Raw genomic sequence first — 71732 nt, forward strand, 5'->3', positions numbered from 1 at the left:
CCCTTCGCGCTCGCCCACGCGCTCGACCCATCTGGGCTGGGGCACGCGGCACACTCACTCGTCGGCCTTAGGGACCCCCCGGTCTCGAGACGCCGACAGTTGGCGCGCCAGGTAGGGGCACGCTGCGTGTTGACGAGCAGTTTCCCGTCAAGCTCCAGATGGGTAGTCTCCAACAACCTCTCCAACCCGAGACGGTGCTCCGTTTCGGGAGTCTTGAGTTCATGTCCCTCGACGGCAGCTACGACATGATACTCCTTCCACCGCCGCGCGACGACGACAATGGCGGCCGACAACCCGCCCGCCGGTGGCGGAATCGATGACATCTTCCCCGCATGCTGGAAGAACGACATTCGAGCTCGCCCCGTCCTCTCCCCCGCCAACGGAGGAGGAGGCGGGGCAACCAAGGCCAAGCGGGAGGCCGCGCTTCGTCGGCTGTCGAGCGAATCGACGTCCCCAGCGCCCCAACGGGGGGCGCGTCGGGCGTCGACTTCGCGTTTGAGACGAAGGCGAGAGCCGTCCCCCCGCGACACGCCAATCCCGAGCAAGTGGACGACGCCAGCGCGCTCGCGGAGGGCCTGCAGGACGTCGCCCTCGTACCTAAGACGACGGCGCAATCAGTCCCCGACGTGACTATGTCGCTCCTCGTCGATCAAAAGGTACTGACTGATTCCCATCCTACGTCATTTCGACTCGGCCTCAACCCGCCTAGCGACCTCGCTTTGGCGGGCGCTCTCGTTGAGGCGAGTGCAACCCCTCTGGGGTTTCGTATGCGGTCGCCTTGGGACCGATTGACGGACGTCTCGACCTACGGACCCTCTGGGTCCGAGGAAGATGACGGTCCCATCATCTGTCGGGATTTCTCTGGGTTTGGCAACCCTAGTGCCATGCGGGACTTTATGACCGCATGTGACTACTGCCTCTCCGACTGTTCCGGCGGTAGCCGCAGCCTTGACGACGAGGACTGCGGCCCGAGCCGCGAATGTTTCCACGTCGAGCTAGGGGATCCCTCCAAAGGCAACCACCTCGGCATGCCGGAGGACGGTGATCTCCCTAGGTCGGTGCCTCGCGCCGACATCCCGCGGGAGCTAGCTGTGGTCCCCATTCCGGCGGGGGGTCACGACCCACAGCTCGAGCAAGTCCGCGGGGCGCAGGCCAGGCTCGACGAGGGAGCAGGAGCGCTCGAGTCGATCCGCCGGGACGTCGGGCAGGTATGGGCGGGCCAGCCCCCGGCCGGAGAAATACGTCACCTGCCCCAGGGTTTCCAGCACCGCGTCGCCAACGACGTCAGGGTCAGGCCGCCACCCGCATCCAGCGAGGTCGGTCAGAACCTGGCAGCCGCGGCGATGCTCCTCCGCGCGATGCTGGAGCCGTCAACCACCGAGGGTCGGCGAATCTAGGGAGAGCTCAAGAATCTTCTGGAAGGCGCTGCGGCCCGACGGGCCGAGAGCTCTGCCTCCCGAAGGCAGGGATACCCCTCGGAACCTCATGCCGCGACTTCCCGATTCATGCGGGAAGCCTCGGTCTACACCGGGCGCACGCGCAACACCGCGCCTGCGGCCCCGGGCCACCTCGGCAACGAGCACCATCGTCGCGACCGTCGGGCTCACCTCGACGAAAGGGTGCGCCGAGGCTACCACCCCAGGCGTGGGGGACGCTACGACAGCGGGGAGGATCGGAGTCCCTTGCCCGAACCACCCGGTCCGCAGGCCTTCAGTCGGGCCATCCGACGGGCGCCGTTCCCGGCCCGGTTCCGACCCCGGACTACTATCACGAAGTACTCGGGGGAAACGAGACCGGAACTGTGGCTCGCAGACTACCGCCTGGCCTGCCAACTGGGTGGAACGGACGACGACAACCTCATCATCCGCAACCTCCCCATGTTCCTCTCCAACACTGCTCGCGCCTGGTTGGAGCACCTGCCTCCGGGGCAGATCTCCAACTGGGATGATTTGGTCCAAGCCTTCGCCGGCAATTTCCAGGGCACGTACGTGCGCCCCGGGAATTCCTGGGACCTCCGGAGCTGCCGGCAACAGCCGGGAGAGTCTCTTTGGGACTACATCCGGCGATTCTCGAAGCAGCGCACCGAGCTGCCCAACATCACCGACTCAGATGTCATCGGCGCGTTCCTTGCCGGCACCACCTGCCGCGACCTGGTGAGCAAGTTGGGTCGCAAGACCCCCACCAGGGCGAGCGAGCTGATGGACATCACCACCAAGTTCGCCTCTAGCCAGGAGGCGGTCGAGGCCATCTTCCGAAAGGACAAGCAGCCCCAGGGCCGCCCGTCGGAAGAGGCCCCCGAGGCGTCTACTCCGCGCGGCGCCAAAAAGAAAGGCAAGAAGAAGTCGCAAGCGAAACGCGACGCCGCCGACGCGGACCTTGTCGCCGCCGCCGAGTACAAGAACCCTCGGAAGCCCCCCGGAGGTGCTAACCTCTTCGACAAGATGCTCAAGGAGCCGTGCCCCTACCATCAGGGGCCCGTCAAGCACACCCTCGAGGAGTGCGTCATGCTTCGGCGCCACTTCCACAAGGCCGGGCCACCCGCAGAGGGTGGCAGGGCCCGCGACGACGACAAAAGGGAAGACCACCAAGCAGGAGAGTTCCCTGAGGTCCGCGACTGCTTCATGATCTACGGAGGGCATGCGGCGAATGCCTCGGCTCGGCATCGCAAGCAAGAGCGCCGGGAGGTCTGCTCGGTGAAGGTGGCGGCGCCAGTCTACCTGGACTGGTCCGACAAGCCCATCACCTTCGACCAAGCTGACCACCCCGACCACGTGCCGAGCCCGGGGAAATACCCGCTCGTCGTCGACCCCATCGTCGGCGACGTCAGGCTCACCAAGGTCCTGATGGATGGGGGCAGCTGCCTCAACATCATCTACGCCGAGACCCTCAGGCTCCTGCGCGTCGATCTGTCCTCCGTCCGAGCAGGCGCAGCGCCCTTCCACGGGATCATTCCTGGGAAGCGCGTCCAGCCCCTCGGACGGCTCGACCTTCCCGTCTGCTTCGGAACGCCCTCCAACTTTCGAAGGGAGATTTTGACGTTCGAGGTGGTCGGGTTCCGAGGAACCTACCACGCGGTGCTAGGGAGGCCATGCTACGCGAAGTTCATGGCCGTCCCCAACTACACCTACCTGAAGCTCAAGATGTCGGGCCCCAACAGGGTCATCACCGTCGGCCCCACGTACAAACACGTGTTCGAATGCGACGTGGAGTGCGTGGAGTACGCCGAGGCCCTCGCCGAGTCCGAGGCCCTCATCGCCGACATGGAGAACCTCTCCAAAGAGGTGCCGGACGTGAAGCGACATGCCGGCAACTTCGAGCCAGCGGAGACGGTTAAGGCCGTCCCTCTCGACCCCAGTGGCGACACCTCCAAGCAGATCCGGATCGGTTCTGGGCTCGACCCCAAATAGGAAGCAGTGCTCGTCGACTTTCTCGGCGCAAACGCCGACGTCTTTGCGTGGAGTCCCTCGGACATGCCCGGCATACTGAAGGATGTCGCCGAGCACTCGCTGGATATTCGGGCCGGAGCCCGACCCGTCAGGCAGCCTCTGCGCCGATTCGACGAGGAGAAGCGCAGAGTGATAGGCGAGGAGATCCACAAGCTAATGGCAGCAGGGTTCATCAAAGAGGTATTCCATCCCGAATGGCTTGCCAACCCTGTTCTTGTGAGAAAGAAAGGGGGGAAATGGCGGATGTGTGTAGACTACACTGGTCTCAACAAAGCATGTCCGAAGGTTCCCTACCCTCTACCTCGCATCGATCAAATCGTGGATTCCACTGCTGGGTGCGAAACTCTGTCCTTCCTCGATGCCTACTCAGGGTATCACCAAATCCGGATGAAAGAGTCCGACCAGCTCGCGACTTCTTTCATCACGCCCTTCGGCATGTACTGCTATGTCACCATGCCGTTCGGTTTGAGGAATGCGGGCGCGACGTACCAGCGGTGCATGAACCATGTGTTCGGTGAACACATCGGTCGCACAGTCGAGGCCTACGTCGATGACATCGTAGTCAAGACAAGGAAGGCTTCCAACCTCCTCTCCGACCTTGAAGTGACATTCCAGTGTCTCAAAGCGAAAGGCGTCAAGCTCAATCCCGAGAAGTGTGTCTTCGGGGTGCCCCGAGGCATGCTCTTGGGGTTCATCGTCTCCGAGCGGGGCATCGAAGCCAACCCGGAGAAGATCGCAGCCATCACCAACATGGGGCCCATCAAGGACTTAAAAGGTGTACAGAGGGTCATGGGATGTCTCGCGGCCCTGAGCCGGTTCATCTCACGCCTTGGCGAAAGAGGTCTGCCTCTGTACCGCCTGTTAAGGAAGGCCGAGTGCTTCACTTGGACCCCTGAGGCCGAGGAAGCTCTCGGGGACCTGAAGGCGCTCCTCACCAAGGCGCCTATCTTGGTACCCCCAGCTGATGGAGAAGCCCTCTTGGTCTACGTCACCGCGACCACTTAGGTGGTTAGCGCCGCGATTGTGGTCGAGAGGCAAGAAGAGGGGCATGCATTGCCCGTTCAGAGGCCAGTTTACTTCGTCAGCGAGGTATTGTCCGAAACCAAGATCCGCTACCCACTAGTACAGAAGCTGCTGTACGCAGTGATCCTGACGAGGCGGAAGTTGCGACACTACTTCGAGTCTCACCCGGTAACTGTGGTGTCATCCTTCCCCCTGGGGGAGATCATCCAGTGCCGAGAGGCCTCGGGCAGGATCGCAAAGTGGGCGGTGGAAATCATGGGCGAGACCATCTTGTTCGCGCCCCGGAAGGCCATCAAGTCCCAGGTATTGGCGGACTTCGTAGCCGAATGGGTCGACACCCAGCTGCCGACGGCTCCGATCCAACCGGAGCTCTGGACCATGTTTTTCGACGGGTCGCTGATGAAGACGGGAGCCGGCGCGGGCCTGCTCTTCATCTCGCCCCTCGGGAAACACCTACGCTACGTGCTACGCCTCCATTTCCCGGCGCCCAACAATGTGGCTGAGTACGAAGCTCTGATCAACGGATTGCGAATCGCCATCGAGCTAGGGGTCCGACGCCTCGACGCTTGCGGCGACTCGCAGCTCGTCATCGACCAAGTCATGAAGAACTCCCACTGCCGCGACCCGAAGATGGAGGCCTACTGCGATGAGGTTCGGCGCCTGGAAGACAAGTTCTACGGGCTCGAGCTTAACCACATCGCTCGGCGCTACAACGAGACTGCGGACGAGTTGGCAAAAATAGCCTCGGGGCGAACAGCGGTTCCCCCGGACGTCTTCTCCCGGGATCTGCATCAGCCCTCCGTCAAGATCAACGACACGCCCGAGCCCGAGGCACCCTCGGTCCAGCCTGAGGCATCCTCGGTCCAGCCCGAGGCGTCCTCGGTTCAGCCCGAGGTACCCTCGGCCCCCGAGGGCGAGGCGCTGCACATCGAGGAGGAGCGGAGCGGGGCCACGCCTGATCGAGATTGGCAGACCCCGTACCTGCAATATCTCCGCCAAGGGGAGCTGCCCCTCGACCAAGCCGAAGCTCGGCGGATAGCGCGACGCGCCAAGTCGTTCGTCCTGCTGGGCGATGGGAAGGAGCTCTACCACCTCAGTCCCTCGGGCATCCTCCAGCGATGCATCTCCATCGCCGAAGGTCAGGAACTCCTGCAAGAGATACACTCGGGGGCTTGCGGCCATCACGCAGCGCCCAGAGCCCTCGTCGGGAATGCTTTCCGGCAAGGCTTCTACTGGTCAACGGCGGTGGCCGACGCTACTAGAATTGTCCGCACCTGCGAAGGGTGTCAATTCTATGCGAAGCAGACCCACCTGCCCGCTCAGGCCCTGCAGACGATACCCATCACCTGGCCCTTTGTTGTGTGGGGTCTGGACCTCGTCGGTCCCTTGCAGAAGGCGCTCGGGGGCTACACGCACCTGCTGGTCGCCATCGACAAGTTCTCCAAGTGGATCGAGGTCCGACCCCTGAACAGCATCAGGTCCGAGCAGGCGGTGGCGTTCTTCACCAACATCATCCATCGCTTTGGGGTCCCCAACTCCATCATCACCGACAACGGCACCCAGTTCACCGGTAGAAAATTCTTGGATTTTTGCGAGGATCACCACATCCGGGTGGACTGGGCCGCCATGGCTCATCCCATGTCGAATGGGCAAGTAGAGCGTGCTAACGGCATGATTCTACAAGGGCTCAAGCCTCGGATTTACAACGACCTCAACAAGTTCGGCAAGCGATGGATGAAGGAACTCCCCTCGGTGGTCTGGAGCCTGAGGACAATGCCGAGCCGAGCCACGGGTTTCACGCCGTTCTTCCTGGTCTACGGGGTCGAGGCCGTCTTGCCCACTGACCTGGAATATGGCTCCCCGAGGACGAGGGCCTACGACGATCAAAGCAATCAAGCTAGCCGAGAAGACTCGCTGGACCAGCTGGAAGAGGCTCGGGACAGGGCCTTACTACACTCGGCGCGGTATCAGCAATCCCTACGACGCTACCACGCCCGAGGGGTCCGACCCCGAGACCTCCAAGTGGGCGACCTGGCGCTTCGGCTGCGGCAAGACACCCGAGGGAGGCACAAGCTCACGCCCCCCTGGGAGGGGCCATTCGTCATCGCCAAAGTTCTGAAGCCCGGAACGTACAAGCTGGCCAACAGTCAAGGCGAGGTCTACGGCAACGCTTGGAACATCCAACAACTACGTCGCTTCTACCCTTAAGATGTTTCCAAGTTGTTCATATACCTCGCACCCACGCAAAGTTTAGTCAACAAGGAAGGGTCGGTCTCGCCTCGGCAAAGCCCGACCCTCCCTCGGGGGCTAAAAGGGGGGAAACCCCCTATGCGTCAAATTTTTCCTCGAAAAAAGATCTCTTTTACCAGAATATCTTTCGTGCTTTTTGACTACTTCGAAAAGTGGGTCCTGGAAACGACGGAGTACACGTAAGCAGCCAAGGCTGACCGAGCCGAGGGACTCCTACGCCTCCGGGATACGGATACCTCACTCATCACCTTCTGCGATAAGTAACTCGCGTTCGGATAAAGTGGCTCCGCGAATCGAACAAGTCTTTACGTTCGGAAGCCCTTCTGCCGAAGCGATCCTTCGAGCCTTCTCGACCGAGTCGGTGACAGGGCCTCATGGACGGGTGAAAGTACGCGTAAGCGGCAAGGCCGACCGAGCCGAGGGACTCCCACGCCTCCGGGATACGGATACCTCACTCATCACCTTCCGCGAGAAGCAACTCTCGCTCGCACAAACATCCCTGTTACCGACAAAAAGTCCAGATACTCGAAACAAGAGGAAAAGAGACGCAGCTTTACAACGCAGCGAGGGTGTGTGTTCTGGCCTCGGCGGCCGCACAAGGCACACGCTACAAGACAATCTGATCCTACAGGCTCGGGTCTTGACGCTGGAAGGGGGCAGCAACACCCTCGGCATCGACGACACCTTCGGCGAGGCCCGACCTAGCCTCGGACGGCGACGCGGTCCGAGGATCTCTGCTCCGAAGGACGACGTCATCACCACGCCCGGGCGATCGCTGCCAGGGAATTCTCCGGGAATCCGGCCCGAGCAGGCGGCTCGGCCGGTTACCCCTGGGGCCTCGGCCAACCGTCTTCCAAGGGCGCCAGCCCGGTCCGAGGCCTCGGCTGATCAACTCCGACGTCGGTCCCGCCAATGGACAGCCCGGCTAGGCTCCGGCCAACCAGGTTTCATTTTCGAGCCGACTCCGCCTCTGTTCATACTGATATCGCTACCCCTGGCCTCGGCTCGTCGAAGAGCGGCCGAGGGGTCTCTTTAACTAAGCTAGAGGAGCCTCGGACAGCAAGGCCGACCGAGCCAAGGGACTCGTACGCCTCCGGGATACGGATACCTCACTCGTCACCTTGACACGGGGTGACTCATGCTTGGTGAAGCGATTCAGATAATCAACAGACGAGTCTTAGCGCTCAAAAATGAGGAAAAAACACGGCTCCGTGCCGACGTTACATACATGTTAAGGCCCCGAAAGCCGTGATGAACAAAAAACCCTGGCATTCGGAGTGCCATTACAAACGGAACTCCGGTTCCGTCTCCACGGGTATGGACGACCCCCACGCCGGGGAAGCCCGTGGAGCGACAAGCTCTAGGCGAATCACCAGCAAAACGCGGGTCGCCCCCAAGCGTACCGGCAGATCCTCGCTGTCGTCCTCGCCGCGAATGCAAGGAAGAGGGCGGAATGTTGCATCCTAGCTGGGCAGCAACAGTTCGCCTTCCCGGCATGGCTGGAGGACGTCTCCGTCGTAGGGCTAGAGGGCGATTGCCACCACCAGAAGCTAGAAGAAGAGGTGGTCCGCCGACCCGCGCAGAAGGTGGAGCCCCGGCTCATCTCGCTCCCCGCCCCAGCGAGGGTGACGAACACCCTCAACACTGAGGGCGGGACCGGGATCACAGCCCGGTTTGCCTCTCCCCATCCAGGAGCTGGAGGTCACCGTCTTGGGTGACCACCAGCGGAGAGGGGCAACCGGGCTGAGTGATGAAAATCCTTGAAGCCGAACGATGGCTGAAAGGTACCAACTCCCACGAAGTTGCGTTCCTCCAACGATGAGGCGAAAAGACGGCGGGTTCCCCCCATCCGGGGGCTTGGAAGGTGAAAAGGCGCGGCGCATAAGGGAGCAAGGAGACATGGTCGCCTTACGAAAAGGGTCGCCCTCCTTTTAAAGGCAACTCTCCCTACGTGCGCCCCCAACCGTCACGGGCGGAGTCTTCTCCAACATGCTCCAAAGCCCTCCCCTGCGGCGCGGGGGCTGGATCCCGCATGTCATGCAGACCGGCTCCGAGCAGAAGAAGCCAAACCGCCGCGCGTGGTGCACGCAACCGCCCAGCGGTTACAAGTGACCCTCCACTTTTGCCTAGACCAACGGGCGAAAGGGGCGGGCAGCCATGCAGGCGGCATGCAACCGCGCCAAGTGGACGCACTTCTCCAACTCCCGACACACCAGCATGGAGGCCCAGGCCCACGCGTCGCGCAACCGGCGCGCCGGATGCTGCATGCAAACAACCGCACCGCCTGCACCACCACCGCGCCTCCTCGATTGCAGAACCAATACCGCGACTCGAGGCGACCCAGCGCGCGACCCGGCAGCACCAGCCTGACGCGGCGGCCAACACGGCCAAAAGTGGGCCGGTAGTAATGACGATGGCAGGCGCGCGGGAGCAGCGGTCACGTTGTCAGCCAAGCTCACGTCCCATCCGGGGGCAGCAAGAGAACCCCCTCTCACGGCGTGAAGACAACGCGCTCGTGATCCATTCCTCGAACGGCTCGCGCACGCGCAACGGCTGCCCCGCCAACTACTCGCCCCGTCGCACTAACTCCGCGGCTGGACAGGCGGCGTTTCTGGCAGGAGCAGCGGGCGACGCTTCGCCTTCGCCGTAACAACCGCGCCAAAAAAGGTACGTCGCGTCGTTCGGTTTCGTATCCTTTTCCCTTTTTCCTCTTTTCTCTATCTCTTGCGACAGGGACCGGGAAAGGGGGATACCCCGAAAGGGATCCTTCCCCGTGAAGGAACCAGGCTCCGAGCCTCCTTACTGGTCAGAGGTTCGAAGGCTGGCCCCCCGAAGGGTTCAACAGCCGCCTCAGATCGCGTGGGCCCGACATCCACTACTGGTCAGAGGTTCGAAGGCCGGCCCCCCGAAGGGTTCCACGGCCGCCTCAGGCTACTCGGGCTCCGCGCCCATTACTGATCAGAGGTTCGAAGGCTGGCCCCTGAAGGGTTCACAGTCGCCTCAGACGCCGAGCGAGGGATGACCAGGGGTACGTTCGATACATAACCAAGGCTCGGGCTGCGCTCCCGAGGTACCCTAGGACATTTCCGAGACCAGCGGGAGTGATCTTGTAACGGAATCCCATCGGAGGGAGGCATCGAGCCCTCGGACCCCGTCGCCAGGGGACCGGGTCCGGTAGATCACCCGCAGGTACTTTTGGGCGTGCCTCTGGGCCCCTAGCCGACCCCCAACGAACGGGGCACGGACGTCCACTCGGATTACCCGCTTGCAGCTCACCGGAGACACCATGTTCGGTGCCCATCGAGGGTAACATGGCGCTCTCCCCCCCTCCTCCTTGCGGAAAGGCGACGTAGGGGCGTATGTAAAAAAGCCGAGTCTGTCCCTGATCGCCCTCTCGCCCTGTGCGGAGGCTCGGGGGCTGCTCTCGCAAACCCGGCTCCGGCCAAACCATTGACAGCGTCAACATACCAGCCCGAGAACTTGGGCCCCGACCGTGCACCCGGGCTACGGCCTGCTCGCATGAGGGAACAACCAGACCAGCCGAAGCATTACGCAAGGCATTAAGACCTCGAAGGAGTGAAACCACTCCTCCGAGGCCTCGGGGGCTACACCCGGCGGGTGCGCTCGCGCGCACCCACCGGAACAAAATGCAACCGAGAAAGGCTGGTCCCCTTGCAAAAAAGTGCGACGAAAGTGAAAGGGAAATGTGCCCTTGGGCCATTTCTAAGTATTTTGGTGGTTAAGTGTCAACACAAGTGCTTAAATGTGAATCTATGCCCATGGATGAACAAAGTGCAAATCAAGAGCAAAGGTATGTTTCTAAGTCTTAGTACATTGGTTTTGTGTACTAATATACTTGTCTAAGTGTTAGAAACAGAAAGAAGAAGAAAAGAGAAGAGTTGGCTGTGTACAGCCAAAAGGCTGTTTCGGTCTGGGGCACCGGACTGTCCGGTGGTGCACCGGACAGTGTCCGATGCGCCAGGCTGCCTCGGGCGAAGTGGCCGCTCTCGGGAATTCGCCGACGGCGTACGGCTAAAATTCACCGGACTGTCCGGTGTGCACCGGACTGTCCGGTGAGCCATCGGTCGGCCGAGCCAACGGTCGGCCGCGCGATCTGCGCGGGACACGTGGCCAAGCCAACGGTCGGAAGGGGGCACCGGACTGTCCGGTGTGCACCGGACATGTCCGGTGCGCCAACGGCTCCCGCATCTGCAACGGTCGGCTTCGCCATTTAAGGAAGGAAATCGGGCACCGGACAGTGTCCGGTGTGCACCGGACTGTCCGGTGCGCCAGACGATAGAAGGCAAGGATGGCCTTCTAAATTTGCTCTCAACGGCTCCTAGCTGCCTTGGGGCTATAAAAGGGACCCCTAGGCGCATGGAGGACTACACCAAGCAACCTTAGAGCATTCTTGATCATCCACACTCAGTCTTTGCGCATTCATTTGTCATTTGCAGTGATTCGAGCTCCGTTCTAGTGAGAACTTTGAGATAGTCTTTTGAGCTCGATTCTTGGTCGTGTGTGTGCGCATATTGCTGGGGATTTGTGTGTGTTGCTTCCCTCCCTTACTCCGTATTTCTTTGTGAATCTCAAGTGTAAGGGCGAGAGACTCCAAGTTGTGGAGATTCCTCGCAAAACGGGATATTGAAAGGAAAAACATAACACTGTGGTATTCAAGTTGATCATTGGATCACTTGAGAGGAGTTGAGTGCAACTCTCGTCCGTTGGGACGCCACAACGTGGAGTAGGCAAGTTTTGTACTTGGCCGAACCACGGGATAAACCACTGTGTCTTCTCTGTGTTGATCTTTTGTGGTATTGTGTTCTGTTGAGACTCATCTCTAGCCACTTGGTGATTATTGTGCTAACACTTAACAAGTTTTTGTGGCTATAAGTTTAAGTTTCCCAGGATCACCTATTCACCCCCCCCCCTCTAGGTGCTCTCAATTGGTATCGGAGTCGTTCTCTTCAAGAAAGGGACTAACCGCCCGAAGAGATGGATCCTAAAGGCAAGGGGATGGTGATCAACGACAAGGAGAAGGAGTCCTTCGTCAACGAGCCCAATGATGACAAGCCCACCGACTCAGGCTCGGGCCACAAAAGAAAGGACGGGAGGAAGAAGAAGACAAGGCGCATCAAGGAAATTGTCTACTACGACAGCGACGAATCTTCCTCCTCCCAAAAGGACGACGACGACTACGATAGACGAAAGACGGTTAACTCAAACTTTTCTTTCGATTATTCGCGCATCCCGCATAGTTCACATGCTCAATTGCTCCCCATTCCACTTGGCAAGCCCCCTCACTTTGATGGAGAGGATTACGGATTTTGGAGCCACAAAATGCGTACTCACCTGTTTTCTCTCCATCCAAGCATTTGGGAGATTGTGGAAAGTGGAATGAAATTTGATAGCTCAGATAGCCCTGTGTTTATTAATGAACAGATTCATAAAAATGCACAAGCTACTACTGTGTTGCTAGCTTCTTTGTGCAGGGACGAGTATCACAAGGTGAGCGGCTTGGACAATGCCAAGCAGATCTGGGACACCCTCAAGATCTCTCATGAGGGAAACGACGTCACCTTGCTCACCAAAATGGAGTTGGTGGAAGGCGAGCTTGGACGGTTCGCGATGATAAGGGGCGAGGAGCCGACACAAACATACAACCGGCTCAAGACCCTTATCAACAAAATAAGGAGCTACGGAAGCACGCGATGGACGGACCACGACGTCGTCCGCCTAATGCTAAGGTCATTTACCGTTCTTGATCCTCATTTGGTGAACAATATTCGTGAAAATCCCAGGTACACCAAGATGTCGCCCAAAGAAGTTCTTGGGAAATTCGTTAGCGGGCGAATGATGATCAAGGAGGCAAGATACGTGGACGACGCCTTGAATGGTCCGATCAACGAGCCGCAACCCCTTGCTCTCAAGGCAACACGAAGCAAGGAGGCGCTACCTAGCAAGGTAGCACAGATTGAGGCGGCCGGACTTAATGATGAAGAGATGGCTCTCATCATCAAAAGATTCAAGACGGTGCTTAAAGGTCGCAAGGGACAGCCAAGCAAGACCAAAGCCAAGGGGAAGCGCTCATGCTTCAAATGCGGTAAGCTTGGTCATTTTATTGCTAACTGTCCCGACAATGATAGTGATCAGGATCAAGGGAACAAGAGGGAGAAAAAGAAGAACTATAAGAAGGCAAAGGGCGAGGCTCATCTTGGCAAGGAGTGGGATTCAGACTGCTCTTCGTCCGACTCCGACAATGAAGGACTCGCCGCCACTGCCTTCAACAAGTCATCTCTCTTCCCCAACGAACGTCACACTTGCATCATGGCAAGGGAGAAGAAAGTAAGCACTCATAACACTAGTACTTATGCTTCTTCAAGTGAGGATGAGTCTAGTGATGATGATGAGATAGATTACTCATGCTTATTCAAGGGATTAGATAGAACCAAGGTAGACAAAATTAATGAATTAATTGATGCCTTGAATGATAGGAATATACTCTTAGAAAAGCAAGAGGATTTGTTGTATGAAGAGCATGATAAATTTGTAGAAGCTCAGAAATCTCTTGCTCTAGAAATTAAGAGGAATGAAATGCTCTCTAGTGAATTATCTTCTTGTCATGAAACTATTGCTAAGTTAAAAGGTTTTAATAATGATTTAAATGCTAAACTAGAAGTATCTTGTAAATCTAATTCTTGTGTAGAAATTGTTGAAACTTGCAATAGGTGTAAAGATTTTGACATTGATGCTTGTAGTGAACACCTAGTTTCAATTTCCAAACTTAATGATGAATTGGCTAGTCTTAATGCCCAACTTAAGACTAGCAAAAGCGAATTTGATAAATTAAAATTTGCAAGGGATGCCTACACAATTGGTAGACACCCCTCAATTAAGGATGGACTTGGCTACAAGAGGGAAGCCAAGAACTTGACAAGCCATAAGGCTCCTATCTCCGCCAAGGAGAAAGGGAAGGCTCCTATGGTTAGAAGTGCTAAAAAGAACCATGCTTATATGTATCATGATAGGAGACAAACTAGAAATGCTTGTAGGAGTTATAATGCTTATGATGATTTTGACTCTCATGCCATGTTTGCTTCTAGTTCTTCCTATGTGCATGGTAGAAATATGTCTAGAAGAAATGCTATTCATCATGTGCCTAGAAAGAATATTATTCATGCTCCTAGGAAAGTAGTGAATGAACCTTCTACAATTTACTGTGCTTTAAATGCTTCCTTTGCTATTTGTAGAAAGGATAGGAAAATAGTTGCTAGGAAGTTAGGGGCAAGATGCAAGGGAGACAAAACTTGCATCTGGGTCCCTAAGGATATTTGTGCTAACCTTGCAGGACCCAACATGAGTTGGGTACCTAAGACCCAAGCCTAAATTTGCCTTGCAGGTTTATGCATCCGGGGGTTCAAGCTGGATTATTGACAGCGGATGCACAAACCATATGATGGGGGAGAAGAAGATGTTCACCTCCTACGTCAAGAATAAAGATTCCCAAGATTCAATAATATTCGGTGATGGGAATCAAGGCAAGGTAAAAGGGTTAGGTAAAATTGCAATCTCAAATGAGCACTCTATCTCTAATGTGTTTTTAGTAGAGTCTCTTGGATATAATTTGCTATCTGTTAGTCAATTATGCAATATGGGATATAACTGTTTGTTTACAAATGTAGATGTGTCTGTCTTTAGAAGATGTGATGGTTCACTAGCTTTTAAGGGTATTCTAGACGGCAAGCTTTACTTAGTTGATTTTGCAAAAGAAGAGGCCGGTCTAGATGCATGCTTAATGGCTAAGACTTGCATGGGCTGGCTGTGGCATCGCCGCTTAGCACATGTAGGGATGAAGAACCTCCACAAGCTTCTAAAGGGAGAACACGTGATAGGTCTAACCAATGTTCATTTCGAAAAAGATAGACCTTGTGCAGCTTGTCAAGCAGGAAAACAGGTGGGAGGATCTCATCACACCAAAAATGTGATGACAACATCAAGACCCCTGGAGCTGCTACATATGGACCTCTTCGGACCCGTCGCCTATCTGAGCATAGGAGGAAGTAAGTATGGTCTAGTTATCGTTGATGACTTTTCCCGCTTCACTTGGGTGTTCTTTTTGCAGGATAAGTCTGAAACTCAAGGGACCCTCAAGCGCTTCCTCAGGAGAGCTCAAAATGAGTTTGAGCTCAAGGTGAAGAAGATAAGGAGCGACAACGGGTCCGAGTTCAAGAACCTTCAAGTGGAGGAGTTCCTTGAGGAGGAAGGGATCAAGCACGAGTTCTCCGCTCCCTACACACCACAGCAAAATGGTGTGGTAGAGAGGAAGAACAGGATGCTAATCGATATGGCAAGGACGATGCTTGGAGAATTCAAGACCCCCGAGTGTTTCTGGTCGGAAGCCGTGAACACGGCTTGCCACACCATCAACAGGGTCTACCTTCATCGCCTCCTCAAGAAGACTTCGTATGAGCTACTAACCGGTAACAAACCCAATGTATCTTACTTTCGTGTATTTGGGAGCAAGTGCTACATTCTAGTAAAGAAGGGTAGAAATTCTAAGTTTGCTCCCAAAGCTGTAGAAGGGTTTTTGTTAGGTTATGACTCAAATACAAAGGCGTATAGAGTCTTCAACAAATCATCGGGTTTGGTTGAAGTCTCTAGCGACGTTGTATTTGATGAGACTAATGGCTCTCCAAGAGAGCAAGTTGTTGATTGTGATGATGTAGATGAAGAAGATGTTCTGACGGCCGCTATACGAACCATGGCGATTGGAGAAGTGCGGCCACAGGAACAAGATGAACGAGATCAACCTTCTTCCTCAACAACGGTGCATCCCCCAACTCAAGACGATGAACAGGTTCATCAAAAGGAGGTGTGTGATCAAGGGGGAGCACAAGATGATCATGTGATGGAGGAAGAAGCACAACCGGCACCTCCAACCCAAGTTCGAGCGATGATTCAAAGGGATCATCCCGTCGACCAAATTCTGGGTGATATTAGCAAGGGAGTAACTACTCGATCTCGATTAGTTAATTTTTGTGAGCATTACTCTTTTGTCTCTTCTATTGAGCCTTTCAGGGTAGAAGAGGCCTTGCTAGATCCGGACTGGGTGTTAGCCATGCAGGAGGAACTCAACAACTTCAAGCGCAATGAAGTTTGGACACTGGTGCCTCGTCCCAAGCAAAACGTTGTGGGAACCAAGTGGGTATTCCGCAACAAACAGGACGAGCACGGGGTGGTGACGAGGAACAAGGCTCGACTTGTGGCAAAAGGTTATGCCCAAGTCGCAGGTTTGGACTTTGAGGAGACGTTTGCTCCTGTGGCTAGGCTAGAATCAATTCGTATCTTGCTAGCATATGCCGCTCACCATTCTTTCAGGTTGTTCCAAATGGATGTGAAGAGCGCTTTCCTCAACGGGCCAATCAAGGAGGAGGTGTACGTGGAGCAACCCCCTGGCTTCGAGGATGAACGGTACCCCGACCACGTGTGTAAGCTCTCTAAGGCGCTCTATGGACTTAAGCAAGCCCCAAGAGCATGGTATGAATGCCTTAGAGACTTTCTAATTGTTAATGCTTTCAAGGTTGGGAAAGCCGATCCAACTCTTTTTACTAAGACATGTGATGGTGATTTGTTTGTGTGCCAAATTTATGTCGATGACATAATATTTGGTTCTACTAACCAAAAGTCTTGTGAAGAGTTTAGCAGGGTGATGACGCAGAAATTCGAGATGTCGATGATGGGCGAGTTGAACTACTTCCTTGGGTTCCAAGTGAAGCAACTCAAAGATGGCACCTTCATCTCCCAAACGAAGTACACACAAGATCTGCTAAAGCGGTTTGGGATGAAGGACGCCAAGCCCGCAAAGACTCCGATGGGGACCGACGGACACACCGATCTCAACAAAGGAGGTAAGTCCGTTGATCAAAAAGCATACCGGTCAATGATAGGGTCTCTACTTTATTTATGTGCTAGTAGACCGGATATTATGCTTAGCGTATGCATGTGTGCTAGATTTCAATCCGATCCTAAGGAGTGTCACTTAGTGGCGGTGAAGCGAATTCTTAGATATTTGGTTGCTACGCCCTGCTTCGGGCTCTGGTATCCAAAGGGGTCTACCTTTGACTTGGTTGGATACTCAGATTCCGACTATGCTGGATGTAAGGTCGATAGGAAGAGTACATCAGGGACGTGCCAATTCTTAGGAAGGTCCCTGGTGTCGTGGAACTCTAAGAAACAAACCTCTGTTGCCCTATCCACCGCTGAGGCCGAGTATGTTGCCGCAGGACAGTGTTGCGCGCAGCTACTTTGGATGAGGCAAACCCTTCGGGACTTTGGCTACAATCTGAGCAAAGTCCCACTCCTATGTGACAATGAGAGTGTTATCCGCATGGCGGAAAATCCTGTTGAACACAGCCGCACAAAGCACATAGACATCCGGCATCACTTTTTGAGAGACCACCAACAAAAGGGAGATATCGAAGTGTTTCATGTTAGCACCGAGAACCAGCTAGCCGATATCTTTACCAAGCCTCTAGATGAGAAGACCTTTTGCAGGTTGCGCAGTGAGCTAAATGTCTTAGATTCGCGGAACCTGGATTGATTTATAGCATACATGTGTTTATGCCTTTAATCATGTTCATTCTGCATTGTGTTGCTTATTATGGTGCTCAAGTTGTACAAGCACTCCCCGGACCTCACAAGTCCTTGTGCTAGTAATGCACATATTTAGGGGGAGATGTGTTACAACTTGACCCTTTGAGACTAACCGTTTGTTTGAGTTTGATTGTTTTAGTCTCAAAGAAGGTTTGAAAGGGAAAGGTGGACTTGGACCGTGAAAGACTTCCACTGCACTCCGATGAGAGGGTAACTTATTCCAAGTTCATCTTTAAACTCTTATTGCCTATTTGCTCTTAATTGAAGATTTTGATGAGGCAATGGGGTTAAAGGGGCCAAGATTGATCCCGTTTTGGTGCTTGATGCCAAAGGGGGAGAAATTAAAGGCCAAAGCAATAAATGGATCAGCTACCACTTGAGAAACTTTGAAAACAGTAGGATAGAGCTCTTGGTTTGTCAAAACTCTTGCATTGTCTCTTTTGTCAAAAGATGGCCTCTTGTGGGGAGAAGTGTTGATTATGGGAAAAAGGGGGAGTTTTTGGAATCTTGAATCAATTTTCTTTGGAAAACCTCTCTTTATGTCTCTACAAGTGGATTTGACTTAGAGATAGAATTTTGAGTTTGATTTGCAAAAACAAACCAAGTGGTGGCAAAGGATGATCCATATATGCCAAATTGAATCAAAATAAATTTGAGTTTTTATTTGAAGTGATATTGCACTTGTTCTAGTTGCTTTATGTTGTGTTGGCATAAATCACCAAAAAGGGGGAGATTGAAAGGGAAATGTGCCCTTGGGCCATTTCTAAGTATTTTGGTGATTAAGTGTCAACACAAGTGCTTAAATGTGAATCTATGCCCATGGATGAACAAAGTGCAAATCAAGAGCAAAGGTATGTTTCTAAGTCTTAGTACATTGGTTTTGTGTACTAATATACTTGTCTAAGTGTTAGAAACAGAAAGAAGAAGAAAAGAGAAGAGTTGGCTGTGTACAGCCAAAAGGCTGTTTCGGTCTGGGGCACCGGACTGTCCGGTGGTGCACCGGACAGTGTCCGATGCGCCAGGCTGCCTCGGGCGAAGTGGCCGCTCTCGGGAATTCGCCGACGGCGTACGGCTAAAATTCACCGGACTGTCCGGTGAGCCATCGGTCGGTCGAGCCAACGGTCGGCCGCGCGATCTGCGCGGGACACGTGGCCAAGCCAACGGTCGGAAGGGGGCACCGGACTGTCCGGTGTGCACCGGACATGTCCGGTGCGCCAACGGCTCCCGCATCTGCAACGGTCGGCTTCGCCATTTAAGGAAGGAAATCGGGCACCGGACAGTGTCCGGTGTGCACCGGACTGTCCGGTGCGCCAGACGACAGAAGGCAAGGATGGCCTTCTAAATTTGCTCTCAACGGCTCCTAGCTGCCTTGGGGCTATAAAAGGGACCCCTAGGCGCATGGAGGAGTACACCAAGCAACCTTAGAGCATTCTTGATCATCCACACTCAGTCTTTGCGCATTCATTTGTCATTTGCAGTGATTCGAGCTCCGTTCTAGTGAGAACTTTGAGATAGTCTTTTGAGCTCGATTCTTGGCCGTGTGTGTGCGCATATTGCTGGGGATTTGTGTGTGTTGCTTCCCTCCCTTACTCCGTATTTCTTTGTGAATCTCAAGTGTAAGGGCGAGAGACTCCAAGTTGTGGAGATTCCTCGCAAAACGGGATATTGAAAGGAAAAACATAACACTATGGTATTCAAGTTGATCATTGGATCACTTGAGAGGAGTTGAGTGCAACTCTCGTCCGTTGGGACGCCACAACGTGGAGTAGGCAAGTTTTGTACTTGGCCGAACCACGGGATAAACCACTGTGTCTTCTCTGTGTTGATCTTTTGTGGTATTGTGTTCTGTTGAGACTCATCTCTAACCACTTGGTGATTATTGTGCTAACACTTAACAAGTTTTTGTGGCTATAAGTTTAAGTTTCCCAGGATCACCTATTCACCCCCCCCCTCTAGGTGCTCTCAGAAAGCCTCCAAGCGAGTGCTAACACTCCCTTCGAGGCTCGGGGGCTACTGTCGGGGACCATAATTAGGGGTACCCTCAAGACGCCTAATTCTCAGCTGGTAACCCCCATCAGCATAAAGCTGCAGAGGTCTGATGGGTGCGATTAAGTCAGGGATCAGTCCATACGAGCGACTCGATCACGCCTCGCCCGAGCCTAGCCTCGGGCAAGGGCAGCCGACCCCGAGGGGTTTCCGTCTCGCCCGAGGCCCCCCTTTTTAACGGCGGACACATCTCCGGCTCGCCCGAGGCCTTGCCTTCGCTAAGAAGCAGCCCTGACTAAATCACCGCGCCGACCGACCGAGTCGCAGGAGCATTTAACGCAAAGGTGGTCTGACACCTTTATCCTGACACGCGCCCTCCGGCAGAGCCGAAGTGACCGCCGTCACTTCGCCACTCCACTGACTGGTCTGACAGAAGGACAGCGCCGCCTGCGCCACTCCGACTGCAGTGCCACTTGACAGAGTGAGACTGACAGACAGTCAGGCCTTGTCAAAGGCGCCATAGGAAGCTCCGCCCGACCCAGGGCTCGGACTCGGGCTCAGCCCCGGAAGACGGCGAACTCCGCTCTGCCCGACCCAGGGCTCGGACTCGGGCTAAAGCCCCGGAAGACGGCGAACTCCGCTCCGCCCGACCCAGGGCTCGAACTCGGGCTAAAGCCCCGGAAGACGGCGAACTCCGCTCCGCCCGACCCAGGGCTCGGACTCGGGCTAAGGCCCCGGAAGACGGCGAACTCCGCTCCGCCCGACCCAGGGCTCGGACACAGGCTAAGGCCCCGGAAGATGGTGAACTCCGCTCCGCCCGACCCAGGGCTCGGACTCGGGCTCAGCCCCAGAAGACGACGAACTCCGCTCCGCCCGACCCAGGGCTCGGACTCGGGCTAAAGCCCCGGAAGACGGCGAACTCCGCTCCGCCCGACCCAGGGCTCGGACTCGGGCTAAGGCCCCGGAAGACGGCGAACTCCGCTCCGCCCGACCCAGGGCTCGGACACAGGCTAAGGCCCCGGAAGACGGCGAACTCCGCTCCGCCCGACCCAGGGCTCGGACTCGGGCTCAGCCCCAGAAGACGACGAACTCCACTTCGCCCGACCCCAGGGCTCGGACTCCGCCCTGGCCTCTGCCGAACAACCTCCGCCTCGCCCGACCCAGGAGCTCGGGCTCGGCCTCGACCATGGAAGATAGACTCGACCTCGGCTTCGGAGGAGCCTCCACGTCGCCCGACCTAGGGCACAGGCCCGCCACGTCAACAGGAAGCGCCATCATCACTCTACCCCGAGCCGATTCGGGCCACAGAGAACAAGACCGGTGTCCCATCTGGCTAGCTCCGCCAGATAGGCAATGATGGCGCCCCGCTAGCCCTGTGACGACGGCGGCTCTCAGCTCCCTTATGGAAGCAGGGGGACGTTAGCAAGGACTCAACCGCTCCGACAGCTGTCCCTCCGCTAGGCTCCATTGCTCCTCCGACAGCCACGACATCACACCAGCAGGGTGCCAAGATCTCTCCGGCTGCCACATTGGCATGTACTTAGGGCGCTAGCTCTCCCCCGCTAGACACGTAGCACTCTGCTACACCCCCATTGTACACCTGGATCCTCTCCTTACGCCTATAAAAGGAAGGACCAGGGCCTTCTGAGAGAAGGTTGGCCGCGCGGGGACGAGGACGGGGCAGGCGCTCTCTTGGGGCCGCTCGCTTCCCTCACCCGCGTGGACGCTTGTAACCCCCTACTGCAAGCGCATCCGACCTGGGCGCGGGACGAACACGAAGGCCGCGGGATTTCCACCTCTCTCACGCCCGTCTCCGGCCACCTCGCTTCCCCCCTTCGCGCTCGCCCACGCGCTCGACCCATCTGGGCTGGGGCACGCGGCACACTCACTCGTCGGCCTTAGGGACCCCCGGTCTCGAGACGCCGACAGGTGGCGCCTTGCTCGATGATCTTCTTGGAGCCTTTGATCATCAATTCAAAGCACACAAATTTTCCTATAACTTCCTCGGGAGACATTAGCTTATATCTAGGATCACCACGAATTAATTGTACTTGAGTAGGGTTAAGAAATACAAGTGATCTTAGAATAACCTTGACCATTTCATGGTCATCCCACTTGGAGCTCCCGAGGTTGCGCACTTGGTTCACCAAGGTTTTTAGCCGGTTGTACATGGCTTGCAGGTCTTCTCCTTGGTTGAGCATAAAAAGACCGAGCTCCCCCTCGATCGTTTCCCGCTTGGTGATTTTGGTCACCTCATCTCCTTCGTGCACGGTCTTGAGTACGTCCCAAATCTATTTGGCGCTTTTCAACCCTTGCACCTTATTATACTCCTCTCGACTTAGAGAAGTGAGGAGTATAGTAGTTACTTGAGAGTTGAAGTGCTCGATTTGGGCCACCTCGTCCTCATCATAATCTTCATCCTCTACGGATGGTACCTGTACTCCAAACTCAACAACATCCCATATGCTTTTGTGGAGTGAGGTTAGGTGATATCTCATCATATCACTCCACCTAGAATAATCTTCACCGTCAAATGTCGGTGGTTTGCCTAATGAGACAGAAAGTAATGGAGTATGTCTAGGAATGCGAGGGTAGCGTAGGGGATCTTACTATACTTCTTGCGCTCTTGGCACTTAGAAGTGATGGACGCGGCGTCGGATCCCGATGTAGAGGGCGATGAAGAGTCGGTCTCGTAGTAGACCACTTTCTTCATTTTCTTCTTCTTGCCACTATTGTGCGTCCTAATGTGTGAAGGGGATCCCTCCTCTTCTCTTCTCAATCCAAGCCACGGGAAGGCTCCATCAAGGGAAAATGTTTTGTGCAACGAGGGCATCATAGACCACTGGATTGCGACTAATATATCTTTAGGATGGTAGGGTCGTTAAACTGGAATCTTTGAAAATGTATTGAGATTGTAAGTGATAGCACTTGTTGTTCATTTACTCTATAGACAAGTATTCAAATTGTCGTTGACGATACTTGTGGTTTTATTATGTACAACGCTTACCGCAAGTACGTGGAGGATCCACAATACATCGATCGAAGATCTGACAAAAAGAAGAAGTTCCCCTAAAACACTTAAAGTCAGGCATAACTTCTAGGTACGTTCCAAAGTTCTATATACATGTGTATACTCTCAACACGTTGCAACTAGTGATATGATACCACGTATGACATATATCATGTAGTGATCCAAACAACCTCATGGGTCAGTACTATGCGAATTATATGTCTGCGAGTATCTTAGAGTTTGCGGCAAGTTCAACAACAGCTATAAACAGTTGAAGAAGTCACTAAATTGGTGGGAAAAAGAAAAGATAGCCCATGAGACATCTGTAAGTTTACCATGGACAATTGTGTGCATGAAGGGACGTCGTTCTTCAATAAGGATAGTGAGTTATGGATGGTAGAAGAGTATGAGAAGCACATAAACTGGACCACCATGCTACGCCTTCAAGATTACAAGTGTCCCGACATCTTTTTAGGATTATCATGTCATGGTAGGTGATCGATGATTGATGTGTTGTAAAGCTAACATTTTAACTATTGATTAGCTTGAACATCGGATGTGATGATACAAGTATGCATATGTATATATCTATCTATGATTTGTATTTCTATTTATTGCCTTTCATTGGTGTTTGATTTGCAAGTACAGATCAAGTTGAATTCAAATTTATTATTTTTTAAAAACTGAAAATAGTTAATAGAGACGGGCAATTAACAAATAACCATCTCTGTTAAAAGTATTAACCGAGGCAGTTAGCATAATGCAACCGTCTTGGTTAAAGTATTAACGGAGGCGGTAATGTTAACAATAGCTAAGAGCAGAGCTATTAGCTTAATACGTTAAGATGTTTTTAATTAATCTTAGCAGTTAACTATTAGTTCTAGTACATCCAAACATGGCCTTTATAATCTGACTCCTCCGAAAAGTACGCGGATCAGAAAGCAGAAATGTAAGTTTTTAGAAACCCAACTTGTCCTTGTAACTCTGCTCCTGTCTCCATCAGCCGTGTGGTAAGTCAACTATGGCATGTGAAGGCAGCAAATAAATAAATAAATCAATCTGGTTTATCTTATATCGATTGAATCGCCATCGTTCCGGTGCAACGGAGAAGCGAGCTCCCGTCTTGAGACAAACGAGTTGCATTGGAAGTGTAATGGTGGGCCTGTGTTTATTTGCTCCTGGGTCTTTTGGATGCTTTTTGTTTTTGGTATATACGAAGGCGTAGTGATCAAGATCGTCACCAGATGCATCTAGGCCACTGAAAGACAAGAGGAACCTGCTTCAGTTGAGCTCGTTTCAAACCGGTTGGTTCGTCCGCATGGACTGGAGGATGAAGCGATCCAAGAGTGTTCCTAAGCTGAAGAGCTCGTCGTCTCCCACAAGCCCGACTGATAAAGGTAATAATTTGTCAGTTTGAATAATGGAAGTAATGCTAGCTCAAGAGGCCATGCATGCATCTCTCGTGTGATACTGCTTAGTATATTAATTAGGTTTCAGCCTTCTTTTTTTTATGGTCCTTCATACTGTGATTTAACTACTGATTTGTTAGAAACAACGTCGGCTCCGGATCCGTAAATCTATCGAGTATGTAAAACTACTGCAAAGAATTCTGTTGGAATGTTATCTCTGCACAATCTGCAGGGTCAAAGTAAGCCATCATCACTAATAAATGTTGTTTGGAAGTCGCCCTTAGCTAGACAGCAGATTTCGCCTTCTTATTCAAAACTGAATTGAATCATCTTCGGTTTCATGGCTCCCAAACTAGCTCTAGCTAGCTGTGTTGATCGGCCGGTTGGAGACGCAAACGTAGGGATTCTGAACAGGGAACTCTTGGAATGTCAAAAGGAGTCCTTTTGCTGGGCCACTGCAATAGCATCCGTACGTACGTGCCTTGGGAGGTGTCAATTTTTTCATACCGAATCATGCATGTTTATCCACAGGATAAAATGCATTGGTTACTAGCATAGTAGGGTTAAAGTGAGACCAAATTGCTTTTTTATTCAAAGTAGTATATACATGTTGATTGTCAGCAATTTTTTTTAATTGGACTATCAACATACTATAAACGATCATGTATATTGTCTATGCAAGAAATATTTATGCAGGGGCGGATGCAAAGGAAGGGGGGCTGCAGCCCCGCCCCATCGTGGGTTAAAAGCGTAGGAGTAGCTCTTCAAGCTAGCCTAGATGTTTCGTTCTACAACCCAAAACATGTTAGACAATCTATTTTTTACATCTTTACAATATGGATGACACAAAAATGATATATTAACAATCAGTTGTAAGTGACTAGTAATTTAGTATCATCCATATAGATGGTAAAAGATTAAATGTCTTCATTCGATACACACACATGCATCTAACAGGACAATCTATTTTTTACAACTTTACGAGATAGATGTCAAAAAATGATACATTAACAATCAGTTGTCAGTGACTGCTAATTTAGTATCATCTATATAGATGGTAAAAGATTAAATGTCTTCATTCGATACACGCGCACCATGACACTGGCCTCGTCTCAGTCTGTATCCTGTGTCTTAACCCTAGATGCCTGATGTCTAGCGCTCGCTCTACTCGTTAGTCGTTGGCTTGTTGTTGTCTGTCTGGTCGTTACCCTCTATCTCTTTCATGGCACGTCCACAGTCAACAGACATCCGCACCTACACTAGACTATAAGAGCTAATTTGGTGACAAGGGGATCCCGAAAGGATCGGAGGGGATTGAGGGGGAAATGAACTAATTTCCCCCTCAATCCCCTCCGATCCTCCCGGGATCCCGGATCACCAAATCAACCCTAAATGGGAAATTTACCATGTGACTGTCATTTTTAAACAAAGGTAACGAAATATTGTGAAGACATATTGATGGTCAAAGGTTCAAATAAAACTTGGCCAACAAGAATCTAAAACAACATATAATATAAGTGGAGGGAAAAATAAATACCATTATTCAGTTTCAGCCAGGGCCATTATGCTGTTGGAGTAGCACAGTACAGTGGAAACACAGCCCAACCCAACTGCCCAAGGCTTCCATTCCGTATATACAAATAAACCACCCACCGGTGTGTGCACTGCACCATCGCCTTTCTCTGCTCTTGTCTCCCCTCCATTTCCTCACGCGCCACCGGCAGCGCCAAGAGCCAGTCGTCGAGCTCTGCTCATGCTCATGCCGAGCGACCATCCGGAGCCGCCGGCCCTGGCGCCGTTGGATCTCGAAGCCCACCCGGCGCCGCCCCCGGCCAAGGGTGGCGGGGGCAAGATGCAAAGGCTGCTCAGGTCGGCCTTCAAGCGCGGGGAGGAGACGGACCAGCTGAGCCGGTCGGCTTCCGAGTCGTCGTCTTCGGCGGGGAGCATCGGCCGCACGCCGTCTGGAAGGCGGGCCGGCCGGCGCGGCGGCGACGTCGACGGCGACCGCTCCAGTCGCGAGAGTTTCGAGGCCCAAGGTGAGACGCTCGTGGTTGCTTGTTTTCAGCGGAATTTGCTCGGTTGATTGATCGCATCTGGATTCTCCCCCTTTTTTTCAGCGAAATTTACCGAGCCTTTTAGAAGGCGTATATACTAGATAAAGAAATTAAGCACGTGATGGGCGGCCTTTGTTCATTTCTGCTCTTCCTCTGATATATGTTCATTCGGCGGTCGCAGTTTTCGATCGTTCTCCGACAAATTGATAGGGATTGAAAAAGAAAAGAGAGAGTGCAATTTCGTTCTCATTCTCATAACCGAGTCTGAATCACCCGCATCTCAATTTAGAAAAAAAATATATAGGAGTTCAACTGTGAATCGCACAGATTGAAATACAACCTGTGTCTCGCGGCCATTGGGTTGTCATGGCCTTGTTTGGATGCTGATATTTCCAAGGCTCTTAAATAAACTTAACGATATGCCTTTCCGCAATCATAGATTGGTCACGTACTGTACTGGGATTATATAAATATTGTGGTATGTAACATCGTACTCCTCATTGGTAGTTCAGAAGAAACCAAATAAAGACAGCTAGGACCATCTTCTTGGAAGTTGCATGACCTTGTCAACCTTTCTTGCTACTAGAAGCAGTTTAATCATCCATTCAGAGAGAGAGAGAGAGGGCCTCAACATGTTGCAAATTTTACTGCCTACCGTACCACAGGAGAAAACTGAAACAAACTGTCGCTTCTAATGAAGCTCTTATTGCCCCGTGTGAAACAGTTTGGACATGACAAATACGTCCCTTTCCCTCGTGCTGCTTTCTCAGCTCGTAAAGTCTAACAAGCAGGTACTGGCCATTTATTCTGCCAGCCCTTTTAAGGTTCTAGCTCCTCGGGACCCATGAGTGACACCGAATTGGCGGCTTATAGTGCTTTGGCAGCAGTCCACATCCATTAGTCAGTCCCTTTCTTATGGGGGTCGCGCATATCCCATGAGAAGACAGTGGTGTTTATTTATGTGCTCCTATACTTGCCAGTAGTTATGATAAACAGATTGTCTTATGTTATTTTTTCCCCAAATCGCAGTATAAATGCAGAAACTTATGCACTTTCTAAAGCTTTTTTTAAAGCCAGTTTGGGGAATAGGAATGAGGAGATGATTATGTTGCTAACAACATGGTGGCAAGCTTCTTTCTCTGTGATCTGTGAATGAAAGAGGGCAAACTGGCTTTCGCATCTTTAGAGTTTTAAGTAGTAAATTGCAAGCGTGTTTTGAGGTCTGTGACATTGTGAACGTCGAAGAACCAAGTACCAAGACCACATCTGTTTTTCATGTGGTCAGCTTCTTGTGGTGTGGGTATATATTTTACTACCTGTTGATCCTGGATCCAAGGCTTGCTCCAGCGCTGCATTTTTCAATCTTTGTACAGTTTTCTATTTCCATCATGCATAAACCACGTAGCTATAGGTTGCAAATTGACTCCTACGATACAACAATATAATCTTGGGCATTGCCGCAAAGAGTTGAATACGCAGGATTCCAAAAAGAAACGCTACTGCCCGTACTGCAGTCTGAATTTTTTACATCTAAAAGTAAATTTTTTTTACAAGTGATTAATGAACAATTGCCCTGATCGATATGCTATGAGCCTATGATTTAAGGTTCTAAGAACGGCAAGCTGCTCTCTGCGCTGCGCGACGCCAAGATCGGCCACGCGTACGAGCCGTTCCCGTGGGAGAAGAAGATGAGGGAGCTGCTGCCGGTGCCGGAGGCGAGCAGCTTCCTCTCGCTGCTGCTGCTGCCCAAGGCGACGGACGGGTCCAACACGCGGTACAACGCGCTGGAGGACACCCTGGCGCGCGCGGACGCGTGGCTGCTGTCGTCGCAGGCCTCGGGCGTGCCCGTGGTGTTCATGAACGTGCAGACGGAGGCGCTGCTGACCAAGATCTCCGGCGAGACGGCGGTGTCGACCGTGAACATGGCGTCGCTGTCGGACCTGGCCGGCATGGCGAACGCGAGCCTGTACGGCTTCGAGGACTACCACGGCGTGGACATCGGCGTGGTGCGGGCCGTGCGGCTGTGGTACACGGCGGCGGCGGGCGAGGCGGCGCTGGAGCTGCGGCTGTGCCCGGGAGACACGCGGCTGGGGTTCGCCATCAGCCGCACCGAGGAAGGGTTCATCTACGTCTCGTCGGTGGCGGAGGAGGGCACGCCGGGCGTGGCGTCGGCGCGGTCGGGCCTGCTGGAGCTGCACCGCGCGGCGCGCGGGGCGTCCAAGCTGCTGGTCGTGTCCCGCGTCGGCGGCGAGAAGGTGCTGCCCTGGATGGTGTCCACCGCCGGGAACGTCAAGTGCTTCGACACCGTGTCGCTGAGCCAGAAGCTGTCGCTGCACCGCCACGCGCTCCGCCCCATCACGCTGCATTTCCTCATGTGGGACCGCGACCTGGCCGCGGCGCTGGCTAAGGATGCCGACGTCGAGAAGCCGCCACCTGTGGTCCTGCTTCCATCCGTGGCGGCGGCGGACGAGCTCGACGGCGACAGCAGCGGCGGGCCGGGGCTCGATGGCAAGGACTCGAGGGACTCGTCGTTCAGGTTCCAGAACATCGACCTCCCGGACAGCTGGTTGTGACTTGTGAATTGTGTAACCAACCATTTCCTTACCTTTTTCCCCCTTCTTTTTTTATGATAAGAAGTTGAAGCCTGTTCTTCTTTCTATGCTAAAAAGTTGAGAACGGTTAATTATGTAAGCATGATGGCAGTAATTAAAGGGGTATCATACCAAGGTGTGTTGTTAGCATCTCGTCATGCTTCGTTATGTCATCAAATGTGTTCCGGTCGCGAAAGCACCACAAGAAAGCACCAGCCGTTTGTTACTAATTCAGAATATATATACATCAAAAGCTTCAATCCATATTCAAATACAACCATCCAATGGAACCACCGCTACCATGATTTGGGTCCCATTTGGTACAGTTTTGCAAATATTGTGTGAGCTGTCTTTCGGTAAATGTTTAAAAAACAGATTTATGGGTAAACCCTTTTTTTCCTCTCACGAGAAGATAGAGTAAAATGAAGATAATAAGTAACTTATGTCAGCTTCACGTGATACCTATGGAGTCCATTAAAGCACAAAAACTGACACCTGTGTCCCAAACGTAGAAGCACGAGAACTAAAAAGGCCTACCCGTATGACGGTTAACACGATTAAAAAGCCTATCCATACGCTTCCAATCACAACTCACGAATATCAGTTTCAAACAAACTGGCCAGAGTGCTCACATCAATTTCCTAACCATGAGCAAGAAATCTGACCCAACATCATCTTATCCATCCAGGTATCAATCTTGACCGGCACGGTTTTTACAGTTACAAAAACATCATTTACTAAGAAGATGCAATAGAAAAAAAAAAGAAACATTAAGAACTAGTTTGGGAACTCAAATCTTCTCCAGGAATCTATGGGGTCGAGATTTAAGTTCCCAAACTAGCCCTAAAGAAAAGCTCCAAGCAATATTTTTTGTGTCCAATCACTCTGAACACAACTAGAGATGTCCTGCTAATACTAAGACGTCAAATGCGTCAGTCTCAAGTCCAGTGCCAATATATCATGTACAACAACACATATACCAGATCCACCAATGTCTAGATTAACATAGTACAGACAGAAGAAAGATGATAACGAATCCAAAAATGAACTATCCATCAGAAAGGGAGAAAAAGGACACGATTACAGTAGATGATACAGACAACCAATTCCCGAAGATCATTTTGCATCCCTGAGCAATTCCACCTTGGCACATTATTACCCACCCTAGCTATGTTACAGGCCACGTTCAAATGGGCTAACTAAAGGTCCATCAGAGTCAACCGCCACCATTTATACTGTACAAAATTGTCATCTGAGCAAGCCTCAGGCGAAACTGTCACTGCTACCAAATGTGTATTCCTTCACATCTACACGTTAACAAAGCCAAAGGCCATGCTGAATATGACAGACATCAATGGCCTTGATAGAGCTCATTCCAAGCAAGTTCATGATGCAGTCGAGCCTGCAGAAAGTGGGTCATCTCTTAGCTGTTGTAGACAGAGTTGAAGCTGCTTTTGGATCATCTCTGCAACCATTCGCAGCCTTCCTTGGCCTACCTCTCCAGCTACACCAGACCCATTCACAGTTTCCACAGCTCTTGAAACCTTCTGCTTACATCTTTCCCACTCCTCAAACTGCAACCAGCAGGCTCTCCCACCATGGCTCCCATTCATAGCAAGGAAAGCTATATGATTGTTGTCCCCAAAAGAATAGCGAAGTTTCACAGATACACAATATGGAAGCCAGGCAGCTCCTCCAGCTACATTCATGTGAGGAATAAGAGCATGGTCAAGTACAAATGTCAGGGCAAATTCTACTGAACTGTGGGCTCTATCATGATGAATATTACTCTTGGCTAAACTGCTGTTCTCGGTGTTATCAGACGAAGCTGATCCTGAGTGATTCTCCAAACAAAGCTCGATGCGAGCCCTCTGTGCAGTAGCAATGTCCCCATGAACCGGGGAAAGACCTTTCTTCCATGTAATCAGCTTTAAAAACTCGCGCAGAACCAAAATTGGTAATGTAAGCAAAGTGATAAAAGAAGCAACTCTAGAAGCATCATATGGTTCGGAGGCAACACGTCTGCTAAAGTAGTCACATATTTCATTGATTTCAACTGCTGCTAGCTCTTCCTGAGCATTGCTTTGAGCCTGCTGCTGCTGTTGCTGGTGGTGAAATCTTTTCACACTCAAAACTTGTAGAAGCAGTTGAACCCGATGTACACTTACTGCAAATACATATCCTCTGCAATTATGAAATCAGGTACCAATTTACTAGCAATCCCAAATGAAAATACTCAACTCAGGAAAAACAAGATGAGTCATTTTGAACACCAATTTTTCATCTTATAAGGCTAGCCTAAGCTCAACCAATTATGAGCTGATAGCATCAAATTAAATAAAAGAACACCACTTATATTCAGTAAACAATTAAGTATAGTCTTAAGGAATCAGTAAATATTTGACGCACACTAGTAACATGTAATAGATGAATGAATATATAATCCGAAGAGCAGCAGATATAAACAAAGTACTATTTCCAAAAGAAGGTCAGGGAACTCAATAGCGCTAAGCACCAAAGCTTCCATGCACAATAGAAAATTAAGGATACTTTCATGTAGATCCTCAATCTTAATTGCGCAGCCAAAAAAAAATGAATAGCATTTACTTTAAATATGATGCTAGAAAACAAGGGATACTTGCCAGTTTATATTTTCTTACCCGACATAGAACCGGAGTGCAGGCTGCTCTTGATCCAAATTCAAGAGAGCACCTTCATTGTCCTTTAAGATTGATCCTAGTATTTCTTTCAAAAGTTCAGGCAATTGTGCAAACAACCATAGAACTCCTAGGTACTTTAGGATCCCTCTCAGCACCTTTTTAAGAGCTGCCAAAGGAACCCAGCCACCACCATATCCACCGTCATCCCCCAGTCCTATGAAAGCTGTGTTTAGTTCACCTTTCATGTGAACAGGGAGACCAGCTCCAGCAGTAAGTCGCACAGAAGTTCCACTAATACCAGAAGCAAGAGCCGAAGAAGCCAACATGGCATTTCCTGCTCGACTCAAACTGGCTGCTACATGGTTAGCAACACCAGATGTTGGCCTGACCATAGAAACACCAGGGGTAGCATTTAAACGATTTGCACTAGGAGCAGTTTGTGGAACTCCTGCATTGTTATTTAAGTGTCCACTAGCCTGTGTAGCATTCATGAAGTTGGGTTCAAGAGCATTTAGACCCTGAGCAACATGTTCCATTATGAAAGGCCGGAACTGTGGGCATGGCAACGATCCACCAACTGAAGGTCCACCTTTAGGAGGAGTAGCTGGCTGGAGCCAAACCTGATCCCCAGCAAAGCAGCGCATGTCAACAGAAAATTTCTTGCGATATATAATGCGTATCCAGTATGGCCCACGAAGTACAACCGAAACATCAAAAGGCAGTAATGAACTGGGAACAAGCCCAGGTCCACCGCGTCCAACAGCTGAAAGCATGGCAGCAGCATGAAGGTTATGACTGCCTAAATGGGCAGATGCAGCATTTGAGGGGCCAGGTGCGTGATGTATAGTTGAAGATGAACCATTTACTAAAGGCCCTTGTGTGGGGATGTTCGGCTGTTTTGGCATAGAGCTATATCCAGATGAGACAGCAACAGGCATCCTTGCAGGACGAATTGCACCTCCAAGGGCAAGTAATGGTCCTGCTGTAAGCCGAATGCAATCCAAGAAGGATGCTACCTCTCCACCATTCACGAAATCCTCCAGAAACTGCATTTTTGCAAATATTGATTATGAGATAGCTGGCAAATAAAGGTAAGCTTTATTGCAAAAAGCAAGATGATTGAGCAATCTCACAGAAACTTTCTGCTTAAGCAGAAAGCATAAGCTTTTGTACTCGGTTTCACCTATTTATCAACAGATACTAGTGAATTGATGGAAGCCAATTGGAATGATAATGACCCATCTGCCACTGCCAGCAAAGCAGATCACAGGAATGTACAGTGAAACAACAAAAACGCCAGCACTCATTTATACTTCCAGACTATGAAATATTGATCCATTATTAGAGGATAAATGTATAAGAAAAATGCTTTTTGTGAATGCAAAAGCTGGCAAGTATGCAACTGAACAGTGGCCAGTGGTTACAGGTTAGCCTGCACGATGTCAATTTGTTCGCAGGAAAATGTTCAAGGACATGTTTTCCAATTGAAATTGACAGTCAGGATTAATTTACAGCATGTTGTGGTTCGATGGAACTACAAAGTGGCTAAACACATAAAATTTTTATTATTTCTGATAAAAGCATTGATATGCATTTGAGTAACCTGGTGAACTTTCAATGTCGAAAGTATTCAAATATTGGCTGTAGGTTTGATATTTTAAGATCCAAAGTACACATCCAATGTGATTGGTCTAGAAAAAAAATTGGAAAAGGAAGATATACCTTTGTGTGTGGCCAAAGCTGATCTGGAGAAACGTGCATTGTGCAACCAGCCTTAGCAATCTCCCATTCAACAACTATGTGTACCATAGGCATGGTGCCGTAGCTAAACCATAAGCTCATTAGACCGACAGCTTCAATCCTGAATGTCTTTCTCATTTGCTCAGATAGCTTGTCAGCAGCATCACTGTTACCTTTATTAACAGATTGTGATTTCACCTCCATGGTTAACTGGTTGTCATCTAGCTTGTCTTGAAATTTCACACCAATCAGTCTCCTCATTCCAAGAGCAAAAGAACGAGCATTTGAAAGTCGGCGTAAATCTGACACAAGCTTCTGGACACTATCTGCCTCAACAGTGTTGTAAGTTAAAACAACACCACTGGAATCAAATGAGATATGTGAATCCATTTCTGAGCTATTCGCAATGCGAATGCCAACACCCCATTGTGTTTTGGTGCTTCCTCCATTAAGTTCCCAAAGTTCCCTGAAATGTGGATCATTTATCCTAACATCCCAAGACATGCTTCCAGCCTTACCAAGGCGCAAGCATATATGGTTCCAAGAATCATCCTGTGCAAAAGGTAATCTCAACCAAAGATTAGACGATGGTCTCCGCAGACCAACTTCTTCAACATATGGAATCGCAAGGGAATCCATCTGAGCAGTGAGTTGGGCATGTTTGATGCATAATGAACAGTGTCTTATGACATGTAGTAGCACAGAAGCATATATAGTTGCCGGAACACAATTATTTCTTTCAGCAAGAACATCTCCATAGGTGAGACTGCCTCTTGATTGCAAATTAGAAGAGTGTGCCTGCAAAGGCAGGAGACTCTGCACTGATTCTGTTTTTTTTCTCCGCTTTCTTGGCTCACTAGGTTGCAGTCCTCGTAATGAAGGGATACTTGATAAGAAATCTGAAAGATAGTGTTTCCTAGATGCACCATCAGAACCAGCAGTGATGAGCTTCCCTAATCCTGAAAATTTGCCCAACTAAGATAACATATATTTGAACAATTTATATTTCCAATGACACCATAATTTAGTTCACCATAACGGTTACCAAAAGTTTTACATCTAAATTGTAATCTAGTTCACCATAATGGTTACCAGAAGATTTACATCTGACTCTAATAGATAGAAGAAAAAAATAGTAAAATACCTCCGGTTGTAGTTGAAGATCCAATCAAATGGCCAGGCGTAGCATTCCCAAGATTCCCTGAATGTGAGCTTTGAGCAGGGATTTGATTGCTGTTATCGTTGCTTGAAGGCACAAGCTGAAGTGATTTATTTGCACCTGCAATGTCATAGTCATATGGAGAGCTTAGCGAGCACAGGTCATGATTAGAATTAGAACCTGACAATTTGGTCATAGACATTACAGGGTTTGAAGAAAATGTGTTTGTACCTTGTAAATGTCTAAAGTTACTTGGGAAATAGCTATTCAAACTGACATTAGGATGAACATTCATGTTATTATTAGCTTGGGTATAAGATAAGCATCCATCATGCATTGGTGAGACAACCCTAGCATTTATTCCTTGAATATCAACTGGAAGACAACGATTCTGCGCAGCAGTAGAACCACGTTCATATTCGAAAACCTCATCAACAATAGATGAAAATGATGGTGAACAAGCAGGAAGTAGTGGAAGAGGTTCAATTGCATTTTGGACAGGAAGATCACTCTCCATCATGTCAGCAGAGTCCACTAAACTTTGTAGGGCCTGCAGCTTCACATCAAAAGGGTTCTCATTCATCTCATTTTTAAGTATTTGCATCTGTCCTATATTGATTTTGTTATATCTAATAGCTTCTTTCACATCTCCACTTGCATTAGTATTACCATTTGCATCACACTGTGTCTCAAGCAAATGAAAAACAGGCCTGAAGTCCTTATCAAGTTGCATCAACAGATAATAGGCATTTGCACAATGTGGAAACCCCATGACCATCAAATCTGAGCCATGTAATAAGGTCTTGGGAATCTTCAGAGTGCCCTGAGACTGCTGGTAAACCTATAAAACAAAAACAATGTAGTTTAGCACTTCATGTTTGAACAAGCAGACTTTGGCATACTCCAACAAGTCATCTGATAATAAACCGTACTACCGTAGACTGCCTTATATTCCATATAAGTAACCAAGCAAACATCATTTGTACTGTTTCTCTTCTCAGAGGCTAAAAGAAAATTCACTTCCAGAAAAGCAACAATTAATTTGAACAAGCATTACAACTGCTAAGTCATACTTAAAAGGGTGTCATCTTGTGGTCTCCAATATCAATCTCATTGATTCCACAATAATAATAATCATAAATAATACTACAAAAGTATACTTCAAAGCATCATAATATGGAAGTCAACAAAGCATTTTCATCATTATATGTCACCAATCTAACTATTTGTAAGGATATTACTGATCAAAAGTGCAGTGTGATTGCATGCATCCCATGGTACTTCAAATGATACGCAACAAGCAAAGATGACACCACATCCACTAAACGAAAAGAGCAGACATCTTTGTATATTTGTAAACATATAAACAACCTTAAGGCCAAAAAAACTTCCAGTTGCAGCAAGTAGGTGGAGAATGCTCCTGGTCCTAAGGCTTGAAAAAACCTCGGTAGCTGATGTACTCCCTTTGTTTAGAGCTTCCTCACAGTCCATAAGTGCAGCACGGGGTAATATATTTTCTGGTGATTGGAGGAGAAAGCGGCCACTCCTATTTTGAAGGGACAAGGAAAGAGTCACAAAATTAGGAAGTTGAAAATGCTAAATCAGGAATGAAGACATAAATATATTATTATTTGTCTTCAGGGCAAAAAAGAGTGTTACTCCTACGTGATACTCCCTCCTCCATTCCAAACTATAATTCACTTTGGCTTCATACCAAGTCAAACTTTTTTAACTTTGACCAAGTTTATGGAAAAAATGAACCAACATCTATAGCACCAAATTATTTTAATTAAAATTTCCATTCAATAAGCTCTATCAAATTTTCCATGCAATAAGCTTTGATAGAGGCATAGAGCATTTATTTGTACAATTAGGTGTTAATATATTTTTCTAAAAACTTGGCCAAAGTTAGAGAAGTTTGACTTACGATTTACGAAAAAGTTAAAACTGAACTATAATTTGGAGCAGAGGAAGTATCGAGACTTTAGTGGGTATACATATTATGGGCAAAATATTGGCATAGTATTGTAAAAAGTCTACCCGGGCCCTGAACATTATGATGCATCACCTCTACCCCCATTAGACCACTGAAAATAATCCTCTTGGCTGGTTTTGCCGAGTAGTTTTTCTTTCTGATGGGATGAAGATGATCCAGTAAAGCTCCCCTCCCTTCTCATTCAATGCCTCGAGTAGTGATGAACCTATCTATACTAACTCACTACTTTAAACACACCAAGATCAATCAAGTTAAAATTAACTAAAACTTAGCTTTACTAACATGGACCTTGATTTCCCCCCAATATGGAGATATTAACGACGCCAAAACAACAACCTAAAAACATCAACCTGCCGACAGATAGATACTACAAATCAAATGTTTTTTCCTCAACATCGCTTAATAATTGACATTTATGAAATGGCTCTATCACACAAACTCATTTGAGTGGTACGATTGTGGCTGACGACCTTTTGTTACACATGATAGGGATAATAACTAATAAAGAATCAATAGATGTAGGAGTAAGATACTGGATCAGCAAAATACTGACACACCTGATATTTATTCCAAGACTAACATATGCCTGACCACATGCCCTTACTTGAAGCACTTCATTCCCAAAACAATCTGAGAAACCCTTCTCCGCATTCTGCAAAAATGATAAACATAAACAATGATCAACTCCACAGCACAAAAAAAAAAGTGCATACACAAGTAAGAATCAGATGCAATTGGTGGCTGACAAAATCTACCATTCCATGTATTATGTGCCTCATTGCTTATGCAACAAAAGATGTTATGGATGACAAAACAGACTCACAAACAGATACATATGTAATAACTATTCAGATTTTACACCAGAAATATCACACACAAGCACAGCAACCTCAATTCAGTAGTCTTTCACATCGCTCAAACAATTTAGAGAAGTCCAAAACAACTAAATAAGGGAATGTAAGCATGTAAATTCCAGTTTAGGGGATTCTTTTGAGCCAACAGATACATAAGAAATAAAAAAATAAAAGACAGTTTAGTCAATACTCCCTCCGTCTCTGAATAAATCAGTTTCTAGAGTTGCCATCGGTCAAAAAAATTTAGGTTTGACCGAATTTATAGGCAAGAGCATCAATATTTACGGCACTAAATTAATATCATTAGATACATTATGAGCTATATTTTCTTAATTTGTTCATTTGGTGTCATAAATATTGCTGTATTTTTTCTATAAAGTTGATCAAACTCGAAAAAGATACTTAAGACAATTCAAGGAATTGATTTATTCAGGGACACAGGTAGTAGTAGAGAGGTAAGGCAATGCAAATACAAAAGTTAATTAACTACATATATTCTAGCATTACCATCATTGGGTCCTTCGCTGCTGCAACATCTCGTGTCAAGACAACATCTTTTGGGGACTGAAAAATTTGGACATTTTTGCACAGTTGTCTCTGAATATTAAGAAGGCGTGTGTGCCTATTGCAAGAAACTGCTCTCAAAATAAGTTGCTCAACATCAATGCAACTTAGATCAAGAGAAAGGCTCGCCTCTTTATCTGTAAATGGATCAAGTATAAATGAACTATGCTGACACTTTATCTGCATGTCCAGCCCTGCCTCAATTTTAATAAATGGAGATGAATCAGGTTCTGCTGTGCTAGTGCTTTTCTCATCTAGCCAGTAATTAACTTTCAGGCCAGGTATCTTAAAACCACTTGAATCGAACTCCGCATCTTGAACAAGCTGCATTAGAGGAGTATTTCCCGTTTGTACAGTGGCACTGTCAGAGATGAGTTCAGATCTTATGGCATCTTTCCACCTTCCCTGTCGAAGAACATTAGCTTGCTTAATAATAGTGTCCATAGCAAGAGAGATGCAGAATTCATGAAGTATAGCATATAGCACTGCAAAGGGATTCTCAGAAGCTGCCATTCTTCTTTCTATATCATCACCAAGAGCAAATCTCCTACTTTCATCCAGTTTAATAGGACCCTTCTTCTCACCAACCAGTAACTCCATATGCAATATCCTCCATAAGTCTACATTACCACGGTAACCTAATGTAAGAAGAATTTTAAATTCTCCATCCACACGGAAAACAGCTATCCCATCAGTTACTGAAACATTAGATACTTCTTTAGGTCTTGGTGTCACAAGTACTCTGTACCGCACGCTAGCATCTAATTTTCGCAGAGCGCGCTTTTCTTCATCTGGGGAAAGTTTATGTTGACTTCCTATCTCTTCTATGCATCTTGGAAGCCTCTGATAACCCCCTGTAAGCATGACTTCAATAGCAGAAGGAACATCGAACATAGGAGCCCGAGCCTGCTGCAAGCACTCGTGCATATAAAACAGCGAGTCAGCTGTTTGGGTGAAGCATGTTTCATGGCTGTGGAGAGTTGATCCGAGCTGTTGACAATAATGGACCAAAGGAACCTGCGTAGTTTGAAATTAGATATGTTAATGACAAAATACACTGAAATTAACGTCCTCAAAAAGCTATACTAACAAGAAAATTTTCCCTGAAAAAACTTACTTTATTATGATATCAAAGCCGGTATAAGTGTTAATATATTAATAGAGGCTGTAAAACTAACTTGACTGCATCCCATACTTCATATAGAAAGGGCAAAGAGTGAATGATCTACAACCCAACTTTAGCAAAAATTGACAGATGGAATAGTGTCAGACAAAATCCCTGCACAAAATGTCCGTGATAGCAATTGACATTACAGAGGCAGAGTCTCCACTTGTGGCCTGGAGGTACTGGATTTGAAACCACTGTTATTAAAGCGTCGTTTAAACGACGTTTAAGCGTCGTTTAAGCGGTAGAACGTGATTAGAATCCAAAACGTCCACACGTTTTAATAAAATGGTGTTGGACGTCCGTTTTGGACGTTTAAGCATCGTGTAAACGTCGTGAACGCGCGTTTTGGACGTTTTAAGCGTTCTACGGACGTTCTATGTGTTAGTGGGCCTTAATGGGCCTTTAGTCACTCCCAGACGCGTTCCAGGCTTCCAGCCGCAACACGCGCCCTCAGCCGCCAGCCGCAGAACGTGCGGAGCTCTCCCTGCCGCGCCTGCTACCGCTGTCGGCCGTCCTCAGCCGCCCTCCAGGTACGTCGCCGGCCCCCCTCCTCCCTCCCCCCTCTTCCCTCCACCCACAGGGCAGTGCGCCGCCGCAAGTGTGGCTGCCCAGTGCTCCAGCCGCCGCCGCTCCATTGCTTCAGCCCATTGCTCCAGCCCATTGCTACCTCTGCGCCAGCCGCCAGTGCCCATTGCTTCACAGACCAGCAGCTGAGGGACTAGCCTGTAACCTTTGCGCCAGCCACCAGTGCCTCACCTCTGCGCCAACCGCTCTGCATCACCTCTGCGCCAACTGCCAGTGCCCATTTGCACTTGTAGATGCATACCAAAAAGAGGAATAGGTTAGAGCACAAAAGGTTGAATGACTTGGTATATGTTTCATACAACAGAAAGATGGCTGATAGGTTTCAAAAAATACATGAGGAAGGAAAAAACTTTGATCCTTTGATTTTAGAAGACTTTGATTGGGACAATGAATGGGTTGATCCATTAGCTAATTCTTCTCATGTTAGCAATGCTTTTGGAGATGATTTCAATTTATCATGGGACCAAGTTGATGAAGCTATTGGTGCATCTGCACATCTCAGAGGTCGTAATTTTCCTAGGAGAGCTGGTGGTGGGTGTGTGAGAAGGAATGAAGACCTTGAGGAAGAGGAGACTAATTTAGCAAATGAAGATGATGAGGAATATATTCTTGATGATCTTGATGTGGAAGATGAAATTGAAGGAAGCAATAGTGGAAAAGATGGTGACGATCAAGGCGCTATGCTCATGGTCTTAATATCGATGAGTTCGATGATGGTTACTAATCATGCATAAAAGTTGTAACTTGTGTGGTTGAACTTGTGTTGTTGAACTTGATATGTTTCTTTTTATGCTAATGCTATTTGGTTTGTGAACTCAACTTATGTATGAACTTATTCTATATTTGAAATTCTATGTCAAGTCTGAAAAGACGTTTCAACGTTCGTTTAAACGTTTAAACGTTGAAAAGTTGGTTCATAACGTTTTAACGTTTTACCGCTTTAATAACCATGTTTGAAACAGCCTCCTTGCATAATTATGCGAGGGTGAGGCTGTTGAGAATCCCCTTCTCCAGAACCCACATTGTGTTCAGCTTTCAGCACTAGGTACACAGCTGACAGCCTGACATAACAACAAAATTAAGGTACAGTGGGGCATATTTAAAGGAATCCATTGGCTCAGTGGAATGATGTAAAATGCCATTAAATCAACCTCAGTACTTCTGGATCCGTTGAGGAAGTGCTCTTTGGACTAGTTCAGTGCTATATCTAAGCTTGGTTGGGACAAAGGAAATCTTAAACTTTTCATTGTCCTTGTCAACTTATTTTTTACTAGACAGTCTCATTTTTCTGTCCTACGTTTAATTACATTTGTAGCACAGAAATTATATGTCAAGTTGTCAATTAAATTTAAAAGAAAAGGATTTTATGGATGTGAACCAGATAATGAGCAATCTAATAAAAATCAGAATACTTCATCTTGATTTTGTTACAAAACAAAAGTGGCTTGCACGATTGCACTAGGATTAGCTTGCACCAAATATATGCTAGAAACAAATATTTATGACAGCATAACAACCACATTACCACAGTTCAAACCATATAGTGAAATATTACAATTTGAAATGGAAGCAATATAAATCAATGAGACTCCCGTGATAAAAAAAAACTCGGCCGGGGAGGGAAAGACCGCCCTCCCGGTATTATATTAAGAAGAGACCGAAACAATGGTCCCGGCCGAGAAAATCCCCGAACCCTGGCCCCCAATCACTAACGGGCCGGCGTCAACTGTCCACTCTGCAACGGCCCAACCGGAGGGTGGCGCACAGGACATCGTAACCCAAAAGCGGATGGGACACAGCGAGGGGATTTTTTTAACCAAGCCTGAAAATTCGCTCCCGGGGGGAAATCGAACCCAGGACTTGGAGGTGCTACTCGGAAGTCCTTAACCACTAGGCTAGAGGCCCTTTCGCGACTCCCGTGATATATAATGCATTTTCAATGGTTTAATAGTTTAATTATTAAATTATATTTGTTGATTTTACATTCCCCTGATCTATGTGTGCATGGTGGTTCGCAGTTCGCACTATTTCAAGTACATTGTAAAACGGTCTTATTTCACTCGTCGTTTATGCTAGAGCACACCATGACAGCACCAGAAAAATAATATAAGTTTCTAGTGCGAAACAAATTGAGCTTTTTCATAATACCACTGCACCAAAACAAAATAAACAAATCAATGAGTATGCCAAGATTGAACTGGATTACATTTTGTCCACCAAACAATCATTTGTGTCCTACTAGGAACTGGAGTACAGACCCTACAAAATTAGGGGCAAAAATGCTGGCACAATTCATCAACAATCACCAATCTTCACTATCCCACTACACTGCAATAAGACAACAACTATGAATATCCTTCTTTACATGCCACTCGAGCTAGATAGGTGAGACAATGCCACTAAACCAAACTAAAACAGGATATTAGGCACTCACACCAGTCAGATTGAATTCTTAGCATACCTCAGCAGAATTATGACAAGGAGACAGACAAGCAAGAGAAATAGCAAAGACTGAAATTAGGCATCACCTGCTGACACCACTTGGCAAGGACGTGGAGACGAAGCATGCGCTGGCGTGTGCGTGTGATGAACTTGAGCAAGTCAATCTTCTTCTCGGTGTCGGACCGCTGCCAGCTGCCATTGGCTCCGGCGCCGATGCCCTTCCCCTCGGCCTCCGCCTGCGACTTCTCCACGAGCTCCCGCAGAGCGAGATAAGACTCCTCCGCCGCACGCCGCACCACCGCGCCCAGCTCCACCGTCTGCTGCCCCAGCTCCCCTGCCATCCCCGCACGCACGCCCGTCCCGAACAGCTAGGGTTTCAGCGCCCACCACCTACACATTCTCCAGTTCCTTCTCCTAATTAACTCCGCAAAGCGCCGGAGACGAAACTCTAGCCCTGTATCGCCAACGTGCGCACGCGTGGGCCGGGAGGAATCTCGCAGGATTCGCCGCGCCTCCCCGTGAATAGTGGTGGAAGAGGGAGTGGAACTGAAATTGGAAACCACTCAGTCAAGGGTAAGGCTCAGGGAGGGGACCGAGGGTGGCCGCGAGAGAGGGTGAAAAGGAGAGAGATGGTGGAAGCGAGAGACGGAGGTCGGCGGCGGCGAAGCGGCGGCGTGGGTACGGCCTCCTCTCTCTCTCTCTCTCGCTTCTGCGATCGATGAGTTCAGGACCGGCGGAGGGTGCGAGTGCGCCCTAGTCGACGGGCCCACGCGGAACCGGAGGCCTGGGCTAGTAGCCTAAGGGCATGTACAATGAGTATCTTAAGTTGTGTCTTAGAGTGTGTCTAGGGGGGTGAATGTAAAAAAACTCAAGACATGTATCTTGACGAAGACACAGTGTCTTAGCTCTATGTTCGAGACAGGAGGCTAGCTGATTGGTCACTTTAATTTATTGAATGCTCTGATTGGTACAATGAATATGGTAAGACACACGTTTTAGACACGACCACTGTATTGTGTTGTGTTTTAGCTGTGTCTTATACTTGAAGTACCGTGCAGTCGTATCTGGGTTGTACATGCCCTAAGGGCATGTACAGTGGAGAGACACCAAAACGGTTCTCTAAGCACAGGAGACAACTAAGAGACTCTATTGTACAATGGAGTGTCTCTAAACGTAGTCGGTTAATAAATACAGAATTAAATGTATTTGTATAGCATCAGATCGATAGAACAGACGACAAATTCGTACAGTGGGAAGTGAGGCGTTTGTTGTTACTTGGTTTACGAGCCAGAGGCGTCTCTTCACGGAGAGACGGCTCTAAGATTTTTTTGCAAATAACCCCCTAAAACACCTTAAGAGCCCCCATATTAAACACCACTGTACATGCCCTAAGAAATACAGAGGTTATTGCCGAGGAGGTGACTGTCTTTGGAGCATTAATGCAATAATTGAAAGGTATGATTCACCGACTATATTTGTATGTTATGTATATCAAAAACTTTACATTTATTTATCTATTTACGTTATTGCCTTTATAGTGATGTTTGTTGTTATTTTTATAGATGATTATGCTAAATGATATCACATTTGTACATCTAATAGACGGAGGAGGACTAGCACTCTAACAAGTGTTTGGGTAGCTTTAAAAGCTCTTCCTATCCTTGTGAAGAAACCACACATTGGTGCTAAGGAATTACAAAGTTCACTTCAAGATACCTACAAATGCATAATTGCTCATGACACAGTTTGATATGGAAAAGAGAAAGCCTTGAAAGTGTTGTTTGTAACTTGAGAAGAGAGCTTCCAACTATTGTGCTCTTGGAAGGAGGTAGTGTTGCATAAGTCACCTTATAGTGTCATTTGTTGAATTAATGTGGGTCTGGCCCATATTAATATTCAATAATAGTCAATGCTAAAGGCCCATTTTAATGCTACGGTGTACTAGTACTTTAGTATAATACCAGAAGTTTAAGGGACAATTCAATCAACTTAAATAGGTGGTCCGTTGGTGCATCTATTGAGAAGCTGAGAAAAGGATGAAGGACTGCCACACGTGCGCGCGCCGCCGACCGGGCAGGACCGTGGCCGTGGCTAGGGCTGGGAAAAAAGCTCGAACTCGACGAGTGTTTGGCACTTGTTCTCAAAAGCTTTGAATCAAGAACAAGGCAACACAAATGTTAATGGTTATAGACCTTTGTCCTTCATCACATTATCTCCCTTAGGATATAATGATCTTCGGACGAAGGTTACGAAGGACATACCTTCTTCATTGCAATATACAGAGATATAAACACGATCGTAAGAAACATAGAGAAAGTATGAATAATCATTTTAGAAAGAGTGATGTGCAAGTGATTATAAGTCAGCGTGAACAATACATGGGTACTGTTCATCTATTTATAGGCACAGGACGCAGCTCGGACAAAATTACATTTGTATCCTTCATAGTTATAACCATGACACAAATTATCAGGGACTAAGCGATCTTTTCCTCTCTAAGTCGGTGCTGCCCTTCGTCTCAAGCGTGTCATCATGCCGAAGCTCTTTCAACTGTAGCTTCGGCATATATCTTCATGTTGTGCCTGCTTGCATATCACCTTGCTGAAGGTGTTTTTGCTTAGGGGACCTTCGGCGAAGAAGAAGGCCCCCAACAATAGCCCCTTCGCGGTGTAGATCGTTTTTCGTAATGAGCTCGATCCGCGAAAAAACTCGAAGGCTTCGGAATGCCGAAGGTCCGAAAAACACCTTCCCTGAGCTCGTTGCCGAGAAACGATTATAATATTCCAGGCGTCGAGCGGTCCACCATTCAGCGAGCGCAGGCAGCCTGGCGGTTTGCCTTCCCCCTGCAGCACTATATAAACAGACGGGTTGGTGAAGAGTTACCAAAACATTCATTGTCATTGCACTTCATCGTTTTAAGGTTAACTTCGTCAGACGGGTTAGCTTCGTCAAACTGTAAAAATCTATCAAAATGGCCAGAGTGCAATCAACTGCAAGGGTGTCTCGTGAGAGAGACAAAACCGAAGCTACTGAAACGACACCAATTTCAGAAGTAATGGAACGATCAGGTCTAGTTGTGACAGAGGGAGTTGTTGACGAAGGTGCTCCTGATGCCAAAGCTGAACAAACTGTTGCTGAAGAAGAAAATGCTGATGAGAGTGAAGAAGATTATAGTATTTTGATCCCAACAAAGCCCAGTCAACTTGAATTTGAAAAATCTACCGTGACGGAGGATGACATGCCGATGATGATGAAATTGGGTTATTTTGGTGAAGCTGAAAGCAAACTTGTCCGATTTGCTGTAGAAGAGACTACCCCAGAGCCGAAGAATGATGAAGTAGTGGTTTTCAAGAGCTTCTTCAGAGCGGGGCTTCGGTTTCCCCTGAATGAGATGATTGGGGTAGTCCTAAAGAACTTCGAAATATATCTTCATCAGCTGACTCCTAACGCCATTGTTAGGCTTAGCGTTTTTATCTGGGCCCTCCGAAGCCAAGGGATGAGCCCAGATGCTGAAGCTTTCTGCCGAGTGCACGAGCTGCACTATTAGACGAAGGTCAGGGCAGATGGCCTTCACAAAAATTTTGGTTGTTATAATTTTGCGTATTAAAAAGATACGAAGGCACCAGTCCTCAGCTACCGCACAAAGTGGCCAACCGGCTGGAAAAATTAATGGTTTTACATGAAGGCTGATGAGAAAAAAAGAGAGAAGCTGATGACAATGGTCATGAGTCCGCTGTCTTTGAACTTCGGAATGACCAGACCCCTATGTAACATGCAACTGGGGTCACCATGTCAATTGGCCTAAGTAGAGTTCAGAGTGGTGGCTGAGCAAATCAGTACCAGGAACCTGGTGCAGGAATATCTGGCCAACCGGACGTATCCAATGTCAAGTGGCTGGGGAATGCCGAAGATGAAAGAAACGAAGAAGAAGCATGAACTTGTTCGACTAGCTTATCGTTTCAAGTTTGAAAAACATTTCAAAGAGCCTTGCCAAGAATGGCTAGAGATAATTGAGACCATGTGTAATGAAATACTTGGGAATTTTACCAAGAAAGAAGACCAGCTAATGACCGCGGCCTTTGGTACCCGGTCGAAGCAAAGATTGAACCAGGGAGTGGATGCCCTAAAATTTGAATACCCTGATTATGAGACTTAACACAGGTGCCGAAGGTGTAAAAAAGAATTATCCGAGGCCGAAAAGAAGGAGCTACAGGAATATGGGATATCCTGTGGCTACCAGCCAGGAGCTATGCTCTTTAGTGGAATTGACGAAGGAGCCTTAGGATGCATTCACGACCGTGCCGGGGCAAAGATAATCGGTTTCCCGAAGCTTAAAGCTGATATTAGCGGCTACCGGCGACAACATATCGTCGGCAGTTTGTTCTACTCCAATTTCAAGGTAAAATTTCTTTTGCTAGGTTTCTTTTATTTTTGTGGTGAAGCAAAGTTTTCTGATGTCGGCTTATTTCTACAGAGTATGCTGCTAAGTAAGGCACTGAGAATGCAACAAGACCTCGAAGACAAGAAGAATGAAATTATAATCGATGGCTTGGAAAACAAGATCAAAGATTACGAAGCTTCTCTGGAGAAGAAAGACTTCCTACTTCAAGCAACAGAGGGCTCGCTTACGAAAATCCAAGCTGAAAATGCTAGATTAAGCGAGGAGCTTCTCCAAAGTCAAGCAGCCTTGAAAGAAAAATCAAAGGACTTCGAACAAGAGAGGAAAGATCTGCAAGCTAGATATGAAGCCGAAGCTGACAAAAATACGAAGTTGTAGAAATCTTTGAAAGACCTTTGGGATACGTGCTTGAATTTTGGCAGTCGCTGCATGCAACGATTGAAAAAGGTCTTTAGCTCGGTTGGGGCCAACTCTGAAGATATTACCCCTTCGGTTGAAGACATACCAAATGCCTTCGAACATATTGAAAATGAAATTGATGCACTTGATGAAGTGATAGTCGGGCATGGTGACTTCTGTGCCTTGCTAGCTTCTCGCGGCACAGCTGCCGCATTTTTGAAGGCTGGTTGCACGCACGCGAAGACAGTTAATAGACCAACTTTCAGTCTATCTCCAACAGATTTAGTTGATATACCCAGTGAGCCCGAAACATTGGAAACAAATTCATAACTCAGATTTGGGCTAAGGGTGGACGAGAGTTGGCTGGTGACGAAGCCCGAAACTTGCTTAAATCGGTATCGAACTTATACCTACTGCTTGCCTTGTCTCTTGTAACTACTTTTTACCTTATATCGTTTGTTTGTCTGCAGGATGGTGGTGCTGAAGGTTGATAATCCGAAGCACATTCCAAAGGCTGTTGAAGCTTCTCCTTAGGCCTGCCTGTATAGAGCTTAGGAACATTTGTATTATCTTTGTAAAAAACTGTAATCGAGGATTAAACAATACTGTGTATATATGTCCATACCTTGTAATATATTTTTACCTTTTCATAAATTGCTTTGCTGTGGACGAAACTTGTATCTTTTGAGCCAAAGGCAAAAAACACCTTCCCTTCTTTTCGTACACAACGAAGCATGTCGTTGCATGAAATGTATACGTTTAAAACGAAGCTTCTTCGTGTTCATCGTAGCACTGTCGTCGAAGATGAAGTATTTCTGTTCGTGCTTCATGCTATGATTATGATGATCCTATGAATGTCTTGTTGGGGGTATGCTTCGTTGCCGAAGATCCTAAAGAAAGAGAACACCTTCGGAAGATCCTCTCAGGAGCAAGCGCCGAAGCTATTACCTATAGAGCTTCGGCATAATGACAGATCTCAAGACGAAGGGCCGAACCGACTTAAAGATGGATTGACTTAAAGACCCATGATGTTTTGTGTCATTATTGTAGTTGATTGTAAAGGACATAAATGTAATTTTACACAGGCTGCACCTTGTGCCTATAAATAGGTGAACAGTACCCCGACACTGTTCACGCAATCCTGTAATCGCTAACGCATTACGCTGAAATTATTTTCTGTCAGAGGCGAAGGTATAAACGTACCTAAATATTATGTTTTGACATTTAAGTTCATATTATGAAGGATATGAATAATGTAATTTGTTTTCCTATAATGTTTAATATTTTATATTTCGCATTGATGAATGTTTGACCATGAAGGTATGACCTTCGTGGTATTCTGTCCGTGGCCTTCGTTCGAAGTTCATTAAATCCATGGGGAAATAATGCTTCAGTGAACGAAAGGCATTATTATTTAACATTTTCTGTGTTGCCTTGTTCTTAATTCATAGCATTTGAGAATGAGTCCCCAACATTGGCGCCCACCGTCGGTGAACTCACTTCCACTTTTTTGAGCTGATGGCTTCGTTCAACAACCAAGCTGGAGCTGCTTCGGCTCCAAAGCTGGTACTCCCAATAACAGGTGGTTCATGTTCAGAGCCAGCTAACAAGAAGCAGAAGAAGGAGGCACAGAGAAAGGTACAGCATGTCGGGGTGCAAGGACCCTTCATCAAGTCAAGATGGTCCCACATCCCAATTACCTTCTCTCAAGAGAACCTTCAGCTCAAGGGTTACCCTCACAATGATGCTATGGTTATTTCTTGTGTCATCAAAGGATTTCTGGTCCACAATGTTCTGGTTGACACAGGCAGTGCAGTAGATATTATATTTGCTAAGGCCTTCAGACAGATGCAAGAGCCTGAAGATAAGATCCATGATGCTACACATCCCCTTTGTGGCTTCGGAGGAAGGCAGATTGTAGCACTTGGCAAGATCACGATGCCAGTGACCTTCAGATTTATCAACAATACAAGGACTAAACAAGTTGTGTTTGATATTGTTGACATGGAATACCCTTACAACGCAATCATTGGTCGTGGGACACTCAATGCTTTTGAAGCAATTCTTCACCCAACATATCTTTGCATGAAGATACCTTCGGATCAAGGGCCTATTGCTATTCATGGAAGTCAAGAAGCTGCCAGAAAGGCCGAAGGAAACTGGACAGATTCAAAAACAATCAATAATATAGATGGAGCTGAAGCTTATGAGCAATACAAGTACAGAAGGGAGAAGGCTGCTTCGGCTTATCAGCCGAAGCCCATGCTTTTATGTGAAGATATAGCAGAGCAGAAGGTGTTGTTGGGGTCTCAATTGTCTGAGGAGTAGGAGAAAACCTTGACAAGGTTTTTGTTCAACAATAAAGATGTCTTCACATGGTCGGCCAATGATCTCTGTGGTGTGAACAGGGATGTCATTGAGCACTCGCTCAATGTTGATCCATCCTTCAGACCCAGAAAGCAGAGACTTCGGAAGATGTCTGATGACAAAGCCGAAGGTGCTCGGAACAAAGTGAAAAGACTTCTTAGTGTTGGCGTCATTAGAGAAGTAAAGTACCCAGAATGGTTAGCCAACACTGTTATGGTGAAGAAGGCCAATGGTAAATGGAGAATGTGCATTGACTTTACTGATCTTAATAAGGCTTGTCCGAAGGACGAATTTCCACTACCAAGAATAGATTCTCTAGTAGATGCACCAGCTTCGTCAGAGCTTATGAGTCTACTAGATTGTTATTCAGGCTACCATCAAATCTGGATGAAGAAAGAAGATGAGCCAAAAACCAGCTTCATAACCCCCAGTGGTACATATGGTTATCTTCGGATGCCTGAGGGGCTCAAGAACGCTGGAGGAAGCTTCAGCAGAATAACAGCGAAGGTCCTTCATTCTCAGATAGGCAGAAACGTGCTAACATATGTTGATGATATCATAGTAAAAAGCACGAAGCAAGAAAATCACATTGCTGATCTGCAGGAGACATTCGCTAATTTCAGGCAAGCTGGTCTGAAGCTGAATCCAGAAAAATGTGTCTTCAGAGTAAAGAAGGGGAAATTCCTTGGTTGTTTGGTTTCAACAAAAGGGATCGAAGCTAACCCAAATAAAATCGAAGCTATCCTTCGGATGGAACCGCCAAGCACAAAGAAAGGGGCTCAATGGCTAACAGAAAGACTGGCATCTTTGAATCGATTTATATCCAGATCAGCAGAGAGAACTTTACCATTCTTTGAAGTGCTGAAGTCAGCCGAAGTTTTTCAATGGGGGTCAGCTCAGCAAAAAGCCTTCGAAGAGCTGAAGCAGTATCTGATAGATTTAACAACCTTAACTCCACCAGCGCCAGGGGCTCCTCTGCTGCTGTATGTGGCAGCTTTGCACTCTGCAGTAAGTGCGACGCTTGTCCAGGAGAAGCTTGAAGGACAAATGAAAAAGCAGGCTCCAGTATACTTCGTCTCTGAAGTTCTTAGTTTATCAAAGAAAAACTATACAGAATTGGAGAAGGTGTTGTATGCTGTCTTAATGGCCTCTAGGAAGCTTCGACATTATTTTCAAGCATACCATATAATTGTTCCTTCATCACATCCTTTGAAGGATATTATGAGAAACAAAGAAGCTACCGGAAGGATTGGAAAGTGGGCTGCGGAACTCAACGAGTTCACCATTGATTATGTGCATAGATCTCCGATTCAGTCCCAGGTGCTAGCAGACTTCATCGCTGACTGGACGCCAGGGGCTCAGGAGGAAGAAGCAAGTAAAGATGCCGAAGCTTGGACAGTGTTCTGTGATGGTTCCTGGGGAACCTTCGGGGCAGGTGCAGCTACCGTTTTAATTGCACCTTCCAAAGTCAGAACATGCTACGCAGTGAAACTTGATTTCAGCTGCACAAATAATATTGCTGAATACGAAGCTTTGCTTTTGGGGCTTCAGAAGTTGAAGGCAATGGGGATAAGAAGGGCGGTTCTCAAAACCGATTTCCAAGTTATTTCTTGTCATATTGATAAGAGTTGTAAAGCAAGAGATCCAAAGCTCGAGAAATATTTGGATACAGTTCGAAGGCTTGAAGCTTCCTTCGAAGGGTTTTCTGTCAAGAATATTCCACGAGGAGAAAATGAGCACGCTGATCTGCTAGCCAAGTCAGCGGCACAGGGGCTGCCTTTACCTTCGGAAGTATTTTTTAAAACAATAAAAGCACCTTCAGTCGACCTTCTTGAAAGAGCAGTGCTCAATATATCTCCTGTTTATAGCGAAGATTGGAGAACTGAGATCATGTCTTTTCTCCAGGGCAATTTCTTTTCAGATGACGAAGCTTATAATAAGAGAATAGCGGCAAGAGCCCGTCCATATGTAATAATAGAAGGGGAGTTATACAAGCATGGAGTCTGTTCTCCATTACTTAAATGTTTATCCAGAGCTGAAGGTATAGAGCTGATGAAAGAAATACATGCAGGCCTGTGTGGATCTCACATCGGCTAGGCCCTTGCTGGGTAAAGTTTTTCGTTAAGGATTTTATTGGCCGAAGGCAGCTTCGGATGCAGCAGAATTAGTCCAAAAATGCGAAGGTTGTCAAAAATGTGCAAGAGATCAAAAACAGCCTTCGTCTCTAACTCAATTAATGCAGCCTACTTGGCCGTTGCAAAGATGGGGCCTTGATTTGCTAGGCCAACTTCCACCAGCACAAGGAAATTTAAAATATGTTGTGGTGGCAGTAGAATATTTTTCTAAGTGGATTGAGGCGAAACCTTTAGCCACAATAACTTCGGTCACTGTACAAAAAATTTTCTGGCAAAATATTGTCTGTCGCTTCGGAGTGCCGAAGGCTATTACTGTAGACAATGGAACACCGTTTGATGCCGAAGCTTTCAAAGAGTTTTGTGAGCAAATTGGCACGAAGATCTATTTTGCATCGGTTCGACATCCGGAGTCAAATGGACTTGTCGAAAGAGCTAATGGCATTATAATGATAGGAATAATGAAGTTAATCTTCAACCAGCCCAGGGGGAAGTGGCCAGACGAATTAATCAAAGTGGTGTGGAGCCACAACACGACAATGTCAAGGTCAACAGGTTTTACACCATTCAAATTGCTGTTTGGTGACGAAGCAATAACCCCAGAAGAAGCTAAAGCGGGATCAATAAGAACAGTGGCTTCGGCAGAGGACGAAGCTGATTATTCTGTGGCAAAAGATGCTATAGAAGGGATCAGGCTTCAGGCTGTGGAGAATATCAATAAATATCAAGCCGAAGCAATAAAATGGCGTGACAGAAAAGTTCGGTTAAAAAATATTAAGCCAGGACACTTGGTACTTCGGAGAGTTGCCAACCCAAATACAGTAGGCAAGCTACAGTTGAAGTGGGAAGTACCTTTTCTGGTAGTATCTTCGTCAAGACCCGGTTCCTATAGGTTGAAGGATATGTACGACAACGACATTCCTAGATCTTGGAATGCGGATGAGCTTCGGCGGTATTATGTGTAGCCTGATGTAATCTTTTTTATTCTTTCCTATGGCACCCTTTTCCTTTCCAAAGGGAGAGAAAGGTTTTTAATGGGGCCATAGCATGTAATTTCTCTTTTTCTTATATTAGCTCTACAAGAGCAATATCCCCCGAAGATGTAAATGTAAAAACTGAGCATGCACCATCGAGTGCAAAGAGAAAAGGAAAAACAGGGAGAAGCTCGAAAGACGTCCCTAAGGGGATGCAGAGCACGACAAAGCTACAAAAAGTCGTTCCTAAGGGAGTGCAGCGTAAGTTTTCTGCTCAAAAGTCGTTCCTAAGGGAATGCAGAGCTTACAGCGAAAAGTCAACGCTGATTCCGCCGAAGTATAAGGCGAAGCGCGAAAAGTCAACGCGATACCGCCGAAAGTAAAAGGCGAAGAAGTTCAAAAGACGTTCCTAAGGGAATGTAGAACTTACAGCAAAAAGTCAGCGCTGATACACCGAAAAATAAGCGGTGAAGCGAAAAAATAAACGACAAAGATTTGTTATTCCTAAGAGAATAAGAGTTTTATTGTGGTTTCGTATGTGTCTTTGAACATTCATTTGCACGATACATTACATCATACATTTGCATTCATAAACATTCACTTAGACATACATAGGATCATCATCATCATAACATACACACTTGCTTCGGCTCTAAAAGAGAAGGCTTCGAAAAAAAGGGAAAAGAGGCAATTTTATGCTTCGCTGTGTACGAAAAGAAGGGAAGGTGTTTTTCGCCTTTGGCTCAAAAATATTAATTTCGTCCACACCAAAGCACTTTATACATTGACGGAAAGGTAAGACTATATTACAAGGTATGGATAAAGTCCACGAAGTGAAATTTAATTACATCATACTTTATACAAGTTGTTACATGAGTTTTTTGAGCCATTTCTACAGACTACTTGAGCTTCGTTAGCATTCATGGAGCTTCGTCTTTTTACTCCGTAGCTTCAGCTTTGGCTTCGTCATCCTGTATGTAAGTATTATAAGCAAAATTCAAATTCAAAGGAAAAGGTAAGCATAAGGTACGATTTTGTTACCGGCTTAAGGTGGCTTCGAGCTTCGTCACCAGCTTTGCTCCGTCCACCCTTTGTCCATACTAATTTTATAAATCTATTCGCAATACTTCGGGCAAGGTTGGGAATGTTATCTAAGTCTGCTGGTGACAAGCTGAAGTTGGGTCTATTAATAACCTTTCTGTGTTCACAGCCAGACTTCAGAAAGGTAACAGTTGTGCCCCGAGAAGCTACCAGGGCACAGAAGTCACCATGCCCAGCTATAACTTCATCAAGATCATTAATTTCACCTTCAATATGCTCGAAGGCACCAGGCAGGTCTTCAGCCGAAGGAGTAAACTTCTCACTGCTGGCTCCAACAAAATAGAACACCTGCTTCAGCCGTTGAATGCATCGATTGCTAAACTCCAGACATTTATTCTGAAGGCTTGTCAAAGATTCTTTCAGTTCTGAAGTTTTTTGGACTTCGGCCTCAAGTTTTGCATCAAGCTTCAGCTTTTCTTGTTCGAAGTTTTCTGATTGAGAGAGAAGCTTCGAATTTAATTCTGTTATTTTAGCTTCAACATCCGCTAATAAGCCTTCGGTCGTTTGAAGCTCGAAGTCTTTCTTTTCGATAGCAACTGTTTGCTCTTTTATTTTGTTCTCTAAGTTCTCAATTATAACTTCGTGCTTTTTATCCTCTAAGTCCTGCTGCATTTTTAAAGCCTTGCTCAACAGCATACTCTACGGACAAATGACCTTCGTTAGAAAACATTTATGTTATTACAAATAATAAAAGTTAGACAAAAGTTGTTTACCTTAAAATTGGAATAAAATAAACTACCGACAATCTGCTGTCGTCGGTAGCGGCTGATATCTGTTTCGAGCTTCGAGAAACCAATACTCTTTGATAGAGTACCGATAACCTTCGCGCCGGTCTGATCTCGTACACAACCCAACCTTTCATCATCAATGCCACCGAAGAGAAGCGCTCCCGGCCGGTACCCGCAAGATATATCATATTCTTTTAGTTCTTCTTTTTCAGCTTTTGTCAGCTCTTGGCCAACTAAGTTTTGAAAGTTAAATGCTTCATCTTCCGAAGTATCTTCGGTCATTTCTTCCTTCTCGAGGTTTGCGGCGTAGTCTCTTCGGTAGCTGTGGCAGCCTCTTCTGCGGCAGCTTCTTCCGCGGCCATGTTTAGTAGCATTTTGTCTATACCAGCAACCATGCTTTCTAAATTAATATCTTCGGATTTAGCATCTTCGGCTTTGGCCTCTTTTGCGGCAGCTTCCGAAGGTACAACTTTAGTAGCTGTCATGCTTTCAATAGCCGGCATCTTTGGAGCTGAAGCTCCTGGTGGTGTTGCTTCAATGACTTCTGTCACAGTAACGATTCTTTGCCTTTTTGGCCTAGGTGCCTTCGTTTTTGCGGGCTCCTTTTCCTTCTGAAAATGCTTCGTCAGATGTAGTCCCAGTGGACTTAGTTTGACAGGCAAAGTTTCAGTCATTACCTTTAAGATTTCCTCTACTTCGGTAGCAGAGGATGTTGCAGAAGTCCTTTCTTTTTCATCAATTGATTTTTGCTTTGGAGTCGAAGCATTTCTTTTCTTCGGAGCAACTGTTTTCGCCTCAGACTCTTGTTTTTTCTTCTTCGGTTGATCTTCATCGTCCTTATTCAGAGCACTAGCTACTCTCTTCCTTTTTTGGCCTTCGGCACCCTTGTCCAGCCACTCGTAGTCAGGATATTCAAAACCTATAGCATCCATCACTCGGTTTAGCCTTCATTTCGGATGGGTGCCGAAGGCCGCAATCATCAATTGGTCTTCTTTTTTAGAATAATTTCCAAGTATTTCGTTGCACATTACTTCGATTGTATCTAGCCATTCTTGGCAGGGCACTTTAAAATGTCTCTTGAATTTGTAATGGTAGGGCAGCCGGATAAGTTCTCCTTCCTTCTTTTTTCCTTCAAGCTTCGGCATGGCCCACTCTTTCATAGTTGGAAACACTTTGAAAGCCAAAAATTCCTGCACTAAGTCCCTAGTGTCGATGTGCTCTGCGATAACCCTAAACTCAGCCAACGCAATTTGGGTTGGACCCTCTGGTTTCATATTGCACGGGGGTCTGGTCTCTCCGAAGATCAACTCTAATGGACTCTGAACCAGCTTCTCCTTATCATCGTCAATTTTGACGTAGAACCATTCAGATTTCCAGCCAGCTGGCCACTTGCTTCGGTAACTGATCACTGGAAATTTTGTAGTCTTGCGGTAGGCAAAATTGTAGCAGCCGAAGTTTTCATGTAACCCATCTCCTCTAGCCTTGGTCTGATAATGCAGCTCGTGCACTCGGCAAAAACCTTCGGCAAACGGTTCCACCCCTTGGCTTCGGAGAGCCCAAATGTAAACGCTAAGCCTAATGATAGCGTTAGGAGTTAGCTGATGAAAGTAGATCCCAAACTTCTTCAGCACATCAGCAATCATCTTATTCAAAGGGAATCTCAAACCAGCTTTGAAGAAACTTTTAAAAACTACTACTTCATCTTTTTCCTGGCTTCGGAGTAGTTTCCTCCCCACCAAAGCGAACCAGCTCTTTCTTTTCTTCATTAAAATAGCCCAATTTCAACATCTTAGATAGGTCACCTTCGGAGATGGTGGATTTTCCGAAATCCAGATGGCTGGGTTTGCTCGGCACCGTGCTGCTATAACCATCTTCAGACTCGGTCTCCTCAACATCAGCTTGCTCTGCTTCAGCGGCAGGGACGTCCTTCGATGTTACCAGCCCAGATCGCTTCATTGCTTCGGAAATCGGAACAGTCTCGGTAGCTTCGGTCTCATCTCCCTCACAATCAACCCTAGCAGTGGAGCGAACTCTGGCCATTTGATTATGACTTTCTTGAAATTTTTGTTGTTGACTTTTTTGATTTTCCCGAAGCTCTTTCTCTTGTGACGAAGCAGAATCAAAAGCGAAGTTTCGTCTGAGCATGATGATTAAGCTTCGGCTATGACTAAAATTTTGGCAGCAAAACAGTGCAATAGCAATGAATGCTGTGGTAACTTCACACATACCCGTTTGTTTATATAGTGCCGCAGGTGGGAAGGTGAATCGTCAAGGTCTCCCGCACCGAACAAATAGTCACCCGCACTCGCTGAACGGTGGGCCACAGGGTCCGAGAAGGTGAATCGCTGGGGCGCGCGTAACTGCTGCAAGATGGGGCCACCGCGCGAGCGACGATTATTTTAATCGTTTCTCGCCAACGAGCTCAGGGATGGTGTTTTTCGGATCTTCGGCGTCCCGAAGCTTAGAAGATTTTTTCACGGATCAAGCTCGTTACGAAAAACGATCTAGCACCGCGAAGGGGCTACTGTTGGGGGGTATGCTTCGTTGCCGAAGATCCTAAAGAAAGAGAACACCTTCGAAAGATCCTCTGAGGAGCAAGCGCTGAAGCTATTACCTATAGAGCTTCGGCATAATGACAGATCTCAAGACGAAGGGCCGAACCGACTTAAAGCTGGATTGACTTAAAGACCCATGATGTTTTGTGTCATTATTGTAGTCGATTGTAAAGGACATAAATGTAATTTTACACAGGCTGCACCCTGTGCCTATAAATAGGTGAACAGTACCCCGGCACTGTTCACGCAATCCTGTAATCGCTAACGCATTACGCTGGAATTATTTTCTGTCAGAGGCGAAGGTATAAACGTACCTAAATATTATGTTTTGACATTTAAGTTCATATTATGAAGGATATGAATAATGTAATTTGTTTTCCTATAATGTTTAATATTTTATATTTCGCATTGATGAATGTTTGACCACGAAGGTATGACCTTCGTGGTATTCTGTCCGTGGCCTTCGTTCGAAGTTCATTAAATCCATGGGGAAATAATACTTCAGTGAGCGAAGGGCATTATTATTTAACATTTTCTGTGTTGCCTTGTTCTTAATTCATAGCATTTGAGAACGAGTTCCCAACATGTGTAAATGAATGAATGTATGAATGCAATGAATGAAGTAATGTAATGTGCAAATGAATGTCCCAAACACACACAAAGCCACACCCAGACTCTACATCCCCTTAGAAACGACTTTGGAGTCTTTAAGCTCTGCACCCCTTAGGAACGACTTTGGAGCTTCTTCACCTTCTATTTCGGTGGTATTTAAGCTCCGCATCCCCTTAGGAACGACTTTGGAGCTTCTTCACCTTCTATTTTGGTGACATTTAAGCTCTGCATCCCCTTAGGAATGACTTTGGAGCTTCTTCACCTTATATTTCGGTGGTATTTAGCTCTGCATTCCCTTAGGAACGACTTTTGAGCTTCGGAACTTACGCTATGCTCCCTTAGGAACAACTTTTTGCAGCTTCAAAACTTACGCTGCGCTCCCTTAGGATCGACTTTTTGCAGCTTCGTCATACTCTGCATCCCCTTAGGGACGTCTTTTGAGCTTCTCCCTATTTTCTTTTCGCACTCGATGGTGCAGGCTCTGATTTTACATATTATATCTTTGGGGGATTTTGGCCCTTGTATTGCATAGGCTAAATAAGAATGAAAATTACAAGCTATGGCCCCATTAAAAATCTTTCTCCCCTCCTGAAAGGAAAATGGTGCCATAGAAAAAATGAAAAAAGATTACATCAAATTACACATAATACCGTCGAAGTTCATCCGCATTCCAAGATCTAGGTATGTTGTTGCCGTCCATATTCTTCAATCTGTAAGAACCAGGTATTGACGAAGATACTACCAGAAAAGGACCTTCCCACTTCAGTTGTAATTTGCCCACTGTATCTGGGTTGGCCACTCTCCGAAGCACCAAATGTCCTGGCTTGTTGTTTTTCAATCGAACTTTCCTATCATGCCATATTATTGTTTCGGTCTAATACTTATTGATGTGTTCTATAGCCTGAAGTCTGGTCCCTTCTATAGTGTCTTTTGTTGTTTGATAATCAGCTTCGTCCTCCGCTGAAGTTGTTGTTCTTATTGATCCTATCTTTGCTTCTTCTAGTGTTATTGCTTCGTCACCGAACAGGAGCTTGAAAGGTGTAAAACCTGTTGACCTTGACATAGTTGTGTTGTGGCTCCACACAACTTTAATCAACTCATCTGACCACTTTCCTCTGGGCTGGTTGAAGATTACTTCATTATTTCTGTCATTATAATTCCATTTGCTCTTTCTACTAACCCATTTGATTCTGGATGCCTTACTGATGCAAAATGAATTTTTGTACCAATTCGGTCACAAGAATCTTTGAATGTTTCGGTATCAAATTGTGTTCCATTGTCCATAGTTATTGCCTTCGGCACGCCGAAGCGACAAACAATGTTTTGCCAAAAGAATTTATGTACTGTGGCCGAAGTTATTGTGGCTAAGGGTTTAGCTTTGATCCACTTAGAGAAACATTCCACTGCTACAGCGACATATTTCAAATTTCCTTGTGCAAGTCGAAGTGGGCCTAACAAATCCAGACCCCACCTTTGCAGTGGCCAAGTTGGCTGTATTAACTAGGTTAGAGACGAAGGTTGTTTCTGGTCTTTTGCACATCTTTGAAAATTTTCACACTTTTGAACCAGATCTACTGCATCCGAAGCTGCCTTCGGCCAATAAAATCCTTGTATGAAAACCTTCCCCAGCAAAGGCCTAGACCCAATATGAGATCCACATAAACCTACATGATTTCGTTCATCAGCTCTTGACCTTCGGTTCTAGATAAACACTTGAGTAGTGGAGAGCAGACTCCATGTTTATATAACTCCCCTTCTATGATCACATATGGTCTTGTTCTTGCTTCCATTCTTTTATTATAAACTTCGTCATCCGAAAGACAATTACCTTGGAGGAAAGATATAATTTCAGTCCTCCAATCTTCACTATGTACAGGTGATATTGCAAGCACCGCCCTCTCCATAAGTTCGATGAAGGTGCTTTTATTGTCTCAAAGAACACTTCCGAAGGCAAAGGGATCCCTTGTGCTGCTGATTTGGCTAGCAAATCCGCATGCTCATTTTCCCCTCTTGGAATATTTTTTTACAGAAAATCCTTCAAAAGAAGCCTCCAATCTTCGGAATGCATCCAAATATTTTTCAAGCTTCGGATCTCTTGCCTTGCTGCTTTTGTCTACATGGCCATAAATAACTTGGGAATCAGTTTTAAGAATTGCCCTTCTTATTCCCATTGCCTTTAGCTTCCGAAGCCCTAACAGAAGAGCTTCGTATTCAACAATATTATTTTTACAACTAAAGTCTAGCCTTGCTGCGTAGCATGTCCTGACTTTAGAGGGCGCTATTAGAACAGCAGTCGCTCGTGCGCCGAAGGTTCCCCAAGAACCATCACAGAATATTGTCCAGGCTTTGGCATCTTTTATTGCTTCTTCTTCCTGAGCCTCTGGCGTCCAATCAGCAATGAAATCTGCTAACGCCTGAGACTAAATTGAGGATCTATGTACATAATCAATAGTGAATTTGTTGAGTTCCGCAGACCATTTTCCAATTCTTCCTGTAGCTTCTCTGTTTCTCATTATCTCCTTCAGAGGTTGTGATGAAGGGACTATTATATGATAGGCTTGAAAGTAATGCCGAAGCTTTCTAGAGGCCATTAACACAGCATACAACACCTTCTCCAATTCTGTGTAATTTGTCTTTGATAAACTGAGTACTTGGGAGATGAAGTATACTGGTGCTTGTCTTTTTACTTGGCCATCTTGTTTCTCCTGTACAAGTGCCGCACTGACTGCAGAATGGGAGGCTGCCACATACAGGAGTAACGGAGTCCCTGATGAAGGTGGAGTTAGAGTTGTCAAGTCTATCAAGTATTGCTTTAACTCTTCGAAAGCCTTCTGTTGAACCGGACCCCATTTAAAAACTTCGGCCGACTTCAGTATTTCAAAGAATGGCAGATTCTTCTCTGTTGATCTTGATATAAATCTATTCAGCGACGCCAGCCTTCCTGCCAATCGTTGAGCCCCCTTCTTTGAATTTGGCGGCTCCATTCGAAGGATAGCTTCGATCTTACTTGGGTTAGCTTCGATTCCCTTCGTTGATACCAGACAACCAAGGAACTTGCCCTTCTTTACTCCAAAAACACACATTTCTGGATTTAACTTGAGACCAGCTTGCCTGAAATTGGCAAACGTCTCTTGCAAGTCAGCAATATGATTCTCTTGTTTCGTGCTTTTTACTATGATGTCATCGACATAAGTCAGCACATTCCTGCCTATTTGAGAGTGAAGAACCTTGGCTGTCATTCTGCTGAAGCTTCCTCTAGCATTCTTGAGCCCCTCGGGCATCCGAAGGTAACAATAAGTACCACTGGGAGTTATGAAGCTTGTCTTTGGCTAATCTTCTTTCTTAATCCAAATTTGGTGATAACCCGAGTAGCAGTCCAATAAGCTCATGAGTTCTGAAGAAGCTGCTGCATCTACAAGGGAGTCTATTCTTGGTAAAGGGAACTCGTCCTTCGGACATGCCTTGTTGAGATCTGTGAAATCAATACACATTCTCCATTTCCCATTAGCCTTCTTCACCATAATAGTGTTGGCTAGCCACTCTGGATATGTTACTTCTCTGATAACACCAGCATTGAGAAGTCTATTTACTTCGTTCCGAGCACCTTCGGCTTTATCCTCAGACATTTTCCAAAGTCTTTGCTTTCTTGGCCTGAAAGATGGATCCACATTGAGTGAATGCTCAATGACATCTCTGTTAACACCACAGAGATCGTTAGCTGTCCAAGCGAAGACATCTTTGTTGTTGAACAAAAATCTTAGCAGGGTCTTTTCTTGTTTATCAGATAATTGAGATCCCAGCAACACCTTTTGGTCTGCTATATCTTCATACAGGAGCATAGGCTTCGGTTGATCTGCCAAAGCAGCCTTCTCTCTTTTGTGCTTATATTGTTGACAAGCTTCGGCTCCATCTATATTATGGATTGCCTTTGAATCTGTCCAACTCCCTTCAGCCCTTATGGCGGCTTCTTGACTCCCATGGACAGCAATGGGCCCTTATTCCGAAGGTATCTTCATGCATAAGTATGCTGGATGAAGTATTGCTTCGAAGGCATTAAGCGTCCCTCGACCAATGATTGCGTTGTATGGGTACTCCATGTCAACAATGTCAAAGACAACTTGCTCAGTTCTTGCGTTGTGGATATAATCGAAGGTAACTAACATCGTTATTTTGCCAAGTGCCACAATCTGTCTTCCTCCGAAGCCACAAAGAGGGTGTGTTGCATCATGAATCTTGTCTTCTGGTTCTTGCATCTGTCTGAAAGCCTTTGCAAATATGATGTCTGCTGCACTGCCTGTGTCAACCAGAACATTGTGGACCAGAATTCCCTTGATGACACAAGATAATCATGACATCATTGTGAGGATAGTCTTTAAGCTGAAGATCCTCCTGGGGAAGGTGATTGGGATGTGAGACCACTTGGATCTGATGAAGGGTCCTTGCACCCCAACATGTTGCACTCTTCTCTGTGCTTCCTTCTTCTACTTCTTGTTAGCTGGCTCTGAGCTTGAACCACCTGTGATTGGGAGCACTGTCTTCGTAACTGAAGGTGCTACAGCTTGGTCATTGTATGAAGCCATTGTCACAACAGTGGAAGTGAGTTTACCAGAGGTGGGCGCCAATGTTGGCACTTGTTCTCAAAAGCTTTGAATCAAGAACAAAGCAACACAAATCTTAATGGTTAAATACCTTCGTCCTTCATCACATTATCTCCCTTAGGATATAATGATCTTCGGACGAAGGTTACAAAGGACATACCTTCTTCATTGCAATATATAGAGATATAAACATGATCGTTATAACACCCCAGGTGTTACCCAAGGCCCTGGCTCAATACATGCATTCATGGCCTATTATCACATGTGTTAAGTAGAGGAGAAGGAGCACCAAAACTTTAGAACCATGGATTAATTAAGGACTGATTATGAAAAAAGAAATACCCAAGATTTTCATACATCTTCACCTTGGAAAAAGTGGCTCAAACCCTAGACCCCCTCTTGGGCCATTAGAACCCCAAGCATGGGATTAGTGGGAAAGCTATGCAAATGACCATATCATGACTTAAACCCTTTACCAAAGTTGAAGTACATTTATATATCTACAAGAAATAGTAAGGAAAGCATTCCAAAAAGGCCCCACAAAATTATCAAATTCAGCCCCCAAGTGAAGAACACCCAAGAACAACCAATTTTTCTCTAAGTCAAAACTAGCCTTCTTCCAAAGATCATAGATGTTCACCTAGTTGCTGGCGCCAAATCCATGGGGTCCAATTGACAAAAGGGATCCAAATTATCTAAGGAACACCCTGGAAAAGTTTGAACCGAAGCCAAGACCGTTTGACATGAGTTGACACCTGTTTTTTCTCGGGATGAACAGTGCCGACAGACCCATCTTGGCGCCCGCATATCTCCCAAGCTAGAGCATATCTTCCATTGGAACTCACATGAACTAGGTAGCCCTAGGTGCAGGGAAGAGATCTCACAAAAGCCTTATGGTAAGATTCGCACGTTTGGCTGCTCAGCAGGGGCTAGAACACGGGCAGAAGGAAATGGCCACGTGTTCGACGCTCCCTGGCAACGTCAGAGCACAACCCGGCGCTCGGCCCCGCGCGCGCCGCGCCGCGCTAAGCAAGACCCCGCACCCACGCCCACGCCCGCGCCCGCGCCTATAAAGCCGACCGAGGCCTTGACCGTACACCCCCGCTTGCTCTCCACCCCGCCGGAGCGCAAGTTCATCGGCGATTGCACTGCGCACGGCGTGCTAGCGGCCGCCCGAGACCCGACCACCGTAGACTGGCCAACCTAGCCATTCCTCGCCCCGTCCAACCCTCGGAATAGCCTCTGCGTGCCTCGGTGAAGCTTCCAGAGCCAGGAATCGAACTCCACCTCGGCGGAGACACCGGATCAACGTCGCCGGACTTCACCCAACCACCGGCGTGCGTAGACCGAGCTCCACGGTGAGTCTTTCTTCGATTCCTTGCACGGGTAGCATCCTTAACACCCCGTGAAGCTCCCTGTGCCCTTGGATTGAACGATGCCGCCGTGAGCAGGCTAGAGCGCTCATCGCCGACGAGCCCGCCCGCCTGCGCACGTGGCCCGATCGATTCCGGCCATCACCGTCGACGAGCCGTACCTCGACGTGACCGCCAGGACCTCCCAGAGCCAACCCTACCCTTCGCCGGACCTCCCTCGCCGCCGGTAAGCCGCGCCACCCTATTTATTCCCACGGTTACTATTTCAAAGGGGGGAGGGAGCTCGGGGAAAAAGAAGAAGAAGCCGGGTTTTTTTTGAATAGTCAGTGACTCATGTGAACAGTCCCGCAGGGGTATAAGTTAAAGACTTGGTTTAGGAAAAGCGCAGGGGTCTCGGTGTAAACTAGTTTTTCATAAAACCTTTTAAACATTATTCATTTAAATGTAAACAGAGCTCATAAAATTCATAACTTCAGTTTTGTCCAACCAAATTTGTTCAAACCAATTTTGCTAGGTTCTAAATAAGGTGAACTACTTAGGAAAAATACCACACACCATAAGTATTGCAGAAGATTTTAAGGTTTAGATTTAAATATTAAACTGACCAAAAGATAAATAAAGAAGGGAAAAATAGCTACACTTTTAGACTGGGGTTAAGAAAAATTAGAGAGGTACTTAACCACTCCCTAGCCTGTTTAAAAATATATAATAAACCCCTCAGTACACCAGATTAAGGAAGGGTTTACCATTTAAACTCACTTTGACTCAAAATTAAAGAAAATAGAAAAGTGAGTTTAAAATAAGAACCAGAGGGCAACCACATTTTTGCTAGCTCACTTATTTAACATAGTTCACTGGAAAATTTTGTTAGACCCTCTGTTAGTACAAAAAAATGCACTACCTTTTATTTCATGAAAACAAGGAGAACTTAGAAAAATCCTAGAAAAATAATCCTGAGAAGAACCCACCCCAACCCTTGAGATAAATAATAATAAGCTAATATGAATCTAAGAAAAATGTAAGTTCTGTTGTTTGACATTTTTCAAATGACAAGTTAGTTATAAGTACCTTTTTGGCAGTAAACTTTAGAAAATCACAACAAAATATCCAGTAGGTCTTTTTCTGTGATTTTTTACCTAGAAACCTATTATCACCTAAGAATCATGGCAAAAATAAAATTTAGTCCAGAAACCTTACCTAAATTAGAGCTATAGTGTAAAGTGTCCTTTTACCCTTACTTTTGTTAATTTTGCACAAGGAGTATCTGAATTATTTTCAACCTCAAATTTATAAGAATGAAACCCAAAGGTCAATGTTTACCCATAATTTTTATAACATTTTTGGAAAATATTAACTTGCTATGATAGTGTAAAGGCACTCACTAAGAAGCATAATGGAAAGTAAAATAAGAAATTTGGAAAGAATAGTGGGGTGCAACCTTAAATCTTCCAAGAGCCAAAACAAACCTCTAAAGGGTGACTGAAATTTTAAGTTTATTCAAGACCCTAAAATGAATGTATAAAACCCTTAAGGCAGCCAAAGGAAACCCTAGAGTACCACTAATTTAGTACTGTTTTACTATGCATAGCATTTACAAATTGCCCTATCATTAATATGCATATATCTTATTCATTGCATTTGATAGACTGTAATCTCGCTGACAGGGAGTACATTCTCGTTCCGGAGCAAGGAGCTGCTCAGGAGGTAGCCCAGGAGCCAGCACCAGAGCCTGCCATCGAGGATCTGCCTGCCCCAGCTTTGGAAGGTAAGCCCCGGTTTTATGCATAACCAATTCTATATGCTTTTTTACTGCACTTAATGATTGTAGGCTTGTACTGTGCACTTAAGTGTAGGAGTTGACTGAAACCCTAGTTGCATGAACTCAGGACTCCTTTTGAGATGGATACTAGTATGCTAGGTCGAGTAGCTGCTTTGCTAATTAGGAACCTCGGTAGAAGTCGAGTGATTTTTCTAGCACTCGCGCGAGGTCAGGAATTGGATGTATCCATTTTTATATCGTAATGATGATGGTCTGTGGACAACGATCCATGGGGATGTGTTGTCTACGAGACGGAAATTGGAATAAGGATTAAGGTGTGGTACCGTGTGTCAAGCGTTTGAACGTACTAAACACATGCTGAGAAATATGGTAAATCGGTAAGCCTAGTACCTAAGTGAACCTGCCCATAGACTTTACCCCTCACGCGACCTGAGACGTGGTCTCCCATTCCGGATGGTGGGTACAAGTGCGGTCACTGCACGACGGCAGTCGTGGTCAGTGAGGCATTGTACGCCAAGGCGGTGAGCCCTGATCTGTTGACGGGGAATCGATGGGGACAGTTGATGTGTGTGGGGACAGAGTGCCTCGCCATGTCGTGTGTTTAGGTTTACCTTGCAAGGATGAAAACTCGATTCAAATCGTCTGCTTCTCGCAGCTAATGAGACTGCTTGATCCATGCTGCTACATTGAGTAACAAGTGGAAATGTGTTGATTGGCAAAAGATGTTGATTGCTAAAATGCTTGATACCATGTATGATTAGCTAGGTACACATGTAGTCTTAAGAGAATCACACTAAAACTTGAAAAGCTAAAACTTTATTTTAGACTCAGCTAGTGCTTTTGGCAAACCAAACCCTTCAGCTAAACAATTGCATGTCTAGAGGTAGAGGAGTAGACTCCTCACACCGGGTAAGTCTAGCTGAGTATTAGTATACTCAGCCTTGCTTGTGGCATAATTTTTTTACAGGTTCTCTGGAGGACATGGTTGCTGGCGTAACTTGGCCGTCCATCTTGCCACCAGGGTGGACAGTCGAGTGGTGTCGGTGTTTTGGGTCCGACCGCACACCCGGGGTTGCCCCTCAAGGTGTTTTAGGAGTAGGACGGTGTTGCCGACTGTAGCTAAATGGTTCGTGCCGGATGCACGAGGAACAATGGACAGTGTTTACAGGGTTGGACCGCTTTGAGATGCGTAATACCCTACGTCCTGGCGAGTATGCTTTATGTAATGGGTTACAAAGGAGCTCTCTAAAGCTAGAACGTAGAGAATTGGGGTGGATGGCTGAGTAGTGGGATTGATCGTTCTGAAGGGGTGCCCCTTAGGCCTTATATATTCGACCGTGAGGCAATACATGCGGATGAGATAACAAACTGCACCTAAGAGATAGTGAACTGATTGAGTCTATCTTCCTATAATAATGCCGACTTATCCTCGCCTAGCTCCATTGTACGGGGCTCCAGCGCGGGAAAGTCGGGTCTTCTGTTGTGGTTTTTTGCTCAGTGTTGTTGGACCATTCGGGCTCGCACCGATCTGACCTTATGTCGATCTGCTTCACTGGTCGTTCCTCCCCAGGCCCATGAAGGAGTGACCTTACGATTTATTGGGCCCTTGGGCCTTTCGTGAGGTCTTTTATCCTTCCAGTGGACCCGGGGGATATCTGTCCCCCACAAGCCCCCGATCTTTGAGTTGATTTTGAGATAATCGGCCCAAAAATCCTAGGTCCAGCTTGCGGTCTTTGTTTATGACAAGAAATGCTTTCCGGGCAGTTTGGTAAAAATGATTTCTTACTGTCTCCTTCTGCTTTGATCACTTGAAAACTAGAGCTTTGTCTCACACTCGTGCCTTGGAGATCGACATTTCGTATTGCAGGACCCTGAACTTCATTGGGTGCATCGGAGGTACACCCAATGGGTGTAGCCCCCGAGCTTCGAGTGGATTTTTGAAAATAATCCACTCGAAGGTCTTCGTCAGAAATCATTTTTATTTTCCGCTTGTACTCTTGTTGAAGGTCAGCCCTGCCTTTAATCTTGCCATATGCTTTAGAAGTTGGCATTGTCTTGACTTGAAATGGTGATTCATGGGGTGCACCGGAGGTGCACCCAATGGGTGTAGCCCCCGAGCTTTGAGTGGATTTTTGAAAATAATCCACTCGAAGGTCTTTATTTCGTGTCCTTTTGCTGAGAGTCATCTCTTTTTTTTGAATGCCTTAGAGGTCAGCATTATGTCATCAATATTATGCTTTAGAGGTCAGCATGTATTTTGTCTTTGAGGCTGAGTTCGTGATTCGCCCATATCTTGCTAGGTGGTGCAATTTATTTGATCTGCGACTGATTGGACGTTTGATGGATGTCCCCTGGCTAGTCTTCACGTCGCTTCTGTCGGTCAGATTTTGTACTTCACCGGCTATATTTGGCTTTCCTTTGATCCTTACTGATATCTCATTTTTGTCTTGAGGTATTCATTGCATGCCCTGCACGGATGTGACAGTTTTGAAAAATATACTGATAATTCCTGGGCGTCCCCCCAATGGGTGTGGGCAAGGGATGGCTTGGTACGCTAAGTGTTTTAGCCGGCTGCTTCTGAGTAGTAATGTGATGTGACGGCGGGTGTAATCATATCGCCCGCGCAGTTGACTGGAGTCCCAATGGGTGTTGCGTTGCGTGAAACGGCGTCAGCCGCCTCACGTATCTTCAGACGGGTTGAGGCGTATATTGAATATTTTGCGACTGTTCAGTGACCGTGGTAGGAGGTGAGCGGTTGCCTTCTTCTTCTATAAATAGTGCCTTTGCCTCTCTGGTTTTTTCACATCTCTTGATGTTCTCCGCTGCTTGCTTTCTTCTTCTCCCTTCCTTTCCACCATGGGTAAGAGTAACAAACGCAAGCGCGAGCCGACTCCTCCATCGGAGGACTTCGGCGACTCGGAATACTCGGAGGAGGAGTTCTCCTCCGAGTCCGAGGGGTCTCCGGCTCCCGTCTCTCCCCCGGCGTCGTCTGACGATTCAGACGACTCCCAGGGGCTTGCCGCGGAGGTCTGGACTTACATCCGGGCCGTCGAGCGCTCCGGGCTCGAGGGCTCGGATTAGTCGGAGTACTCCTCGGGCGAGGAGGACTCTTCGGACTCGTCCGAGGAGGGCGGTGGCGGCGATGGTGGGGACGACGACGACGACGGAAGCGACGGTGACGACGACGACGATGGCGGTGACGGCGGCAGCAGGGGCGGCAACGGCGGCGGCAGCAGCAGGGGCAGCAACGGCGGCGGCAGCGGCAAGGGCAGCAACAAGGCCAGTGGCTAGATGCCACTGGTCTTTAGATGTTAGTATAGGTTAGAAATAGTATAATGAAATAATGTAGTAGTATTTAGTAGTGTAGAGTAGTATAGTGTAGCGTAGTAGTAGTAGTAGTAGCAGTAGGGAAGTATCAACTCATAATGAGTTGATTTGTAAGTATTGTAACTTCCCTTAATGAAGAATGATTTTGTCTCCTCTTTATAGTCAATTGATCTCTGTCGTGATATTTATTGTCCGTGATGTTATCTATCTGGTATGCTTTTGTTGAAAATTGAAGTTCTCGAATCGTTCCTCCGTTTGCCTTATCTGTGAAGTCGATTCCTCTGGCTGAGTAACTCGGTCATCATATCGTCGCTTTTGGGGGTGATGGCCGAGCTATTATTGTCAACATTTACGCTTCTGAAGTAGCGCCCGGATGATGACGAAGCCACATCAGCTTTGGAATGACTGATGACCACGTCAGCGCTCTTAGAGGTAACAGCCGAGTGACTTATGACGACGTCGGCGTTTTAGAGATAACTGCCGAGTGACTGAAGACGACGTCGGCGTTTTAGAGGTAACTGTCGAGTGACTGAAGACGACGTCGGCGTTTTAGAGATAACTGCCGAGTGAATGATGGTAACGTCGGCGTTTTAGAAATAACAGCCGAGTTAGAACGGACTGCGTCGACCACTTTGTAGATAATAGCCGAGTGATGATATGGCACACCGGTGCTTTAGAAGTAACCGCCGAGTGATGACATGGCGCTTTTTGGAAATGGTATCTGACCCGGGAATATCCCATATGTACTGCGCTTTCAGCCGCCTCTGCTTTCCGTGCCCTAGTTCTTGCTTTCCTGCCTTCAGATCTTCTTTGTCCTTTTGCAATTCGGCTCCCGCTCTGTTCACCGTTGGAGTTGAGATGGCGCCCAAGTGGAAGGCCTCGAGTTCATCCGCTGCGGTGATTCCTCCTATCGACCCCAACAGCCAGTTGCCTTTCGCAGGTAACCACATGTCTGTTGTCTCCGAGCCCGACCTTCTCCATCTCGTGTCCATCGGGGTCCTTCCTCCGAAGGAGCTCTGTTCTTGGCGGATTTGCCACGGGGTCACTATTCCAACAGAGGATACCCACGAATCCGTGATTTATGTTCCTTTTCTTTTCCGCGGTCTCGCTCTTCCTATTTCTCCTTTTTTCTGCGGTCTCCTTGATTTCTATCGCCTTAATTTGACCCATCTGAATCCCAATTCCATTCTGCAAATTTCCATTTACGTTCATTTATGTGAAGCTTTTCTTGGCGTCTTGCCACATTTTGGACTGTGGAAGTACTTGTATCACTGTCGCCCTGGGATGGTCGGGGGGCAGCATCAGCTGGTGGGGGTGCGAGTTTGGAGATGCACCGTGGGAGGAAGACTGACTATCTTGAAATCCCGCTCAAGGATAGTATCAAGGGATGGCGCTTGGAGTGGTTTATTGTTGAGAACCACGAAAATTCTCTCCCCCCTCGGTCAGGGAGACAGCAGGATGTTTGCAGTCCGAGTTGGACCGAGTCCCCCACGGATCAGGAGGTGGCTGAGGCAGGGGCTTTGCTGGCTGAAGTTGGACTGCTGAAGGAGAGGGGTCTGACTGCAGAGGCTGTGGTTGCTGATTTTGTCTTCAAGAACATTCAACCGTTGAAGGACAGGGCATACCCGGCTTATCTGTACCGAGGTCTAGCTGACTCAACCTGGGTTACCAACAGAAGAATTCCCGCTGTAGACTTGGTGAACCAGCTTGAAATGATTCTTAGAGGCAAGGTATCAAATGTTGGTGCCCCAGTGGCATACTCGGCCTGGAACCTGCCTCCTTCCAAGGCCTTCACTCATTTTGTGTCGAATCCACCTGTCGCTGATGGCGGTTTGGGCCTTAGAGTGCGACCCTCTACCGAAGAAGTTAGCGCTTTGGTTGCCTCGCTCGGAGAAATTCCTGATGATGAACGACAGGTCCACTTTGAGGTGCCTTTGGATCCTAGTGATGCAGAGATAAGTGCTATGCTTGATATGCTGGCCGAGGACTCTTCTGATGCTGCTCCTGCTGGGACATTGGTAGTGGCGCCTCTCCCGGAAGCTGGTACAACCTTGGATATTCAGAGACCTATCAGTGTTCGCCCGAAACGCCCTTGCCGAGCCAATCAACTTGATTCTCCTGCTGATGAGCAGAAAAAGAAAAAGAGACGTCTTCGGCGAGTATCTAGTTTGGATCGGGACGTTGGTCCTTCGGTTCCTGCTGCTGAGGAAGTACCTGTGCCTGAATTTACTGATGCTGACCCCAATGGGTGTGATCCATCTGTCGCTGATCCCAATGGGTGTGCTCCATCTGCTGCTGATCCCAATGGGGGTGTTGTCTGTGTTGCTGATGAAAACGACGGGGAGGAAGAAGATGAGGTCCCTTTGACTCGGAAGAACAGTCGTCAATATGTCGCTAGTGGGGAAAGTAGTGGAGTTTCTTCTCCCGCTCTGTCTGCCCTCATTGGTCTACAAGAATTGTCCCTGGCGAACTTTGATCAGACTCTTAAAGATATGGTTCCAGAGGATCTGTTATCAGAGCCAGCGGATGATGGTGCGACAGATGTTTGTGCTGATGTGCTCGACGCCGGGTTGGGGTCATCCCGGGCAGTGTCCCGCGCCTCATCGACCTTGGAGCGTGGTCTTGAGGGTCAGGAAACTGACTTGGATCGTCTTGTTCCCATGGAAGTAACTGAGGGACCTTCAGCCTTAGAGGCGGCTACTGCAGAGAACTTGGTCCTCAAGGATGGTGTTGACACTTACCCAGCGCCCGAGGGTGTTGCCGGGGATGACTCGGCTCGGGTGGGAAGCGCAAGCCACGACCTAGCCCCCGAGGGTATTGCCGGAGATGATCCGGCTCAAGTGGGTAGCGCAAACTATGGCCCAGCCCCCGAGGGTGTCCGAGCGGGGTCTCCCTCTTGTACTTCCATGGATGTTCACGCAGGATCTCCTCCACACTCTGGTTGCATGGTGGTAGCCCAAGCTTTGGGTCAGGGATTCGCTTTAGAGGCTAGCGTTCCCGCCGACCAAGTTTTGGGCTCTGTTGATGGCACTGAATTGGTTCCTGCTGATTCATTGCGAGCTGCCTCGGGTGGTGACCCTATGCCAAGCCATCAATTGATCTCTCACGATTTGGGAGTCGCTTCATTCTTCTCCAACCTCCAGGTATTGTGATATATTCTAGCCTGACTTTTACACCGTATGAACTGCTGTCATTACACTCATCTGTTCTCAATATCAAGCATTGGTGGACGGGATGGCTAGTCAGCTGAGGTTGCAAGGTGTTTCTGTTCCAGAAGGAGCTTCGTCTCTGGCCCGTTGGAATCCGGTGTTGCTTCAACAGCGTGTCTCTGACTTGGAGGCGACGAATGCTGGTTAGTGCTCTTTTGCTTCCCTTCGTCTGCCTTATTGAACTGCTTCACACTTTGACCCTTTTTGCTTGATTGTTTCTCGCCAGATATGGCTCGGCAGATTTCTGTTCTTGAAGAAAAACATTCTCAAGGTCAGGCTGAACTGGTCTGACGGTGTTCTAATTTTGAGGAAAAGTATTCTCAAAGCCAGACTAAGCTGGCCCAGGTCTCTGCTGCTCTGAGTGACGCTAACACGCTGAACTCTACTCTTCGCGCTCAGCTTGATTCTGAAAAGGTGACTTATGAAACTGTGCCTTGTATTGCTGTGTTCTTATTGCTTGCTTGATGTTTGAAGGAGCTGATTCTTGTTTGCAGGAAGACAAACGTGCCCTTGTTGCTTCTCGCGACAATCTTGACAGACTATATCATGATTCTAGCAACTCGTTGACCATCCTGGAGAGGAGTCATC

The 71732-nt window shown here is 47.4% G+C and overlaps 2 protein-coding genes across 2 annotated transcripts; one reads left to right on the forward strand and one right to left on the reverse strand.

The window, feature by feature from the left end:
* Positions 1-25467: 25467 nt before the first annotated feature.
* On the forward strand, positions 25468-28571 carry LOC100272284 (uncharacterized). Its single transcript, NM_001146771.1, has 2 exons — positions 25468-25813; positions 27437-28571. Exons 1-2 carry the CDS (start codon positions 25531-25533, stop codon positions 28402-28404), a joined length of 1251 nt encoding a protein of 416 aa, NP_001140243.1. The 5' UTR covers positions 25468-25530; the 3' UTR covers positions 28405-28571.
* A 737-nt stretch (positions 28572-29308) lies between these two features.
* LOC100279374 (Mediator of RNA polymerase II transcription subunit 14) lies at positions 29309-42425 on the reverse strand. Its single transcript, XM_008669551.3, has 9 exons — positions 41677-42425; positions 37339-38412; positions 36535-36629; positions 35353-35527; positions 34213-34822; positions 33967-34101; positions 32805-33781; positions 31083-32128; positions 29309-30606 (listed from the first exon to the last, which is right to left on the reverse strand). The coding sequence occupies exons 1-9, from the start codon at positions 41929-41931 to the stop codon at positions 29808-29810; spliced, it is 5166 nt and encodes a 1721-aa protein (XP_008667773.1). The 5' UTR covers positions 41932-42425; the 3' UTR covers positions 29309-29807.
* Between the last annotated feature and the right edge of the window lie 29307 nt (positions 42426-71732).

This window comes from Zea mays, chromosome 2 (assembly GCF_902167145.1).
Source record: "Zea mays cultivar B73 chromosome 2, Zm-B73-REFERENCE-NAM-5.0, whole genome shotgun sequence".
NCBI lineage: Eukaryota > Viridiplantae > Streptophyta > Magnoliopsida > Poales > Poaceae > Zea > Zea mays.

Excerpts from the sequence above, each read along its gene's own strand:
- LOC100272284 (NM_001146771.1), top strand. The coding sequence starts at position 25,531 with ATGCTCATGCCGAGCGACCATCCGGAGCCGCCGGCCCTGGCGCCGTTG. Across the intron at positions 25,814-27,436 it reads CGAGAGTTTCGAGGCCCAAG|GTTCTAAGAACGGCAAGCTG; the intron begins GTGAGACGCTCG and ends CTATGATTTAAG.
- LOC100279374 (XM_008669551.3), bottom strand. The coding sequence starts at position 41,931 with ATGGCAGGGGAGCTGGGGCAGCAGACGGTGGAGCTGGGCGCGGTGGTG. Across the intron at positions 35,528-36,534 it reads AGTCTTGGAATAAATATCAG|GAGTGGCCGCTTTCTCCTCC; the intron begins GTGTGTCAGTAT and ends CCTTCAAAATAG. Across the intron at positions 32,129-32,804 it reads AGCTTTGGCCACACACAAAG|TTTCTGGAGGATTTCGTGAA; the intron begins GTATATCTTCCT and ends GCAAAAATGCAG.